Source organism: Somniosus microcephalus, chromosome 3 (genome assembly GCF_052327205.1).
Source record: "Somniosus microcephalus isolate GS21.2 chromosome 3, FLI_Smic_1.0, whole genome shotgun sequence".
NCBI lineage: Eukaryota > Metazoa > Chordata > Chondrichthyes > Squaliformes > Somniosidae > Somniosus > Somniosus microcephalus.
Genome location: NC_140989.1, coordinates 344,557,576 through 344,629,664, shown reverse-complemented (window position 1 = coordinate 344,629,664; position 72,089 = coordinate 344,557,576). Strand labels below are relative to the sequence as shown.

General features: G+C 48.2%; 1 long non-coding RNA gene across 1 annotated transcript; it reads left to right on the top strand.

The window, feature by feature from the left end:
- Nucleotides 1-30,554: 30,554 nt before the first annotated feature.
- LOC147122296 (uncharacterized) lies at nt 30,555-71,205 on the top strand. The gene is made up of 4 exons (XR_015077722.1): nt 30,555-31,099; nt 38,319-38,843; nt 39,620-42,159; nt 70,649-71,205. It is a non-coding gene; the product is annotated as an uncharacterized LOC147122296 (long non-coding RNA).
- Nucleotides 71,206-72,089: the final 884 nt, after the last annotated feature.

Sequence of the window (72,089 nt, the reverse complement as noted above, 5' to 3'; positions counted from 1 at the left end):
TCTATGAACTGTTTCCGCAGAGACTGAACCTGTGAACTGTTTCCACCGAGATTATATTTGTAAATTGTTTTATATGACATTGACTCCACTGAGATTATATCTGTAATTTGTTTTATAGGAAGTTGAAGATATGTATGTTTAACGGGGACTCTGTAAGTAATAAGCTAAAAAGGGAGGATTGTAGTGTATGTACCCGTCTATCTTTAAGGGAACTACTTTAGGTGTGGCACTATTTGTTTGGCTTCTGTATACTGTAATACCAATAGTGACCACACCAGTATATAAGTGTTGTAGCAGGATTGCTGGGGCAGATTCGCCCGGACCTTCGAATAGTAAAGACCTGTTTTGTTTGTTACTTCTGAAGTCTGTGTATTTATTAACTGCACAACCCACAGACTTTACAGTAGAGAACTCCACAGGTTCACCACTCTCTGGGTGAAGAAATTCCTCCTCATTTCTGTCCTAAATGTCTATGACTCTAAATGGCTTACCCCTTATCCTTAGACTGTGACCCCTGGTTCTGGACTCCCTGACCATCGGGAACATCCTTCCTGCATCTAGTCTGTCCAGTCCTGTCAGAATTTTATAAGTTTCAATGAGATCCCCTCTCATTCTTCTAAACTCCAGCGAGTGTAAGCCCAATCGACCCAATCTCTCCTCATACATCATTCCTGCCATCCCAGGTATCAGCCTGGTGAATCTTCGCTGAACTCCTTCCATGGCAAGGACATCCTTCCTCAGATAAGGTGACCAAAACTGCACACAATACTCAAGATGTGGTCTCACCAAGGCCCTGTACAACTGCAGCAAGACATCCTTGTCCCTGTACTCAAACCCTCTCGCTACCAAGGCCAACATACCATTTGCCTTCTTAACCGCCTGCTGCACCTGCATGCTGACCTTCCGCGACTGGTGCACAAGGACACCCAGGTCTCGTTGCAATTCCCCTTCTCCCAATCTATTGCCATTCAGATAATAATCTGCCTTCCTGTTTTTGCCACCAAAGTGGATAACCTCGCATTTATCCACGTAATGTTGCATCTGCCATGCTTCTGCCCAATCACCCAACCTGTCCAAATCATCCTGGAGTTTCTCAGCATCCTCCTCACAGCACGTATGACCACTCAGCTTTGTGTTGTCTGCAAACTTGGAGATATTACATCTAGTTCCCTTGTCTAGATCATTAATATACATTGTAAATAGCTGGGGTCCAAGGACCGATCTCTGTGGTACCCCACTAGTCACTGCCTGCCACTCGGAAAAAGACCCGTTATTCCAACTTTTCGCTTTCTGTCTGCCAACCAGTTCTCTATCCAAGTCAATACCTTGCCCCCAATCCCATGTGCCTGAACTTTACACGCTAATCTCTTATGCGGGACCTTATCGAACGCCTTTTGAAAGTCCAAATACACCACATCCACTGGTTCTCCCTTATCTATTTTACCAGTTACATCCTCAAAAAATTCCAGTAGATTAGTCAAGCACGATTTACCTTTTGTAAATCCATGTTGACTTTGTCCGATCCTGTCACTGTTTTCCAAGTGCTCTGCTATTACATCTTTTATAATGGACTCCAGCATTTTCCCCACTACCGATGTCAGGCTTACCGGTCTGTAATTCCCCGTTTTCTCTCTACCACCTTTTTTGAATAGTGGGCTAACATTAGCTACCCTCCAATCCATGGGTACTGTTCCAGATTCCATCGAATGTTGGAAGATGATCAGCAATGCATCTACTATTTCTCGGGCCACTTCCTTAAGCACCCTAGGATGTAAATTATCAGGCCCTGGGGATTTATTGGCCTTCAATCCCGCCAATTTCCCTAACACCATTTCCCTACAAATACTGATTTCTTTCAGTTCCTCCCTTTCATCAGACCCTATGTTTCCCTACATCTCTGGGAGGTCATTTGTGTCCTCCTTTGTGAAGACAGAACCAAAATATGTATTTAGGTGGTCTGCCATTTCTTCGTTCCCCCTTATAAATTCCCCTGATTCTGACTGCAAGGGACCTACGCTTGACTTCACCAATCTTTTTCTCTTCACATATCTATAAAAGCTTTTACAGTCAGTTTTTATGTTCCCTGAAAGCGTACTCTCATATTCTATTTTCCCCTTCTTAATTAATCCCTTTGTCCTCCTTTGTTGAACCCTAAACTGCTCCCAATCCTCAGGTTTACTGCTTTTTCTGGCCAATTTATATGTCCTCTTCTTGGATCTTATGCTATCCCTAATTTCCTTTGTTAGCCATGTTTGAGTCACCTTTTTTGTTTTATTTTTATGCCAAACTGGGATGAACAAATTCTGTAGTTCATCCATGTGGTCTTTGAATGTTTGCCATTGCCTATCCACCGTCAACCCTTTGAGTGACATTCCCCAATCAATCCTACCCAACTCGCGCCTCATACCATCATAGCTTCCTTTATTTAAATTCAGGACCCTAGTCTCTGAGTGAACTACTTCACTCTCCATCTTAATGAAGAATTCTATCATATTATGATCGCTCCGACCCAAGGGGCCTCGTACAACAAGATTGCTAATTCATCCTTTCTCATTACATAATACCCAGTCTAAGATGGCCTGATCTCTGGTTGGTTCCTCGACATATTGGTCCAGGAAACCATCCCGTAAACACTCCAGGAATTCCTCCTCCACAGTATTGTTACTAACTTGGTTAGCCCAATCTATATGTAGATTAAAGTCACCCATCATGACTGCTGTGCCCTTATTGCACGCTTCTCTAATTTCTCTTTTAATGCCATCCCCAACCTCTGTATTACTGTTTGGAGATCTATATACCACTCCCACTAACGTTTGGGAGTGGTATATAGATCTCCAAACAGTAATACAGTAATTCTGGAGCCATGTTTCCGTAATCCCAATCAAATCATATTCGTTTACTTCTATTTGCACAGCTAATTCATCCACCTTATTACGAATGCTCCTCGCATTAAGGCACAAAGCCTTCAGGCTTGTTTTTTTAACGCTCTTAGACCTACTAGAATTATTATTTATTGTGGGCATGTTTGATTTAAACCATTGATTTCTCTGACTGCCACTTTTGTTTTTCTCCTTCCTATCTTTTGCTTTTATCCTTGTTTCCCTTTCCTCTGTCTCCCTGCTCAGGTTCCCAACCCCCTGCCATTTTAGTTTAAACCCTCCCCCAGAGCACTAGCAAACACTCCCCCTAGGACATCGGTCCCGGCCCTGCCCAGGTGCAGACTGTCCGGTTTGTAGTGGTCCCACCTCCCCCAGAACCGGTTCCAATGTCCCAGGATTTTGAATCCCTCCCCAGACCACCTAATAGTGGAAGGGAGGTGGAGGAAGAAATATGCAAACAAATTAGGGAAATGAGTAAAAAATATAGAATAATAATCATGGGGGATTTCAACTACCCCAATATTAATTGGACAGAAGATGTAGGTAAAGGGGATAAGGGAATGGAGTTCCTACAATGTATACAGGACTCCATTCTAACCCAATATGTAAAAAGCCCAACAAGGGACGATTCGCTATTGGATCTAGTAATATGGAATGAACCAGAGCAGATAAGAGAAGTAAAAGTAGGGGAACATCTAGGCATCAGTGATCATAATATAATACGCTTTAAGATAATAATTGAGAAGGACATAATTATGACGAAGACTAGGGTAATAGATTGGAGAAAAGCTGATTTTGAGGGGCTGAGAATAGAACTTGGGAAAATAAAATGGACAACAATATTGGCAAAGAATAACATAGAACAGCAATGGGAAACATTTAAAATGGTGTTCAACAGAGTCCAGGAAAAATATATTCCATTAAAAAACAAGAACAAGCTAAACACTAATGAGACACTATGGATGAATAAAGCCATAAGGTAAAAATTGAGGGTAAGGAAAGAGGCATACATTATGTACATGGACAGCAGGGGCGAGCATGATAAGGGCGATTATGGAGAGATTAGGGGAGACATCAAAAAAACAATTAGGAAGGCAAAGAGGAACTATGAAATTAAATTATCAAGGAACATAAAACAAAATAGTAAAATATTTTATAGGAACATAAATAAAAAAAGGAAGGTCAGGATGGGAATAGGGCAACTAAGGGATGGACAGGATAATACCACAGGCAACAATAGAGAGATGACAGAAATATTAAATAATTACTTTGCTTCAGTATTTACTAGGGGGATAGAACAGATGGACATGACATTGGATCATGAGATTCGTAATTAAATAAATGCATTTAAAATAAAAAGAGATATATTAAATAAATTAATCAAACTCAAAGAGGAAAAAAAACCTGGTCTGGATGAATTACATCTGTGCATTTTAAAAGAAACTAGGGAAGAGATAGCAGAGGCATTACTACACATATTTAATAATTTGTTAAAAAAAGGTTTAGTGGCAGAGGACTGGCGGATAGCTAACGTAATACCTATATTTAAGAAAGAAAGACTTGCATTTATATAGTGCCTTTCATGACCACCGGACATCTCAAAGCGCTTTACAGCCAATGAAGTACTTTTGAAGTGGAGTCACTGTTGTAATGTGGGAAACGCGGCAGCCAATTTGCGCACAGCAAGCTCTCACAAACAGCAATGTGATAATGACCAGATAATCTGTTTTTTTTGTTATGTTGTTTGAGGGATAAATATTGGCCAGGACACCAGGGATAACTCTGCTGCTCTTCTTCGAAATAGTGCCGTGGGATCTTTTATGTTCACCTGAGAGAGCAGGCGGGGTTTAACGTCTCATCCGAAAGACGGCACCTCTGACAGTGCAGCACTCCCTCAGCACTGCACTGGTGTGTCAGCCTAGCTTTATGAACCCACAATCTTCTGACTCAGAGGCAAGTGTGCTACCAACTGAGCCACAGCTGACAAGAAGGAGCTAGAACATGTTCAGGGAACTATAGACTAGTCAGCTTAACATCGGTGGTATGAAAAATAATGGAATCCTTACTAAAGGAGAAAATAGAAGAACATCTAGAAGCCAAAAATATAATAATGAATAGTCAGCATGGATTTCAAAAGGGAAAGTCTTGCTTGACCAACCTCATTGAATTTTTTGAAGAAGTTACAGAAAGTAGAGAATGGTAATGAATAAGGTCAGAGAATGCGGAGTCAGGGGACAAGTAGCAGATTGGATTGCTGGCTGGCTTCGAGACAGAAAGCAGAGAGTGGGAGTAAAGGGTAACTATTCACAGTGGCAGAGGGTGGGTAGTGGTGTTCCACAAGGGTCAGTGCTGGGACCACTGCTGTTCACAATTTACATTAACGATTTAGACTTTAGAATCAAAAACACAATTTCTAATTTTGCAGATGACACCAAATTGGGGGGGGGGGGTTGGGTAGTCAATACTGAGGAGGACTGCAACAAATTAAAGGAGGACACTAATAAACTTGTAGAATGGGCATATAATTGGCAAATTAATTTCAACACCGATAAATGTGAGGTATTACATTTTGGTAGGAAGGATAGGGAGGTCACTTATTACTTGGAGGGGGTGAGTCCAGGTGGGGTAGAGGAACAAAGGGATCTCGGAGTACAAATACACAAATCGCTAAAAGTAGCGACACAGGTTAACAAGGCCATAAGAAAAGCAAAGCAAGCACTAGGGGTTATTTCTAAAGGGATAGAATTGAAAAGTAGTGAAGTTATACTAACCTTGTATTGAACCTTGGTTAGACCACACTTGGAGTATTGTGTACAATTCTGGTTGCCATATTATAGAAAGGATATAGAGGCACTGGAGAGGGTGCAGAGAAGATTTACAAGGAAGATACCAGAAATGTGAGGGTATACCTATCAGGAAAGGCTGAACAGGCTGGGTCTCTTTTCGCTTGAAAAAAGAAGGCTGAGGGGTAACCTAATAGAGGTCTTTAAAATTATGAGAGGTTTTGATAGAGTGGATACAGAGAGAATGTTTCCACTTGCGGAGCCGGCAACAGCGAGGAGGAGGCCGCGGTGAAGAGGAGGACGGAGCGGCTGAGGGGCATCGTGCTCTCACTGCCACAGGAAGCCATTGTATTGACTCTGAACGCGGCGCTGTATGTATAGCTGACGCGTCCCTACGGGGAACAAGCATTCCATTGTACTTGTTACATATGGCAAATAAATCTAATCTGAATCTGGAAGAGGCCATCAATGTAAGGTAATCACCAAGAAATCAAATAGGGAATTCAGAAGAAACTTCTTTACCCAGAGGGTGGTGAAAATGTGGTACTTGTTACCACAGGGAGTGGTTAAAGCAAATAGTATAGATGCATTTAAGGGGAGGCTAGATAAGCATATGAGGGAGACAGGAATAGAGAATTATGCTGACAGAGTTAGATGAGGAAAGACTGGAGGAGGCTCGAGTGGAGCAATAACGCCGGCATGGACTGTGTAGTAACCTGGGATACGTGAACAGCCCCTTGTGCGTGTTCACTGTGACAAACTTTTTTGATTCTTCATCTAGCAATATCTGCTGATACGCATGACTCATGTCCAGTTTGCTGAATCTTTCTCCCCCAGCGAGCGATGTTAACATGTCCTCCATTCTCGGAATGGGGTACTGTTCCACTGATGATACTCTGTTCACTGTTAACTTATAGTCACCACACACCCTTACATTACCGTCGGGCTTCAATACCGGGACTATTGGTGCCGCCCAGTCTGAAAATTTCACTGGTTCTATTACTTTGTCCCTTAGCAGGCGATCTAGTTCCGCCTCAACCTTGGTTTTCATTGCAAAAGGTACCGACCTTGGTTTAAAGAAATGAGGCGTGGCATCACTGGCTACATGAATCTTGGCTGTGGCTCCCCTTAAGGTGCCCAGTTCATCCTTGAACACTAACTCATGCTTCATCAGCACTTCTTGCAGTGCCTCTGTACTGTCCTCCATTTTATTCATTGCCTGCCAGTACACACTCAACTCACTGATCCACCCTCGCCCTAACAGGTTTGGCCCTGACCCTGCTACCACTACCACCGTAAGCTCTTTGGTGACTCCTTTGTGTTCCACTTGTACTTCGGCCGCCCCCAAAATGTCCACCTTCTGTCCTGTGTAGGTTTTGAGACTAATGGGGCATGTACCTAGCTCTGGTACTTTTGCTTCCCCCCATAGCTTGGCGTACTCAGTCTGCGACATTGCGGTTACACTACATCCGGTGGCAATCTCAAACTTTACTTGACCTCCGTTCACTATCAAATACTGAGTGAGAGGGGGTACGTTGGGCCTTGAAGTGTCTGTACTGTATACAGTGAAAACCTCCTCACTAGACTCTTCCTCCTCTTGTATGTAATTTGCCCGCTTTGTGTACTTCTCCCTCCCCCCTTTTGCATGCTTTGCCCCTTTAGCACTGCTTCTCTCACTCACTGCCCTTTTACAGACTTTCTTTAAGTGCCCTATTTTTCCACAATTGTGGCACTGGGAGGAAGTTTGTAATCATTACTGACCACAAGCCTCTTATTAGCTTACTGAATGAGATGAAAGCGGTGCCTCAAATGGCATGACAGAGAATAATGAGATGGGCAGTAATACTAAGAGCCTATGAATATGTGATCACGTACAGAGCCGGCAAGGAAAACGGGAACGCGGATGCTCTCAGCCGCCTGCCCCTCTCAAAATCTCCTCGCAGTACTTCCCCTGAGGAGCACGTCCTGATGCTGGATCAGGAGATCAGTCCCCTGATGACTTCAGTGCAAATCCAGGGCTGGACAGCCAAGGACCCCGTTCTGTCAAGGGTCCGTGAGTATGTGTTGAAAGGCTGGCCAGATCACTGTGAGGGACCGGAGTTCGCGCTGTACAGACAGAGACAGCACGAGCTCAGTGTCCAAGATGGATGTGTGCTATGGGGAGCACACATCATAGTCCCAGAGTGGGGACGCTCTACTTTGATGGAACAGTTGCATCAATCGCACCCAGGAATGACCAGAATGAAAGGACTGGCTAGGAGCTACCTGTGGTGGCCTAACTTGGATGCTGAAATGGAGTTAAAGGTAAAGTCATGCACTATATGTCAGGAACAGAGGAAAGCACCTGCCGGGGCACCACTCCATCCCTGGGAGTGGCCCAGCAAACCCTGGAGGAGAATTCACATAGACTATGCAGGACCTTTTATGGGCAAAATGTTTTTGGTGCTGGTTGATGCTCACTCAAAGTGGATCGACGTTTATCCAGTGAGCTCTGCAACGACTGATGCCACACTGAATTGTCTCAGGAACAGCTTCAGTACGCATGGTATTCCAGAAATGATTGTATCCGACAATGCACAGTGTTTTGTTTGTGAAGGGAGCAAAGAATTCATGGTAAGGAATGGAATCACACATGTCACCCAGCCTCAAATGGGTTAGCCGAGCGAGCCATGCAGACTTTTAAGGAGCTCATGAGGAAGAGCTCAGGTGACACCCTGGAGACCAAGCTCAATAGAGCCTTGTTTAGTTATCGTATAACACCCCAAGCTACCACGGGGCTTTCTCCGGCTGAGTTGATGATGGGGAGAAAGTTGCGGTGCACATTAGACCTGATACACCCAGATCTCAAAAGCAAGGTTGAAACAAAACAAACAAACCAAAAAGCGTACCATGACAAACATACTAAAGCTCGCCATTTCGCCATAGGGGACTCTGTGTACACCCGGAACTTCGGTTATGGACCTAAATGGATACCAGGACTAATCCAGGACATTACAGGACCTGTGTCATACTCCCTGTTACTAGGGGATGGTTGAGGGGTTTGTCGGCATGTGGATCAGCTTTTCAGCCGGCAGCAGGGGGAACTGCCTCAGATGGAACAAAGGGCAGTAGAGGAGGCTGTTCCAGGACCCAGCACGGCTTATAAGGTGCCAGTGGACACTGGTACTGCCAGGCCACAGCGGGACAGAGTAAAACCAACATCAGAGACTACTCCAATCTCAAGTGCAAATGAATCTGAGAATCCACCACAAGTGGAATTAAGACGTTCACAAAGGATTCGCAAGCAACCAGAAAGACTTATACAAACCTGTTAAATTAGTCAGGGGTTAGCTATGGTTAGAGCATACTGGTTAATTAAAACATAGTACCTAGTAAGGGTTATTGTTTAAGAATTGCATACGGCAATCTTAAGGGGGGAGGAGTGTAGTAACCTGGGAGGTTATGAGTAACCTGATCCACCAGGTGGTGCTGTGGCAATTGCTCTCCTGAGTTAAGTCTGATCTGTACTGTTGTACTCTTTGTTTTTGCTGCCTCATGGCAGAAGCTTTTATGTGCAAGGGCTGATTAAACCATGTTACGGAGTTAACCGGTGTCCGTCTCCATCTATGGCCACCTCAAGATACCACAGACTGGTTGGGCCGAATGGCCTGTTTCTGTGCCGTATATCCTATGTAATCCACTTGCTGCTCTCTGACAAGAGAGAATGAAATGTATTCAGCTCTCTTGGAATACAGAGCCTCAGTTACCCCCCTTATGCAACAGTGGACGGCAAACTGGGAGATGTTGCACATATCTCCTGCTCCAGCCTGGAAGGAGCCTGAAGCATAAAAGTTCATCGCCACAGTCACCTTCACAGCCATTGGCAAGGCAGTCTTTGCCCTGCTCTGAGTTTGCAGTTGTGGCTTCAGCAGGTGGCAGATTTCAGTGAGGACATCCTTAGTGAAGGGGAGACGTCTGACACACTGTTCCTCGCCAAGGTTCAGGTAGGAGTATTGCTCCCTGAGCACCCTGGGTGGATATGGCTTCCTGCTGAGAGCCCTTCTCCCCTTCCTCCTCCTCCATTTTCAGCAGCTTGTCCTGCTCTGTGTTGCTCTGATCATTCGCCTAGTGTCCTAGACCCAACCACCTTCAGCGGCTTCATCAATAACCTTCTCTTCATTATAAGGTCAGAAGTGGGGACGTTCACTGATGATTGCAGTGTTCAGGTGCATTTGCAACTCCTCCGTTAATGAAGCAGTCCCTGCCCGCATGCAATCCGACTTGGACGACATTCAGGCTTGGGCTGATAAGTGGCAGGTAACATTTGCGTCACACAAGAGCCAGGCAATGACCATCTACAACAAGAGACAGTCTAAGCACCTCCCCTTGACTTTCAATGGCATTACCATCACTGAATTCCCCACGATCAACATCTTAGAGGTCACCATTGACCAGAAACTTAACTGGGCCAGCCACATAAATATTGTGGCTACAAGAGCAGGTCAGAGGCTGGGTATATTGCGGCGAGTGACTCATCTCATGACTCCCGAAAGTCTTTCTGCTCATCTACAAGGCACAGGTCAGGAGTGTGATGGAATACTCTCCACTTGCCTGGATTAGTGCAGTTTCAACAACACTCGGAGCAGCGGGAGCAGAGGAGGAGCAGCCGGGTATAAAAACCCATGACCAGCGAGGCCTGAGAGCACTCGGAGCAGCGGGAGCAGAGGAGGAGCAGCCGGGTATAAAAACCCACGACCAGCGAGGCCCGAGAGCACTCGGAGCAGCGGGAGCAGAGGAGGAGCAGCCGGGTATAAAAACCCACGACCAGCGAGGCCCGAGAGCACTCGGAGCAGCGGGAGCAGAGGAGGAGCAGCCGGGTATAAAAACCCACGACCAGCGAGGCCCGAGAGCACTCGGAGCAGCGGGAGCAGAGGAGGAGCAGCCGGGTATAAAAACCCACGACCAGCGAGGCCCGAGAGCACTCGGAGCAGCGGGAGCAGAGGAGGAGCAGCCGGGTATAAAAACCCACGACCAGCGAGGCCCGAGAGCACTCGGAGCAGCGGGAGCAGAGGAGCAGCAGCCGGGTATAAAAACCCACGACCAGCGAGGCCCGAGAGCACTCGGAGCAGCGGGAGCAGAGAAGGAGCAGCCGGGTATAAAAACCCACGACCAGCGAGGCCCGAGAGCACTCGGAGCAGCGGGAGCAGAGGAGGAGCAGCCGGGTATAAAAACCCACGACCAGCGAGGCCCGAGAGCACTCGGAGCAGCGGGAGCAGAGGAGGAGCAGCCGGGTATAAAAACCCACGACCAGCGAGGCCCGAGAGCACTCGGAGCAGCGGGAGCAGAGGAGGAGCAGCCGGGTATAAAAACCCATGACCAGCGAGGCCCGAGAGCACTCGGAGCAGCGGGAGCAGAGGAGGAGCAGCCGGGTATAAAAACCCACGACCAGCGAGGCTTACCAACTCCGCAGCGGGGAGAGAGGTAAAAAATAGTCAGTGTGTGACGTCACCAGGGAGCAGGTAAGTGATTGGTTGGTGAGTATTTCTCTTTTTTAAACTTTAACTCTGTAGTTTATCGTTACTAGGGTCTTTTCTGGTGTAGCAGGTACTGTTGGTAGACTATACAAGAGCCTTAGAGATATCTTTAATTGGTGATAGTAAATTAATTTAAATTAATTAAGGGGAAAGTCATGCCAGGAGAGCCCAGCCCCGTGATGTGCTCCTCCTGCTCCATGTGGGAATTCAGGGACACTGCCCCTGGTGACTACGTGTGCAGGAAATGCATCCATCTGCAGCTATTAGACCGCGTTGAGGAGCTGGAGCTGCGGGTGGATGGGTTGTGGAGCATTCACGAGGCTGAGAAGTTCGTGGATAGCACGTTTAGTGAGTTGGTCACACCGCAGGGAAGGGCTGCACAGGAAGAAAGGAAATGGGTGACCACCAGGCAGAGCAATAGAAGTAGGCAGGTAGTGCAGAAAACCCCTGTGACCATTCCCCTCTCAAACAAATATACCGTTTTGGATACTGTTGGGGGGAATGACTCACCAGGGGAAGGCAGCAGCAGCCAGCTTCCTGGCACTGGGGGCGCTCCTGCTGCCCAGGAGGGGAGGAAAAAGAGTGGGAGAGCAATAGTCGTAGGGGATTCTATAGTAAGGGGAACAGATAGGCGTTTCTGTGGCCGTAGACGTGAATCCAGGATGGTTTGTTGCCTCCCTGGTGCCCGGGTCAAGGATGTCACTGAGCGGCTGCAGGGCATTCTGGAGGGGGAGGGTGAACAGCCAGAGGTCGTGGACCACATTGGTACCAACGACATAGGTAAAAAGAGGGATGAGGTCCTGCAGCAAGAATTTAGGGAGCTAGGGGCAAGATTAAGGAGCAGGACCTCAAAGGTTGTAATCTCTGGATTACTCCCGGTGCCACGTGCTAGTGAGTATAGGAATAGGAGGATAGAACAGATGAATGCGTGGCTAAAGGGATGGTGCAGGAGGGAGGGCTTTAGTTTCCTGGATCACTGGGTCTGCTTCTGGGACAGGTGGGACTTGTACAAGTCGGACGGTTTACACCTGAACCAGAGGGGAACCAATATCCTTGCGGGGAGGTTTGCTAGCACTGCTGGGGGGGGTTTAAACTAATTCGGCAGGGGGATGGGATACAGAGTGGAGCTATAGTAGGGGGTGATGTACAGCCAAATAAGGAGGAAAAAACAAGTCAGCAGGGAAGGCAGAGCAAAGATGTGAAGGCAAAAGGGAATATGGCAGGGCTGGAAGGCATTTATTTTAATGCAAGGAGTCTTGCAAATAAGGTGGATGAACTGAAGTTGTTGTTGAACACATGGGAGTACGATATTGTTGCTATCACGGAGACATGGTTGAGGGAGGGTCAGGACTGGCAGCTAAATATTCCGGGGTATAGAATCTTCAGGCGAGACAGAGGGGGGTGTAAAAGGGGAGGGGGTGTTGCAATATTAATTAAGGAGTCTATTACTGCTGTAAGGAGGGATGATATATTAGCGGGTTCCTCTAATGAGGCCATATGGGTAGAACTTAAAAACAAAAAGGGGTCAAGCACCTTGCTGGGAGTGTACTATAGGCCCCCAAACAGTCAGGGGGAGATAGAGGAACAGATATGCAGGCAGATATCAGAAAAGTGTGAAAATAATAGGGTAGTAATAGTGGGGGATTTCAACTTCCCCAATATAAATTGGGATAGTCAGAGTGTGAAAGGCTTGGAGGGAGCAGAATTCTTAAAGTGCATCCAGGAAAGCTTTTTGAGCCAACATGTAGAAAGTCCTACAAGAGAGGGGGCGGTACTGGACCTAATTCTAGGGAATGTAGCCGGGCAGGTGGTGGAAGTGTCTGTAGGAGAGCATTTTGGCGATAGTGACCACAATTCGGTGAGATTTAAGGTGGTCATGGAAAAAGACAAAAGACGGCCCGGAAATCAGGGTTCTAAATTGGGGGAAGGCCGATTTTAATAAGATAAGACAGGATCTGGCAAAAGTGGACTGGGAGCAGCTACTTATAGGAAAATCCACATCAAAACAGTGGGAGGCTTTCAGAAGGGAAATAGAGAGAGTACAACACCAACATGTTCCTGTAAAGGTCAAGGGTGGGACCAACAAGCAAAGGGAACCTTGGATGACAAAGGATATACAAAAATGCATTAGGAAAAAAAGGGGGGCTTTTGGCAGTTACAAAAGACAAAAGACGGTGGAAGCCCTAGAGGAGTATAAGAGGTGCAGGGGCATACTTAAAAAGGAAATTAGGAGGGCGAGGAGGGGCCATGAAATAACACTGGCGAGCAAAATAAAGGAAAATCCTAAGATGTTTTATAAGTATATTAAGGGCAAGAGGATAACCAGGGAAAGGGTAGGGCCCATTAGGGACCAAAGTGGCAAGCTGTGTGTAGAGCCAGATGAAGTAGGTGGGGTTTTAAATGAATTTTTTGCCTCAGTGTTCACTATGGAGAAAGACGATGTAGACATAGAAGTCGGGCAAGGGGACTGTGACATACTTGAACATATTAGCATCGAGAGGGAGGAGGTACTAGCGGTTTTAGCAGGCCAAAAAGTGGATAAATCCCCAGGCCCGGACGAGATGTATCCCAGGCTGTTGTGTGAGGCAAAGGAGGAGATTGCAGGGGCTCTGACACAAATTTTCAGAACCTCTCTGGCCACAGGGGATGTACCAGAGGACTGGAGAACAGCTAATGTAGTACCATTATTCAAGAAGGGTAGCAGGGATAAACCAGGGAATTATAGGCCAGTGAGCCTAACATCTGTGGTAGGGAAATTATTGGAAAAAATTCTGAGGGACAAAATTAGTCTCCACTTGGAGAGGCAAGGATTAATCGGGGATAGTCAGCATGGCTTTGTCAAGGGTAAATCATGTCTGACCAATCTGATTGAATTTTTCGAGGGGGTGACTAGGTGTGTGGATGAGGGAAATGCTGTGGATGTGGTTTACATGGACTTCAGTAAAGCTTTTGACAAGGTCCCGCATAGGAGACTGGTCAAGAAGGTAAGAGCCCATGGGATCCAGGGGGCCTTGGCGCGTTGGATCCTAAACTGGCTGAGTGGCAGGAGGCAGAGGGTGATGGTCGAAGGTTGCTTTTGTGACTGGAAGCCTGTGTCCAGTGGGGTACCTCAGGGATCGGTGCTGGGTCCCTTGCTGTTTGTGATCTACATTAATGATTTGGATGAGAATGTAAAGGGTATGATCAGTAAGTTCGCGGATGACACGAAAATTGGTGGGGTGGTAAATTGCGAGGAGGAAAGCTTCAGGCTACAGGACAATATTAACGGGTTGGTCAGATGGGCGGAAAAGTGGCAAATGGAATTTAACCCGGAAAAGTGCGAGGTGATGCATTTTGGACGGACAAATAAGGCAAGGGAATACACAATGAGTGGTAGGACCCTAGGAAGTACAGAGGGTCAGAGGGACCTTGGTGTACATGTACATAGATCCCTGAAGGCAGCGGAACAGGTAGATAAGGTGGTTAAAAAGGCTTATGGGATACTTGCCTTCATTAGCAGAGGCATAGAATATAAGAGCAGGGAGGTTACGATGGAGCTGTACAAAACGCTGGTGAGGCCACAGCTGGAGTACTGTGTGCAGTTCTGGTCGCCTCACTATAGGAAGGATGTGATTGCTTTGGAGAGGGTGCAGAGAAGATTCACCAGGATGTTACCTGGGATGGAGCGCCTCAGCTATGAAGAGAGACTGGACAGGCTGGGGTTGTTTTCCTTGGAGCAAAGAAGGCTGAGGGGGGACCTGATTGAGGTGTACAAAATGATGAGGGGCATAGATAGGGTAGATAAAGAGGAACTTTTCCCCTTAGTAGGGGGGTCAATAACAAGGGGGCACAGATTCAGGGTAAGGGGCAGGAGATTTAGGGGGGATTTGAGGAGGAACTTTTTCACCCAGAGGGTGGTTGGAAGCTGGAACTCACTGCCTGAAAGGGTGGTAGAGGCAGGAACCCTCACAACATTCAAGAAGCATTTGGATGAGCACTTGAAATGCCATTGCATACAAGGCTATGGACCAAATGCTGGAAAATGGGATTAGACTGGACAGGGAGGGATGGGCGGCGCAGACACGATGGGCCGAAGGGCCTCTTTCTGTGCTGTAAAACCCTATGACTCTATGACTCTATGAACACTCAAGAAGCTCGACACTATCCAGGACAAAGCAGCCCCTCTTGATTGGCACCCCATCCACCACCTTAAACATTCACTCCCTCCACCACCAGCACACCGTGGCTGCAGTGTGTACCATCTACAAGATGCACTGCAGCAACTCGCCAAGGCTTCTTTGACAGCACCTCCCAAACCCGTGAGCTTTACCACCTAGAAGGACAAGGGCAGCAGGCGTATGGGAACACCACCACCTCCAAGTTCCCCTCCAAGTCACACACCATCCTGACTTGGAAATATATCGTCGATTCTTCATTGTCGCTGGGTCAAAATCCTGGAACCCCCTCCCTAACAACACTGTGGGGGGTACCATCATCACACGGACTGCAGCGGTTCAAGAAGGTGGCTCACCACCACCTTCTCAAGACAATTAGGGACGGGCAATAAATGCTGGCCTTGCCAGTGACACCCACATCCCAGGTTAGAATATTAAAAAAATTCTCCCTGTCATGCTGTAGGCCAAGTGGAATGCCTACTACTGCACCCATGCCTGGGAGCAAGTGATCTGTGCAGAATCTGTGAAGTCAGGACAAAGTCCTTCAGCACCTGCCACACCACTCCATGTAGATTTTAGCAACTTTAAAGAGCTCTAGAAACCAACCACTTCGACAAACACAGCAACAGCCAATAGAAATCAATCAGCAACTAATCTTAAGCAGTTGATGGTCCCTTTATATAACGCTGGTGGGGCATCCTTCCTGCTGCTGAACGCGTGTTCAGCTGTGCGCGTTTAGGAGAATGCGTTGGCTGGAGCGTTGAGCTCCAAAATGGCAGCGCTGGAGTCAAATCAGTGTTGCACGCTGATTGACATCACGATCTGCCTACTGTACAAATTTCCAGCAGACGCTCACTGCGCTAACACCCTCACCAAGATGGCGTTCGACGTGGCTCGCACCAGAAGCGCGCGCGTGCCATTTTGGAACCTAAACGGCGCTCGCAGCGCCCAAACAACGAGCGCTACGGGGCCAAACTGTTTTATGGAACTTAAGGCCACCATTTTGTGTGTGGGGGGTAGGATTGGGAACTGCAAATGCTGGAAATCAGAAATTAAACTGGATAATACTAAAATAAAAGAAAATTAGGTGAGATAAAGTATTAGTAAAGAACCTTCCTCAAAAATAGGAATGGAAAAAAGAATCACGAGACCCCCTTTTATAGGACTGATTGAAACAAAGTGGGGAGGAGAGAACAATTAGTAAAGTAGATAAGTCAGATGTGCTGACTCTGCTACAAAGAAGCAGCTATTGGGTTTAATTGTCAGACAACAGATTCTTTAAAATGCTGGAAAAAATGGGAAAATATAACTTTTATTGTGACAGAGAGTCTCTGAGATAAAATATCATTGCATTGGGAGAGCTTCACTGCTGACCCAGCACAGTTCGACAGAGTGGGTCTCCATGGTGCTCTAGTGCTTTATGTTTTGGTGCACACTTTCTGTAATAAATTAGATTTTTTAATGCAAACTGTCTCATTTGTGGATCTTTGACCATTTTACGATAGAAAGGATGTGGAAAAGAGCTAAATATTGGGGTTTTACAGCAAAGTGTTTTCACGTACGTTGGAAGAAAAAGCATCGAGTCAAAAGGTGGCTAAAATGCTAAAAAATGAGGTGGTAATTGCAGTTGTTTCCCCAGAAAACTGCAAACAATAAGCAATTTGTTAGCCTTGACTTGGTAATTGATAAACACCTCATACCATTTGTGTTGGGAAGTCCCTGGTCTCAGAAGCACTCAGCATGGGCTGTCTGTCATAGGCCCTCGCCTCAGGTTGTCAATCCAGCAGAAAAAAATTCAGGCAGCAACACTCACAGTCAGTCTGGTGCAGGAGAATAGTTAGAAGTCATATCTAGCAAGACAACATGCAAATATAAGGAAGCATGGCCTGTACATTATTGTGTATTGTTATTTGAAGAAAAGTTGGATTGATTGAATTAAGGGGGGGAAGGGTCTGACTTTAACTGTTGTTCTGTATGTTCACTTTCTGTCAGATAAAATGAAACAGTTTAACAATTTGTATCAGGCCTTGACTTTCCAAGTATTTTCTCAGTCTGCCTTCGAAAAGATGGGAGGTATGTGCAAAGGATGTGACATTCGTTGTTACCCGCCCTGAGTAACACTCTCATATCGTTAAATGTTGGCCAGTGCAGGCACACCCCTAAATGTACGACACTCAAAACTGCTTATGGGAACAACCAGCAGTGCTGTATTGCAAGAGGCAAGGCTGTAAGGAAAGACTTGGCAATTGTAACGTAAATAAATGTCCATGTTTTCACACTGCTGAGATTATTTTTATTATCTTTATCAGTTTGCATTTACAGTTTGATGTTTTACCTCACGGAAAGATGCATCGATTTGAGTATGGAAATTTAGAGATTTTTCCTTAACACCAGTAAGTGCTAGATCAATGTTGAAATTTAAGCAACCGGTTAGATCCAGACTGCACAAGCCAGGCAGTCTGCAAGATTGAGTATTGCAAGCTAGCAGGAGCTAGTGAATGTTGTATTGCATTAAATTCTAACAAATTGATTCCTTTATCATTTAATGTTGGATCTTAATGAGCCGTAAAACAGTTCAGCGTAAGATCAATGCTCCTACTTTATTTATCGAAGTATTTAATAGTTTGATTACTTTTTATTACATATTTATATTTTTGGTTTTGATTGTTGCATTTTCCTAAAATCTTTTGTTGTTTTGTGAATATTAATTTTTATAGGCTTGCCTTGTCATGTTATGTACTTTTTGCGCGGTGACTTTTAATTTTTATGACATTTTCCCCCATTACTTTGTAAGGGACAATTCCACGCCAGCATATAAAAGTCAAATTCTATGGCCTAGAAATTGGGTTTTGGCTTAGCCAGGGCTTTAGCGCCGGAAATTAGTGCCGGCGCTAAGTCCCCTGCGCGCGCCAAAAATTCAGTGGCGCCGCGCCCAAACGGCTGCCGGCGCTACTGAAGGGTCTTAGCGCCTGGAAAAGGGCGCTAACTGCCGTTTCGCGCCGCAATTCCGGCGCTGCGGCACCCGATGCGGTGCGGCAGGCTGGGGAAGTGCAGGCCTCCTCCTTCCGTTAAGGAGGAGCTGCCTGAACCCGGCCGCGGCCCGCGCAAATCTCCTCAAAAATGAGCCCGGCACCTCGGACAAGTGCCGGGCTTGCATCTGTTCCGGGGGGGGGGTGGGGAGAAGTCCGGGGAGGGAGCTGCGGGCAGGCGGCCGGCGGGAAAGCGGCCGGCCGCCGCGCCTCCTTAAAGCGCCGGCGCAGACTCCGGCAGCACTCGTTTGCCGGAGTCTTAGTTGCGGCTGCCACTGGCGAGGCGGCCGCAACTGAATTTCGGCTTGGGGCCGGGTAACCACGGCAACCGGGACGCTGCGCACACCGATGACGTCATCGGTGCCGGCGCAGCGCTACCGGTCTACCGCCGCGGAAGGGCCCCAGGCAATTTAGGAACCGGCGCCAATTGCAGCGCTAGGCCCTCTAGCGCCGCAAAACCGGTGCTAAGGGCACTGAATTTCTAGGCCTATGTCTTAAAATTGCCACCATGTGTTTTTCAATTACTTTAGAAACTACAGTTAAAAATGCCACACACTTACAGTACTGATCTAAAAGGCGGTTGCAAATTAAATGCCCAACTGCTTCAAAGCAAAAAGAAAATCAGAAATCGAATATGAATAATGAAAAGATGTGGATAATTGTTACCATGTTATTCTGTTGAAGCCTTCCCATCTTGTTTGAATTTTGTATGAAGAATTGGATGGTTAACATTTTGAATGTTCATTTCCATTCCATTTCATCTTTCTTTAACAAAATATATGAACAGTTCCTGATATTTATCTGCGAGATCTGCATTAGAATTTCAGAAGGGCTGCATGAAATTAGTGCTCTTGGTGTGTTTTGTCATTATTTCATGGCACTGTACCATCCACCCCCATTTTAATTTGGTTTTGGCCAGTCATTTGAATTGATTGCAACAAACTCATCCAGTTACTGTCCAGCTATACACAACTTGTTAGTACCCTAGGAAGGAACAACGCTTTGTTCATGGCTTAGTTAGTTAGCGCTCTTGCCTCTGAGTCATAAAAATAGAAACATAGAAGATAGGAGCAGGAGTAGGCCATTCGGCCCCTCGAGCCTGCTCCGCCATTCAATGAGATCATGGCTGATCATCCAAATTCAGTACCCTGTCCCTGCCTTCTCCCCATATCCCTTGATCCCCTTAGCCTTAAGAAATATATCCAAATCCTTCTTGAATATATTTAATGAACTGGCCTCCACTGCCCTCTGTGGCAGAGAATTCCACAGGTTCACCACTCTCTGGGTGAATAAATTCCTCCTCATCTCAGTCCTAACTGGCTTACCCCTTATCCTTAGACTATGACCCCTGGTTCTGGACTCCCCGGCCATTGGGAACATCCTTCCTGCATCTAGTCTGTCCAGGCTTGACAGAACTTTATAGGTTTCGATGAGATCCCCTCTCAATCTTCTAAACTCCAGTGAGTATAAGCCCAATCGACACAATCTCTCCTCATACGTCAATCCTGCCATCCCAGGTATCAGCCTGGTGAATCTTCGCTGCACTCCTTCCATGGCAAGTACGTCCTTCCTCAGATAAGGCGACCAAAACTGCACATAATACTCAAGGTGCGGTCTCACCAAGGCCCTGTACAACTGCAGCAAGACATCCTTGTTCCTGTACTCGAACCCTCTTGCTACGAAGGCCAACATACCATTTGCCTTCTTAACCACCTGCTGCACCTGCATGCTTACCTTCAGCGACTGGTGCACAAGAACACCCAGGTCTCTTTGCACTTCCCCTTCTCCCAATCTATTGCCATTCAAATAATAATCTGCCTTCCTGTTTTTGCCACCAAAGTGGATAACCTCACATTTATCCACATTATAGTGCATTGGCCATGTTTCTGCCCAATCACCCAACCTGTCCAAATCGTACTGGAGTTTCCCAACATCCTCCCCACAGCATACCCTCCCACCCAGCTTTGTGTCGTCTGCAAATTTGGAGATATTACATCCAATTCCTTTGTCCAGATCATTAATATATGTTGTGAACAGCTGGTGTCCTAGGACCGATCCTTGCGGTACCCTACTAGTCACTGCCTGCCACTCAGAAAATGACCCGTTTATTCCAACTCTTTGCTTTCTATCTGCCAACCAGTTCTCTATCCAAGTCAATACCTTGCCCCCAATCCCATGTGCCTTAATTTTGCACGCTAATCTCTTATGCGGGACCTTATCGAAAGTCTTCTGAAAGTCCAAATACACCACATCCACTGGTTCTCTCATATCTATTTTACCAGTTACATCCTCAAAAAATTCCAGTAGATTAGTCAAGCACGATTGACCTTTTGTAAATCCATGTTGACTTTGTCCGATCCTGTCACTGCTTTCCAAGTGCTCTGCTATTACATCTTTTATAATGGACTCTTGTTGAGATACCGCGGCAAACGTGGGAGTCGAGACAGAGCTATTGAAAACACAACTGCTTTATTCTGACCACATGGCAAACAGGAACTAGAAAAGCCCGCACATCCACTTAAATACTTCCCAGACAGGAAGTGCTCCCGGCAGCCTGTCCCTGCGGGAAACAAGTTGCTGGAGGAAAGGGCCCCCGGCTGGGGGCTTCTGCTTAGACTGTCTGTGCCGCCGTGAGCGGATTATGTCCAGTGGTGGCGTGTCGCCACAGAGCTCCCCCCAGAATCCGCTTAGGAGGAGTGGACGAGTCGTGACGGTGGTCTAATGGTTCTGCCGGTCTGGCTGGTTGGGTCGGGCGGTTCGCCGCCGGCTGTGCTGGCTTGCCGGGGGGACGGCCTCTGGCTGGAGGCTGGGCCACGGGGACCTGTTCCCCTGGTTCTGTGTGTGCTGGTTTGAGCCGGTCGATGGAGACTGGCTCGACCCTGTCGCCGAGTCGCAGCTTGAATACCTTGTCCCCGGTTTGTAGTACCTCGTACGGACCGTCGTACGGGGGTCGCAGGGGCCCGCGGTGCGCGTCGTGTCGCACGAAGACGAAGCGCACTTGCTGTAAATTTGGCAGGACGTGAGGTGCGAGTTCGCCGTGTCGGTTGACCGGAAGTGGGGCGAACTGCTGAGCGGAAGAGAAAGAGTCGAGCCGCTGCTGTTCGGCCGACCAAGGCTTGGTAGGCTCCGGAAGGAATTCGCCTGGGACGCGCAGCGGTTGTCCATAGACTAACTCCGCTGCCGAGGACTGGAGGTCTTCCTTGACCGCGGTGCGTAGGCCGAGTAGCACCCACGGTAGGCGGTCAGTCCAGGTACTGTCCTGCAGGCCGGCGCGGAGTGAGGCCTTGAGTGACCTGTGGAAGCGTTCACAAAGTCCGTTGGCCTGTGGGTGGTACGCCGTGGTGCGGTGGAGCGTCGCCCCGAGGTTGCGTGCTGTGGCCGTCCAGAGTTCGGAGGTGAACTGGGCACCTCTGTCGGAGGTTATGTCGGCCGGTACGCCGAACCTCGCAACCCAGGTGTTAACGAACGCCCTGGCGATGTCGGCTGTGGTGGTGGAGGTCAGCGGCACTGCCTCAGGCCAGCGTGTGTAGCGGTCGACCATCGTGAGGAGATAAGTTTGGCCTTGCGATGGCGGCAGGGGACCGACGATGTCGACGTGTACGTGGTCGAAGTGGCGGCTGGGTACCTCGAAGTCTCCCAGGGGTGCTTTGGTGTGCAGCTGTACCTTAGCCCGTTGGCAGGCGAGGCAGGAGGTGGCCCAAGTCCGAACATCTCTGCTAAGGCCGCGCCAGACGAAGCGCTTGGAGAGGAGTTTGACGGATGCGCGGGAACCCGGGTGAGAGAGCCCGTGGAGCGCGTCGAAGACGCGGCGGCGCCAGGTCTCAGGGACGACCGGCCTGGGTTGGCCGAGTGAGACGTCGCACGTGACTGCCGTGGCTTCGGGCCCGTGCGCGACCTTGGCTAGGCGTAGCCCTGGCAGGCTGGTAGCCGCCGAGAGGAGGTCTGGGTCCGTGAGCTGGGCCGCTGCTAGTTGTGCGTAGTCGACCGCGAGGTTGTAGAAGGCAAGTGGCTGCCACGCGCCATTGACCCACTGCTCGAACACGGCCCCGACCGCGTGGTCGGAGGCGTCGGTGGTGAGCGTGACCCGGGCATCGGCCCTCGGGTGCGCGAGCAGAGTGGCGTCGGCGAGCGCGTTTTTGGTGGCGTCGATGGCGGCTGCCGTGTCAGTGGTCCAGGCTACGTCCATCTTGCCGGATTTTCCTCGGAGGGAGTCGTATAGGGGCTTCATAAGGGCTGCGGCTCTGGGGATGAACCTGTTGTAGAAGTTCACCATCCCGAGGAACTCCTGGAGGCCCTTGATGGTTGTGGGGCGGGGGAATTGCTGGATGGCCTGCACCTTGTTGGGCAGGGGGACGGCCCCAGCAGGGGTGATGTGGTGACCGAGAAAATCGATCTCGGTTAGGCCGAATTGGCACTTCGCCGGGCTGAGGATGAGCCCGTGTTGGGCTAGGCGCCCGAACAGGATGCGAAGGTGTTCGAGGTGTTCCTGTTTGGAGGAGCTGGCCACGAGAATGTCGTCTAGATAGACGAATAGGAAGTTCAGGTCCCGGAGGACTGAGTCCATAAGGCGCTGGAAAGCCTGTGCTGCATTCTTGAGGCTGAAGGGCATCCTCAGGAACTCGAACAGGCCGAATGGGGTGATGACGGCCGTTTTGGGGATGTCCGCGGGGTGTACGGGGACTTGGTGGTAACCGCGCACCAGGTCGACTTTGGAAAAGACGGTTCGTCCGGCCAGTCGGGCCGAGAAGTCCTGGATGTGTGGCACCGGGTACCGATCGGGGGTGGTGGCGTTGTTGAGGCGGCGGTAGTCCCCGCAAGGGCGCCAGCCTCCGCCGGGCTTGGGGGCGATGTGGAGGGGCGAGGCCCAAGGGCTGCTGGAGCGGCGGATGATGCCGAGTTGTTCCATGTGGGTAAACTCGGCCCGCGCGATTTCCAGCTTGGCCGGGTTGAGTCTGCGGGCGTGGGCAGAAACTGGGGGCCGGTGGTGGGGATATAGTGTTCCACACCATGCTTGGCGGCTTTGGCCGAAAAGGTCGGGTTAGTGAGGGCGGGAAACTCAGCTAGGAGTGCCGAGTAGTCGTCCGTGGCTCTGGCGAGGCAGCAGGTCGCCGGGCCGGCCGAACGGGCCGGGGTAAAGGCGCCGGGGATGGGGGCCATAGTGTTGATGTCGACGAGGCGGTGCCTCGGAATGTCGACAAGGAGGCCGTGGGCGCGTAGGAAGTCGGCGCCGATGAGTGGGCAGAGGACCTTGGCTGTCAGGAACTCCCAGCGGTAGCGGCGGCCCGCGAGGTCGAGCGTGACCATGCGGGTGCCATATGTGCGGATTTCAGAGCCGTTGGCTGCAGCCAGTGTGATACCCCGTGTGCCGCGTTGGATCTCGAGGTTTGAGGCGGGGGTGATGCTGTGCTGGGCCCCTGTGTCGCACAGAAATCGGCGGTTGGTTCTGTCGTCAGTGACGTACAGTAGGGGCTCCTCCTGCCCCGCGGCCATCGCGGGGGCCGGTGCGGGGGGGGGTTTGAAGGAACACGGTGGCGTGCAGCGTTGAGCCCTAGCGCCAAAACGGGTGTGGTAGTAGCAGTGACCCGGAGTGGTAGGGCGGTCGGGCCTAGCGGCCCGGGAAGACCGCGTGGTCGTTGCCGTGAGGTCGGGCGCGACGTCGCGAGCGGCCTGTGCAGAGAGCAGCCGGTCGGCCTTTTCGGCTATCTCATTCAGGTCCGTGGAGTCAGACTCCACAAGGAGCGGGCGGATGCTGGCGGGGAGCTGCCGAATGAAAAGCGTGCGAAAAAGGGCGCCGGGATTTTTGTCGTCTGAGAGGGACAGCATGTGGGAAAGCAGGTCTGATGGTGAAGCGTCACCAAGGCCGGGGAGGTCCAGGAGTTGGCAGTGGTGCTGGTAAGAGGACGTTTGAAATTTTTTAAGTAGCGCAGCCTTCAGATGCTCGTACTTGCCCTCCGTTGGTGGATTCTGCAGCGCTGCCCAAACCTTGGGGACTGTAGCGTAGGTGAGCGAGGCGACGAGGTAGTCGTACTTCATGGCGTCGACTGTAATGCCTTTCAGCCGGAATCTGGACTCGGCTTGAACGAACCAGGCTTCGGCGAGGTTCTCCCAAAAGTCAGGTAATTTAACCGTGACTACGTTTGTATCCGCCATGCTAGCTTAGGATTCGTCCTGAGCGTCGGGGTCACCAGTGTTGAGATACCGCGGCAAACGTGGGAGTCGAGACAGAGCTATTGAAAACACAACTGCTTTATTCTGACCACATGGCAAACAGGAACTAGAAAAGCCCGCACATCCACTTAAATACTTCCCAGACAGGAAGTGCTCCCGGCAGCCTGTCCCTGCGGGAAACAAGTTGCTGGAGGAAAGGGCCCCCGGCTGGGGGCTTCTGCTTAGACTGTCTGTGCCGCCGTGAGCGGATTATGTCCAGTGGTGGCGTGTCGCCACACTCTAGCATTTTCCCCACTACCTATGTCAGGTTTACTGGTCTATAATTCCCCGCTTTTTCTCTACCACCTTTTTTGAATAGTGGGGTAACATTAGCTAGCCTCCAATCCATGGGTACTGTTCTAGAGTCTATCGAGTTCTGGAAGATGACCAGCAATGCATCTATTATCTCCAGGGCCACTTCCTTAAGTACCCTAGGATGTAGATTATCAGGCCCTGGGGATTTATCGGCCTTCAATCCCGTCAACTTGCCCAACACCATTTCCCTACAAATACTGATTTCTTTCAGTTCCTCCCTCTCATTAGCCCCTATGTTCCTCGACATCTCTGGGAGGTTATTTGTGTCCTCCTTTGGGAAGACAGAACCAAAATATGTATTTAATTGGTCAGCCATTTCTTTGTTCCCCATTATAAAGGAGGTGATTTTATCAATGGGGACGTGATGGAGGCCGGAAAGCTGCTTGTTGGGTTTTAGTCCCGCCTCCATTGACGTCCGGCCAGTGGGCTTAGCTGGCCAATTAAGGGAATGCAGGTGACAGATGACGTCAGCGAATGACGTTTCATCTGTCAAGATTTTTTGACAGATGACTTGTCATCATTTGACAGCTCTGTGAAGCTATCAAACGCTGACAATCTGTCTTCTAAGTTGAGACATTGGACACAGGCTCACTTAGAAAGCTTTCCAGAGCAGAAAGCAGAAGGCTGCTGCATTTAAGAACGCAGCGGCCATTCTGTTTTCTCTGCCGGTGAGATGAGGCAGCTCCGCAGCCTAAAGGGATGAAGCCTGGAGGAAGAAGCAAAGGTAAGTAATCTTATTAAAACACTTTAGACTCACCTCACGCACTTACCTCTCCACACTTGCACTCATCACTCACCTGCACACTGGACATTTCGCCCCCTCCGACCCCCGCAGACCCACGGCTTGCCTCGCTGACCCTGGCGAGGTTCGTAACCATCAGGAAGCCCACACTTTAGGGCTCAAAATAGGGATTAGCCAGAAAACTGCCTGTTAACTACCTGTTAACAGGCAGTTAATTGGCACTAATCCCTTTCCCACCTCGAGGAGACAGGACACGCCTCCATACACGCCTCCCCAGGGCTGGGAAAAACCGCTCCCAAAGGTTGTGAATTCAGGACTTGAGGATATAATCTAGGCTACATTGAAAGTGTGCTGCATTGTTGGAGGGCCTGTCTTTTGGATGAGACATTGAACCAAGGGCCTTTCTATTTGTTCATGTTAGATGCCAAAGATCCTATGAGACTATTTGAAGTAACGCAGGGAGTTGCCAAGATGTCCTGGACATTATTCATCCCCAAACCAGCACTACCTAAATAGTTTCATTAGTTATTAATCTCATTGCATTTTCTGGGACCTAATGACATGCAAAATGGCTGCTGTGTTCACCTACATAGCAGCACTGTGTACATTTCAAAGTAAATCATTATATGTGAAGTGCTTTGGGATGTAAAAGATGTAATAAGGTGCTATGTAAATGCAAGTTCTGTCTTTGTTTCTAAACACTTCTTAATGGAAGAAAAATAAAGATCTGTAAGAAAAACCCTTAACTAGCTATACATTTATAAACGGAGGCCTGGAAATTATACCCATTAGCGCCGGCCATTAAGGCTGGTTTGGAAGAAAAAATGGCGTCCGCCTTGTTTCCGCCCGCTACTGGTGGGTCCCGCGGCGGCCGCCATGCTGGGCAGGTCGGCAGCATTGTCATTACCTGCGCTCGTTGCAAATATGGAAATGTGGCAGATTGTGATGCCAATGAGTGTGCAACGCGGATTTGACATGTGATCTACCATTTTGGATGTCGCCGCTCCTTTTAACGCCCTCTTCAAATCATGACCAGCTGAACATGCATTCGGCAGTAGTAAGGACCCCCCTACCAGCACTATTTAAAGGGATCATCAACAACTTGCAGCTGACTTGCTTTTTGATTTCTACTGGCTCTGTGTAATTTTGTGGAACTGTTTGGAGCTTTCTACAGTTGTTTAAAGTTGGCGAGGTGATAGGGAGTGGTGCTGCAAGTGGAGAAGGCCTTGCTTCTCATTTAAAGGCTTCTGCTCACACCACTTGCTCCCAGTCATGGAGGCTCTACTTGCAGTTCTCCTCGCGCTCGAGTATGACAGGGTGATGGAGCAGAGGCAGCAAAGAAGAGGACAAGATGCTCGCAGAGGGAGGAGGAGAAGGGGCAGGAGGGATCTCAGCAGGAGGCCCTACCCAACTAGGGTCTTCCGAGAGCACTTCTCCTACCTGCACTTAAGCCAGGAGCAGTGTGTTATGAGGCTCTGCTTCACCAAGGAGGCGGTCACAGAGCTCTGCCACCTCCTGCAACCAGACCTGCAGCCTCAGAGCAGAGCGATGACACTGCCAGTGGCCCTGAAGGTCATCATGGCCCTCAATTTTTTTGCCACCGGATCCATCCAGTCTGGAGCAGGAGACATAGCTAACATCTCCCCATTCGCCATCCATCGCTACATCTGGGAGGTCACACAGGCTCTCTACTCCAGGAGAAGGGGCTTCATTGTTTTCTCTCTAAACAGAAAGGAGCAGCAGGAATGCGCATAAGAACATAAGAAGTAGGAGCAGGATTAGGCCATTCAGCCCCTCGAACCTGCTCCACCATTCAATAAGATCGTGGCTGATCTTCTACCTCAACTCCACCTTCCTGCCCGATCCCCATATCCCTTGATTTGCTTAATATCCAAAAACCTATCGATCTCTCTCTTGAATATACCCAATGACTGAGCCTCCACAGCCCTCTGGGGTAGAGAATTCCAAAGATCCACCACCCTCTGAGTGAAGAAATTTCTCCTCATCTCAGTCCTAAATGGCCGACCCCTTATTCTGAGACTGTGACCCCTGGTTCTAGACTCCCCAGCCAGGGGAAACATCGTCCCTGCATCTACCCTGTCAAGCCCTGTAAGAATTTTGTATGTTTCAATGAGATCACCTCTCATTCGTCTAAACTCTAGAGAATATAGGCCTAGTCTACTCCATCCTGGCTTTGCCAGACTATTGGGCTTCCCCATGGTGCAGGGCACCATACTGCATACACATGGCTTTGTGGCACCACATACCCAATCCTGAGATGTTCCATAAGTGCAAAGGCTACCACTCACTTAATGTGCAGTTGGTGTGCGACCACGCCCAGTGCATCATGATGGTGAATGCACGGTGCCCTGGCAGCAGTCCTGATGTCTTCATCCTGCGCCAGTCTGGTGTGCCAGCAGTCTTCCATCCACCACGTCAAACTCGAGGGTGGCTGCTTGGAGACCAGCTCTGCACCTGGCTGATGACTCCCCTCCGGTACCCCATTTCATGGTGGTCTGCTGCATGCTCCACAACTTGGCCATCATGAGGGTGCAGCCCTTGCCACCACGGGTTCTGGGTTCACCTCAGGAAGAGGTAGAGGAAGAGGAGGAGGAGGAAGGGAGGAGGAAGGAAGCAGATCCTCGTTCCGGACGGGCTGTCTGTGAGCACCTCATCGGACTCTGGTTCCAGTGAATGAAACCCAAGATCCCTGTTGCTCACCACTTGACATCTCTCTGTCACGGAACATCACCGCGTCCTCCTGGGCACAAAGCTGAAATGAGAGCCACCACAAAACAAATATTCCAAACATCATTTATAAATTTATCAAATATAAATCAAAACAACATCAACAAATCACCCTTGTGCATTCCCGTAGTGCCTGTCTTTCATGTTCCTTTGCCTATTCAAGTGCTCCTACGAAGTGCTCCCCCAGTGGCTGCAGCATGACTGGTGAAAGGCTGCTGACTTTCAGTGGGGGAGACTTCAGATGGCCTTGCAGGATGACTTGAGCTGCTCTGGGCCTAGAAGGCTCGGCTGTAGACTGCACCACCTTGGCATGGGCGGCAGCAATCTGGGCTGGCTGGTGGGAGTAGGAATGCTGTCCTCCTGAGAGAGGACAGCAAGTTCTTGCTCCACAGAGCCACTGCCACTCCCATAGGGCGACACCTCAGCATTACTAGCCATCTGTTGGGGGACAGATTGCTGGACTGCTGTAAGCCCCTTCCCACACTTGTAAACCCAGCCACGATGGCCGCTTCCACTGCAGCACTGAGGCGTTGGATCGTTTCCGCCTGTGCTTCAATGGAAGCTGCGACATCGCACGCAGCATCATGGTTGGGTCCACAAGGTCGCTCATGGAGATGCCCATCATTTCCATCCTGGAAATCATGGGCTCCAAGCTCCGCACAAAGCCCGTGCAATGTTGGAGCTGGAGTTCCCCATGCTCCTTGACACTGACAGGAGGCTCTCTGGCAGGCTTGCCACCGCACCAAGCATTTCTGTGTGCATGCCCATCGCCCTTTACTGATGGCCGCCCCATCGAGGTCATCATCTGAGTCCTGTGCTGCAGAACTCGCCTTCCGGGGAACTGGCACTCGAGCTACCTTTCCCCCTGGCCTGGCTGCAGCCCACTCATGCCCGGTGACTCATCACGTGCAGATCCCACCTCTATACTACCCTCTAAAGTACGCGCAGTGCCAGTTTCTGAGCTGGTGCTTGTGAGTGTGAGATCGAGTGAGGTGTGTCTTCTTCTCCTTCAGTCTCCTCCTCCAATACTTCGGGAACTGACTGTGCTGGTGGAACTTCTTGGGTATCTGAAAGGAGAAAAGCACAAGGGTCATGTTGTGGTGAGGGGACTGGGGGGGGGGAAGCAAGATATCCATGCACACCGCATCAGCAGCTTGTAAGTGAAAAGAGATTGTGTGATGAGGGGGAAGTGGGATGTGAGAAGAATGATGAAGTATAAGCATACTGTCATCATCAGCAATGCTTTCAACTTCGGCGCTTGCCACGGACCCTGACGGCCCCTCAATGATCTCCAGCACTGCATCCTCCAGCTCTGTCAGGTTCTGCAGATGGGCTTCCCCTCCACCCGTCTGCTGCAGCTCCCAACGGTTATGAGCGACCTTTGCCTGCAGGAGCAAGGGAAGTGTGTCAGTGAGTGTGGTGCAATGTGTTTGGGTGATATGCCTGTCATGGTTGAATAGCTGGCAGTGTGTGCAAGGTGTGAGATGTGGGTGTGAGTGTTGCAGCAGTGGTAATTGTGTGAGAATGAGGTGAAGCTATGATTGTGAGGTATGAGTGGGGATTGCGTAAGAATAAAAATACATGTTTTGTATGTGTGATGAACTTGAGACTATTAATATAAGATGTATGTAATAAAGATAAATTTGATGTGTATGGATCTCCCCTGGGTAAGGCAATGGCGCGAAACTTAACAAAGGAAACCTGCATAACAGGATTACACCCTGTAAGGGGTTTTAGATCGCAGAGGTTTCTCTCTCTAGAGGCCTCTCTCTCTTGCACAGTAAAACCTTGAGTGGTTCGACCCACTCGCCCCTTAGATTCTATACTCTGGACTTTGGGGCAGGAACTACAATGTAGAGAAAACTCTTGTAGACCAAGGTTGATGAAACGAAATGACATTTTATTGCATAAGGAAAAATAAATCAAATGCAAGCAGATAAGAGAGTACATAGGAGGGAAAAACACAAACAAATCATAACGACACAATACTAACTAAGGCAAATACAGGCATCTTATACTCTACAAAAATCATCATGAAATAAGGAAACACACGGAACATCGAGGGACAACAACTCATGTTAATTGTACCCTTAAATCCACCCCCTTAAACCTATCTAGATCTGATTGTGAAGGGCCAGAAACATGCTCACCAATCCAACTAGGAAGTGCAAGGTTTTGAACCAGTCTGCGTTTGATCCTTTCAGGCGTTCCGTCTCCACGTGGAGCGTGGAGCCCCAGCGAGCTGCGCCACACCTCTCTCCTGAGGTGGGGGTCGGGGGCGGCTGGACACCGGCTGGTTCTGGATGTCGGCGGGGTCGGGGATCGTCGGCTCGACCCCGGTCAGAGGAGCCTTGGGCTGGCTCCCATCGTTTCTTCAGTTTATTTTTGTCTCTTCTCCCGAGTTGGGAGAGGGCCTTTCGTTTTCGTCAACGGCCCGGGGTTGGTCGATGATCTCCCGATGTTTGACCCCGGGGTGAGACGCCGGCTCGAACGGTCTTCTTGATGGCGGCTTAGTCTCCTTCTTCTTCCTCAGATGGTGGAGAGGAGTTCGCTGATCTTCTCCCAAACCAGCTCCTCTTTACCCAGCTCAACAACCGCCGGACTTCACTGTTCGAATACAACTCTCCAACGACTCAACTGTCCGACAACTGTTCAACTGTGCGAATTCCACTTCAACTCCTCCAATTATACTTTTCCTTCAGAAGCCTCCACTTCCCGCCCAAAATCAGGTTAGTCTTTATTTAACTTTTGGCGGGCTGGGAGCACAGCGGGGTAGTTATTATATTTTAAAATATTTTAGATGGCCGGTAAAGGCCCATCTCTGCTCTGGAATGACCCTCATTGTTTTTAATGTCCTGCTGATCTCGTTATCTATTCCTTGGTGCTGTTCTCATGAATATGAAATTGTCCCCTTTTGTCTGGGTCAACATTTAGATGGCCTCTGTCTCCAGGCCGATCTTGACTGGATCTGCATCTAATCCATATGTATATGTGGGGTCTGGTTTCGTTCCCTCAGAAACGGCTTCCAGAACTTACTGTGGGTTGAATCCACAAAGCTGTCTGAGGATTCGCAGGAACCATTTTAAAATGTCCCAATAAGCCGGTCACGTGGTATGGTGGCCATTTTGTATGCCCCTTTTTCTGGGCTTCTTTTAAAACAGTCTTTAAAAAATCATGGCCTCTTCTGCCATTTGACCCTTTATAATATAAAGTTCAATTTTGCGAATCCTACACTCCCCCCTGATACTGTAACTTGCTTGAAGTATCATAATTCTGGGTGAGCAAAATTTTCTGACTTTCCACAATCAAACCATCCCCAGTATTTACCTATCTATGACCCCACGACACATGCATTTCCCATTTCAGAAAAATATCTAGTGTATAATGAGCATCTACAGATGGCAATACCTTGGAGTTAAAATCTGACAACTTACTTCCAGGTGTGGAGGGGGGCCTTATACCTTTACATCACCTAGTGCATACACACTATCTTTTAATAATAACAACACATCTAATTCAAATGCAATAAGAAAAATAAAGTACACACAAAAATTACAATGTACATGAATACATATCCAAAATAATACAGAGGAGGGAGGGAAAACTTTAACTTTATACACAGCAGCAAAATCTAAACGGGTGTCTCTTCTTCTACCCGCACATAATGCTCCCTCCATTCCCCTCTATTCTCATACTTTTGCGAATGTTTGACCTTTTTACAGTGTACAAACAGTAAATAAACCACAATGACAACCTGGCACACTACAAGAATGTGGGAGGCTATCCTAATCCATGAAGGGACTTCTATATTCGTGAACAGGTCTCACCACGGTGGGGTCACTATGTCCAATATGTCTGCCCCTATCTCTAAAGTCTTCTGCTCCAGTGTGTAGAAATGTTTCTGTGAAACAACAACGGCTTTTAATATCTTGGTGAGGTGTTCAGGGAGAGGGGGAATGATATATCCAAAATGTGCAATGAATCGCTGCAGATTGGTGAAGTTCTCTTTAACAGTGATGTGAACATGGAAGGTTCAGGAATGGGGACAATTCGCTCCTGGGCCACTTGAACTTCTGCCCTGGGCTTGAAACAGAAGCTGCTGTCACTAACCGGACACCAACCGTGCTGTCCATGCTGGTAGTGGGGCGCTGCAGTGGTGACACAGTATGTCCCACCTCCTGTATATGCCACCTGCGGGGGCACATGGCCTTGTGCCATTGCCTCCATGGTGCAATTCATAGGCTTCGTGCCAGCAGTTCTGAACCCGCACTGTGGTTTTGAATGGGCATTCAAGTGCTGGGGACACAGGATGATGTGTGCTCCCCGGCTCCGGCACCCCGAGAGGTCGGTACCCGTCATTGCATGCTCCCATCGAATGACGTAAGGTGGGACCCCTGTGTAGCGAATGTGTGCACCCCCCTGAATGACTCCAATGTTCTCCACCCTGTATACCGGGGCGGGTTTGGCTGTCTTTCCCATCACCGGCATTCTTACCACTATACCCATAATGGTGTGATTAGACCGTCCACAGTCCACTGGGACTGGGTAGGCCTCTGAAGCTAGTCTGAGCTGGCACGGGCTCAATGCATTCTCAAAAGGGTGGAGGGCTGCGAGGTGCTTGTTGCTGATCCAGGAGTGGACTAAACCTTGTTTCAAATCCTCCAGGTTACTGCGGCCCTCGCCCAGTAACCACGCCCCGTATAGCACACAAGCTTCGTTCTGTGCAGCCTGATCGGATGCGTTCCGATCCTCCCTAATGAGAGCATTTACCGTTCTGGCGTGTTTCTCCAGCTCAGCTATAATTTCTTTTAAGTGTAGTGTCATGGCCTGGTCCTCATGTAACTCAGAACCCACTACCTTATTCTCGTCAGTCAGTATTTTTTTTAACTGTGTTTTCAAACCATTGATCTGGGTTTGCAGCGCCACGTCATCCAGTGTGTTGATGACGGAAGTTCCTGTATTAAAAGCTGTGAATATATCATTTACTGCACCCCTTCTTTGCCTCCCTATCCTGTCCAAGACCTCATGTGGTGTGGTGTACAATTCGGCTCTGTCGACATCGGCAAAGTCGAATTCGTAAAACTGTTTAAACATGTTTGTTAACAGGACCTGGTATAATTGCTCCGTTTCCCTGGGGCACCACTCTGGCAATCGTACCTCGGTGAGGTTTAAAATCACCGAAGCCACCACGTAGTGCACCCCTTAGTACAGCACCTGACCTGTGGGTACCAATACCAATCCATTCCCGGGTCCCTTTGTTGTGGTGGGGCACCCTTCCTTGAGGGCTTTAGCTACCGGAATTGTGGGCAGGGGCTTGCGGGGTCGGGTGATGATTTCAGTGGCGTTTACTGGGATCTGGGAGTATGGGACTCCGCACGCCCGTGTGCTGACGTCCCACCTCATTCCTTGTCCGGCATCCTGCCACTGTCTTTGGAAAAAGATGGAGACGCCTGTGGGGCAAGCGCGTTCTGAACCCCACATACAGATGTAGGTCCCCTCATCTGGTTCCCACCATTTGTCCCAACAGACACTCAACCCCCCATGAGTTCCCATAATAGTCCGATGGGTGTTGTTACCCAGTCTCTCCCACTCCACAGTGGAGTTCTTCATGGTGCTGCTCAACTTGCGCAGCCACCACCAACGATTCAAAGGTACCCGTCCGTGGCAAACAAGGCAAATCTTCCTCCCAGCGGTGACGCTGATCCTGGGTGCGATGACCCTCACCCTGGGGCACATCAGAGACGTTTCCCTGTATGCAAACCCCGTCTGGCTGGAGTATTCAGTAGAGTTCGATCCCAGCCAGCCTGGCCACCTTCCTTCATGGAAGTAAACAGCAGTCTCTTCAGCGTCCCGTGGGCCGGTTCCATCAGTCGCGATGGGGCCTCTGTTGCCAGAGCACCCGTAAATTGTGGAGTCCTTGGTGCGGCCCCGATAGGCCCAGCTCCATCCGATCATCATGAACGCGACGAGGATCCCGCTCATCTTTTCTGGCTCCTGTAACAGATCGAACAATATAGCCAGGCTCCCGAGAGATTCTGGCTTAGGTGACGGCATGATCGGGTCTTTCGACCTCGATCCAAAAATACACACATACTGGGCAGATTTCAAAACTACTTAAACTCTAATCACCTTAATATTTACACACCTTAAACTTAAACTTAAACTTAACTTATGTACAGCGCCGCCCGTCCCCGGGCGGCTTGCCTAATCCCTGATTGGACTGCAGCTCGCCGCTCCCTGTGGCGGGGCTACAGTGACCTGTGGCTTGGGTTCCCCGCAGCCTTTTGCTGTTAATCGGGGACTGCGTTTTGTCAAGGATTTCTCAAGTCGGCGTTTACTGGGAGCGGGGGACTCGGGCCAAGGTTTTACTGGCTGAGGCGTTCGAGTCGACCTGCGAAAAGGCACTTTGGGCGTGGCTCCCTTAGCGAGTGGACCTTTGGGTGGGACCTTAGCTCTCACAGCCCGTGGCTCTTCCATGACTGTAGGCTTCGGCTCCCTTCCCTCAGGCTCCGCCCCTTTGGGATTTGGGCAGGCTCCTTTAGCGAGTGGACCTTTGGATGGGACTTCAGCGTTCACAGCCCATGGCTCTTCCATGACTGTGGGCTTCGGCTCCCTCCCCTCAGGCTCCGCCCCTTCGGGATTTGGGCCTGTGGCAGACGGCTCCTCCTCACCTGTCCCTACAGGTGGAGGATCTCTGTCCCCAATTTCTACCTTCCCCACGCTTGAGTCGAGGGCGGGACCTCCGTCCTCCGACTCCACCTCCTCCAGAATCGTGTCGAGGGCGGGGCCTTGCTGTTCGGGCTCCTCCTCGTCCGAGTCCCAGGCCATAGGGGAAGCCTCCCCCCAGGTGGGCGGGGCAGCTTACCCTTCCAAGCAGGCTACAGCGCCAGCTTGTGTGGTCTGTGACTCATCGCACGCCTCAGGCTGAGGATTTTTACCCTCAGACCTGGCTTCGGTTGCTGATACTCTTGCACCCGGTTTAAACAGTTTGCGCCGTCTTATGTGAAACCACTTGTTGCGTCGGGACACCTCTACTCCGCGACTGGCGTGGACCGGTGGATTTTTCACCAATTCCGGTCTATCCTCCTGGTCTACGGCTCTCTCGCCAGCGCATAGGGTTAGACCCAAGAATTTTACTTCTTGCTGGCCAACCCGCGCCTTCGTTGGGTTTTCCTTAACACTTTCTATCTCTTCCACATTCGTACCCGCTCCCCAGAGACAATGATTTCTCAGGTCCACGTGGATCCCGTGGGCTACCAAGAAATCAGACCCCAGGACTCCCGTTCCACCTCCCACCTCCCACTTCATTAGTGTACACTTCCACGTGGTGCGGAGTGGTCCTAAACGAATGGAGAGGGGAAGAGAATGTGCGCCAGCCTGTTCTTCGCCCGTGAAGCCCGACAGGAGGTATGGGACCCCGGTGGACAGAGGCGAGGCGGTGGGGTTATCTGCGTGGATTACGGTGCACGATGCTCCCGTATCCAACAGATAGGTCCCTTTTACCTCCTCCACTTCCATCTCCATGAGGGGTCGTTTCCATACATCATATCGCAGCGCACACAGGTAGACGGGCTGCGCCGACTCTAGTCATTTGGGCACAACGGTCGGGGTTTCGGGCACGACAAGACCGGTGGTGACAGCTATTTTCCCCTGTGAAATCATCAGAGACCGCATTGTCTCTATGATTGATTCAATCACAGCGGGATCCATGACTGCACCCGCTCCTTGTGCTGGGGCAGGAGCTACGGCTTGGGTTTGGGCTGGTGCTGGGGCGGCGGTCTGGGCTTGGGCTTGGGCTGCAGGAAATTTCCCTTTATTATCCTTCCACGGATTTCTACAGTCCTTGCGCCAATGTCCATCCTTCCCACACCCGTAGCAATTGAGCTTGGCTTGGACAGGGCGATTCCCCTCCTGACACCACTCCTTCTTGCTTGGGGCTGCGGGTTTTGCCTCATGCACCTTTTCCTTCTGGGGAGGTGTTTTCTGACCTCTACAATGCTTGTATGCAACATTTAGCTGACGGAGCACCGTCTCCTCTGAGACATCGGGACCTTGGGGATCAAACCAAGATCTGGCTAGGGCCCGTATCTCTGGCAAGCTGTTGGTAACCAAGCAACAGAGCCAATGAACCCGCTGTTCGTCATTCATTGCAGCCCGTTCAGGCATACCCGGACAGCTGCGTCGATACACTGGCCACAGCCTTTCTGCGAAAACCCGTGGGGGTTCTCCAGATAGCTGCACGGTCCCTTCTACACGGTCGAACGGACTACCGTCGTCCACTCCCATCACTTCTAAAACTTCCTCCCTGAGATCCGTATACCCTTTCCATCCCCTCTTACTCTCATCTGAGAGGCACTGAAGGATTGTGCAATCCAGGGAGAAAAGCAACAGTTTCACCTGTTCCTGTTCATCACAGTCATTAATGGCTGCTGTTTCCTCTATCTCCCTGAAATGAATCGAGGGATCTCCCTTTACTGTGAGTATTGTGAGGTGGCTCACCATCGACCTTAATTGTGGGGCAGCATAGGGCACCATGAGTTGGTTCTGGTGGGGTCCGACATCGCCATCGGCGGCGTTGGGACCGGACCTCTGGTGCCGAGCGGGACACATTGGTGCCGGTCCCGGCTTTGCTACCAGTGGTTGTTCTTTCTCACATTCCACCTCGGCTACCTCCTCTTTTACCACCCCCTGTTTCTCCGGCCAAGTCTCACTATAGCTCGGCGGTGCTGAGGGCTCGGTGGCTGGTACCACAACTACCTCAGCTAGAATCGGCTGTTTTGATTCCTTCAAAAAGTCCATGTGACTGGCTTTCGGGCTGACGAGACACACCATGCCTTTTGCCTTAACCAGGGCCATTCTTAGGTCCTCTATGGTCTTTTGGCAGGGGCCGTGGTCTGTGCTCTCAAACCCGCGCTCGAGGGCTAGCTTGTAAGCTGCCTTAACCTCCACTACTCTCTCCTCCTGCGCTCTTAGCTGTTGTGCGAGGCGGGTGTTTTTCTCCCGGATCCTCGTTTCATTGATCTTTGCCTCAGTAACCTGGCACTCCAGGTACTCTATCCTGGCCTGATGTTGACTAGCTACCACTTGGCGTTCCTGATTTAGCGCTTGAAGTGCTGGGATGAGTTTTTCCCCACCCATGGCCTTTTCCTCTATCTCTGCTGCCTGGGTTGTGATCCTGGCTGCCTGTGCTGCAACGACTCGGCCCAAGATCTGGACCTGCTTCTTGTAACACATCAGCCACACTACCTTCTCCACTGACTTCTTATGCTCTTTGCTCTCTGTCCACCTGATGGCTGCGTCCACCGGACGCCCATCCAGTAAGAGATCAGAAATCCACTGCTTAGTGAGATTTACCTTGCCAAAGACATAATCCACTATCCTCTCATCCATTGCATTTCGACCATTCAAACTCAGATCTACTACATTGCAATCCTGCTGCCAGAGTCCTGCCGCGGTCACCATTTTCTGTAAGGGGTTTTAGATCGCAGAGGTTTCTCTCTCTAGAGGCCTCTCTCTCTTGCACAGTAAAACCTTGAGTGGTTCGACCCACTCGCCCCTTAGATTCTATACTCTGGACTTTGAGCCAGGAACTACAATGTAGTGAAAACTCTTGTAGACCAAGTTTGATGAAATGAAATGACATTTTATTGCATATGGAAAAATAAATCAAATGCAAGCAGATAAGAGAGTACATGGAAGGGAAAAACACAAACAAATCATAATGACACAATACTAACTAAGGCAAATACAGGCATCTTATACTCTACAAAAATCATCATGAAATAAGGAAACACACGGAACATCGAGGGACAACAACTCATGTTAATTGTACCCTTAAATCCACCCCCTTAAACCTATCTAGATCTGATTGTGAAGGGCCAGAAACATGCTCACCAATCCAACTAGGAAGTGCAAGGTTTTGAACCAGTCTGCGTTTGATCCTTTCAGGCGTTCCGTCTCCACGTGGAGCGTGGAGCCCCAGCGAGCTGCACCACACCTCTCTCCTGAGGTGGGGGTCGGGGACGGCTGGACACCGGCTGGTTCTGGATGTCGGCGGGGTCGGGGATCGTCGGCTCGACCCCGGTCAGAGGAGCCTTGGGCTGGCTCCCATCGTTTCTTCAGTTTATTTTTGTCTCTTCTCCCGAGTTGGGAGAGGGCCTCTCGTTTTCGTCAACGGCCCAGGGTTGGTCGATGATCTCCCGATGTTTGACCCCGGGGCGAGACGCCGGCTCGAACGGTCTTCTTGATGGCGGCTTAGTCTCCTTCTTCTTCCTCAGATGGTGGAGAGGAGTTCGCTGATCTTCTCCCAAACCAGCTCCTCTTTACCCAGCTCAACAACCGCCGGACTTCACTGTTCGAATACAACTCTCCAACGACTCAACTGTCCGACAACTGTTCAACTGTGCGAATTCCACTTCAACTCCTCCAATTATACTTTTCCTTCAGAAGCCTCCACTTCCCGCCCAAAATCAGGTTAGTCTTTATTTAACTTTTGGCGGGCTGGGAGCACAGCGGGGTAGTTATTATATTTTAAAATATTTTAGATGGCCGGTAAAGGCCCATCTCTGCTCTGGAATGACCCTCATTGTTTTTAATGTCCTGCTGATCTCGTTATCTATTCCTTGGTGCTGTTCTCATGAATATGAAATTGTCCCCTTTTGTCTGGGTCAACATTTAGATGGCCTCTGTCTCCAGGCCGATCTTGACTGGATCTGCATCTAATCCATATGTATATGTGGGGTCTGGTTTCGTTCCCTCAGAAACGGCTTCCAGAACTTACTGTGGGTTGAATCCACAAAGCTGTCTGAGGATTCGCAGGAACCATTTTAAAATGTCCCAATAAGCCGGTCACGTGGTATGGTGGCCATTTTGTATGCCCCTTTTTCTGGGCTTCTTTTAAAACAGTCTTTAAAAAATCATGGCCTCTTCTGCCATTTGACCCTTTATAATATAAAGTTCAATTTTGCGAATCCTACACCCCCACAGAGACAACATCGAAACTCAAGAGCTACTAAAAGATGTCAACAAACAATTAACTTAAGCAAGAAATGGCACCAGTCACTGCAGACAGACACATGTTCAAAGGAAAGCCAATCAAGAACTGCATGAATCTAAGACCCAATCCTGGGGTCTTAGCATTTTAGATTAGAGACAAGGGACTTAAAAAAGATATAAAACAAGGAACCCAAAGGCTCACTCTCGCGCTCTCTCTCTCTCTCTCTCTCTCTCTCTGGATGACCACGCGGAAGAACAAGAAGCCCTCGCTCTACAGAGCAGACCAAGAAGCAAGGAAAAAGGCCGCGTGCATTGATTGACTCAGGGAAGTACCAGTCTGTGTAAATCTAACCCATTACCTTACCTGTTGTAATCGAGTAGAGTCCATAAATACCAGTAGGCTATTGTTTTGATGCGCATGAGTGTGTGTGTTTAATAAACTTATTCCAAATTGTTTCAAAAGAATTGGTCTTGCTGTCAATTTAATGCCAGTCGAAATAAAAAGCTTACAATTGCTAGAGACTGTTTGTAGGTGATGGGGGTGTGGCGCATTGAGTAGTGTGTGAGGCTAGTAGTGCAGATGGTGGGATATAGAATTTGAAGATGCATTCACTCACCTTGACCACTTGTGTGAAGACATTAAACTTTATGCGGTGCTGGATCCAGGTCCTGGGGATAACACTCGTCGCAGTGACGGCTTGAGCGATCTCCTCCCACAGCCTTCTGCTGTTCTGCCTTGAAGGCCTCCTGCCCCCCTGCGGGTAAAGGACCCGACGGCATCTTTGAACCCCCAGGACCAATACCTCCAGTGTTATATCAGAAAATCTCCTTGCCCTCTCTCTTGGCTGTTGGGCCATGACTTTCTCCACAATGACAATGAGGTGTTTCTTCAACAAAGCACCTCCCCCTTTTGAGCAGTGCTGAGAGGCCGGGCCAAGTAACTTTATTGGCCAGTAGGCTGCACCCAATATTGGCCTTCCCCCCCCCCCCCCCAACCCCTGTTCAGCGCTAAGCCAATCAGCAGCACATTTAGCGCTGAGATCAGCGCTGCAATCATTATAATGAGCAGGCAGCACGAATTTTACGTGTTGCCTGCACCACTTTGAATGGGCGTTTCGGGCCTTATCCAATTTCTAGGCCTGAATCTCAATGAATTCCCCTCTTTGTAAGCGTTGTGCATGATGTGTGATGCTATGTCAAAGGAATTCGCTTTTTTCCTCCTATATTCTACAGTAAAGAAATGTAAGCAATTGAAACCTTAACATGAACAAACATCTATAATCAGGAATTTGAGTCAAGGGTAGCGCTTGGTTCAAAAGATTCTGAAAAAAGAGTGGAATAAATAGAAAATATGATACAAAATGTCAAAACCCGTGTAGTTCTGATATAAAAATGTATGACTGAAAAGAATTAAAATCCTATTGAGTATATAAATTATATATTTGCCCTTTAAAATAAGCTACATTATATCCTGTTCATAAATTAAATAATATATGGCTAACATTAATTTAATTTTGGAACACATAAATTGCCCTTTGCTGTAAAAAGCACTAACTAGCTAAATATCTGTCACTGATGTGGATTCATCCCAAATGGATACCCAGTGAAATACGTCAGTCGACCTAAAATGCTGATAACTGCAGACTGAGAATAAGCGGTTAGCACTCAAAAGGCAGACAAAAACACAGTCAGTGTTCAGTGGAAAGAATTTTTAAAATTTATTTAAACATTTAAATTACTAAGAACACTCGTACAAATTCACATTATAAGGACGGACAAAAGCCATTTTTAATTAGATTTACCTTCTACAGTTTCTCTTGTGTTTTGTTTTATCTCCCTCCCATTTTGTTTACCTTCCTCAAAGGGCACCTGTTTCCAGGTTTTTCTTGGTGCTACTCTGTAATAGTTCACTTGTCGGCACATTAGAGTGTTCCACTCTGACTGGCCATTGATATTTTCCCTTTATCTCTGTTGAAGGAATGTGCTATTCCCTAATAATCCAGTTCCAATCAGGAATCCAACGCATGATGAAAACCCAAGGCATCACCGGGATGTAGAAATAAAGTTGATAGATTGAATTGTTTTGAGGAAAAAAAAGAGATTAAAGCTGGCGTTTGGGTGGAAGCCTTTCTTCAGAGTTGAGTTTTTAGGAAATGTTAATGTGTCTTTCTTTCCTGCATGGTGACTGCCCTGATGTGCTTTTTATTTCATTTTTCCAGCATTCATAGTTTTCCCTTTTTATCTCTAATTTCTATGTATAGTACCTGGTATATCATAGAAGGCCAACATCCCCAGCATCGAAGCTTTGACCACGCTCAATCAGCTCCGATGGACGGGTCACATTGTCCGCATGCCCCATACGAGACTCCCAAAACAAGCGCTCTACTCAGATCTCCGGCACGGCAAGAGAGTCCCAGGTGGGCAGAGGAAACGCTTCAAGGACACCCTCAAAACCTCCTTGAAAAAGTGTAACATCCCCACCGACACCTGGGAATCCCTGACCCAAGACCGCATAAAGTGGAGGAGAAGCATCCGGGAAGGCGCCGAACACCTTGACTTTCTTCGCCGGGAGCAAGCGGAAGCCAAGCGCAGGCAGCGCAAGGAGCACACGTCAACTCAAGCACCCCACCCACCCGCCCCTTCAACCACCATCTGCCCCACCTGTGACAGAGACTGTAGGTCCCGCATTGGACTCATCAGTCACCTGAAAACTCATTTTTAATGTGGAAGCAAGTCATCCTCGGTTCCGAGGGATTGCCTAAGAAGAAGAAGGAAATTGAAGGTATCTCACATGGTAAAGATCACTTCCAATAGGCAAACCTATGTGGCTTACTATGCCTGATGAGAAGTAAGTGACCACTGTTAGATATTTATAGGATATCTTTTCTTCTATCTTGCTCCCAAATAACACCTGAAAATTGGCGCAACACAGAGGAAGAATGGCCAGTTCCAATCAGGTATCCACCGTGATGAAAAGCCCAACACATCACCGGGACTTTTCTCTAAGTAAAAATAAAGTTGATAGGTTGAATTGTTTTGTGGAAAAAAAAGAGGTTAAAACTGCCTTGTGGGTGGAAGCTTTTCTTCTATTCTGTATACTGCCTGACGTAAGAAAACTACTAGGTACTTGGTCTAAGCGTTAAACCAAGCTTTAATCAACTGTTTTACAACATGGAGGTCTAGTTGTGTCCTTCACTAGTTCTTGTTAAGAATGTCCTGCGCAAGCTGGGCCCGTGCCCGAGTATTTATGCTCTCCCTGGACAGTGCCACCAGCAGGCCGCTCAGTATTATTTCATAAGTCTTTCTTTCATGAATGACTGATTCATGTCACTGCCTACCTTATACTGCTCTCGTTCTGTGCCTGAACACCACTGCTCCTGAACTTCCTCTATGGTGTTTCTGGTGACTGTACCTGAAGCAGATGCAGCAATGTAAAATCAGGGGCAAATGCCACTAAAATCCTGGTGCAACTGTTCCATCTGTCTGTACAATAGCTCCATCCCACAATCAAACCTACACCCTCCTTCTATTCCCGCACTATCAGTTTACACACCCACGTTTGTTCTCCTTGTTTATCTGCATTCGAAACACAGACATAGCATAATGGTAGAGTTTTATCTCTGTACTGTATGATAGCAAAATACTGCAGATGTTGGAAATCCAAAATAACAACAGAAAATGCTGGAAAAACTCAGCAGGTGAGGCAACATCCGTGGACAGAAATTTGAGTTGACGTTTCGGGTCGAACCCTTCTTCAAAACTGGAAAGAAAAGATAGATCGGAGGCAGGGCTGCGATCGGACAAAAGAATAAAAGAAACAAAAGAAGTAAAAAAGAGACAATAAAAGGTGTTAGAAGCTAGACGAGATGGTAATAGGCTGAGATTGGGTGTAAAGTGTACTGGCAGGGCAAGGGATAGCTGCCAGGTGTGAGAGCGAAACAAAAGGAAAGGGGGGGGGGGAAAGGAGTGGAAAAATTACAAGAAAAAATGAAATAGGGGCCGAGGTTATGATCTGAAATTGTTGAACTCGATATTGAGTCCGGAAGGCTGCAGAGTGCCTAATCGGAAGATGAGGTGCTGTTCCTCGAGTTTACGTTGAGCTTCCGCGGAACAATACAAGAGGCCAAGGACGGTGAGGTCCGAGTGGGAATGGAGCGTTGAATTAAAATGACAGGCGACCGGAAGCTCAGGGTCACCCTTACGGACTGAACGGAGGTGTTCCGCAAAGCGGTCACCCAATCTGCGTTTGGTCTCCCCAATGTAGAGGAGACCGCATCGTGAGCAGCGAATACAGTATACTAGATTGCGAGAAGTACAAGTAAATCGCTGTTTCACCTGGAAGGGGTGTTTGGGGCCCTGGACAGTGGGAAAGGGGGAGGTATAGGGGCAGGTGTTACATCTCCTCCGCTTGCACGGGAAGATGCCAGGCGAAGGGGAAGGGCTGTTTGGGGCGATAGAGGAGTGGACTAGGGTGTCTCGGAGGGAGTGGTCCCTGCGGAATGCTGAAAGGGGAGGGGAGGGGAAGATACGTTTGGTGGTGGGATCACTTTGGAGGTAGCGGAAATGCCGGAGGATGATCCGTTGAATGTGGAGGCTGGTGGGGTGAAAGGTGAGGACAAGGGGCACCCTATCGTGGTTCCAGGAGGGAGGGGCAGGGGTGAGGGCAGAAGTGCGGGAGATAGAACTGACACGGTCAAGGGCAGTGTCAATCACGGTAGAGAGGAATCCTCGGTTGCGGAAAAAGGAAGACATGTCTGAAGCACTGGTGTGGAAGGTGGCATCGTCGGAGCAGATATGGCGGAGACGGAGAAACTGGGAGAATGGAATAGAGTCCTTACAGGAAGCGGGGTGGGAGGAAGTGTAGTCCAGGTAGCTGTGGGAGTCAGTGGGCTTGTAGTGAATATTGGTCGATAACCTATCCCCAGAGATGGAGACGGAGAAGTCGAGGAAGGGAAGGGAAGAGTCAGAGATGGACCATGTGAAGGTGAGGGAAGGGTGGAAATTGGAGGCAAAGTGAATGAAATTGTCAAGTTCGGGACGAGAGCAGGAAACGGCACCGATACAGTCATCAATGTATCGGAAAAAGAGGTGAGGGAGGGGACCCGAGTAGGACTGGAACAAAGATTGTTCCACATAGCCCACGAAAAGGCAGGCATAGCTAGGACCCATGCGGGTACCCATGGCAACACCTTTGATTTGGAGGAAATGAGTGGAGTTAAAGGAGAAGTTGTTCAATGTGAGAACAAGTTCAGCCAGGTGGAGGAGGGTGGTGGTGGATGGGGACTGGTCGGGCCTCTGTTCAAGGAAGAAGCGGCGCGCCCTCAGGCCATCCGGGTGGGGGATGGAGGTGTAGAGGGATTGTACGTCCATGGTGAAAAGGAAGCGGTTGGGGCCAGGAAACTGGAAACTGTTAAAGTGGCGGAGGGCGTCCGAAGAGTCGCGGATGTAGGTGGGAAGAGACTGGACAAGGGGAGAAAAGATGGAGTCAAGATAGGAAGAGATAAGTTCCATGGGGCAAGAACAGGCTGAAACGATGGGTCTACCAGGGCAGTCCTGTTTGTGGATCTTGGGAAGGAGGTAGAAGCGGGCTGTGCGGGGTTGGGGAACTATGAGGTTGGTGGCAGTGGGGGGAAGATCTCCAGAGGAGATGAGGTCAGTGACAGTCTTGGAAACGGTGGTTTGATGTTCGGTAGTGGGGTCATGGTCCAGGGGGAGGTAGGAGGAGGTGTCGGAGAGTTGGCGTTCAGCTTCCGCTAGGTAGAGGTCAGTGTGCCAAACAACAACAGCACCACCCTTGTCAGCAGGTTTAATGACAATGTCAGGGTTGGATCTAAGAGAATGGAGTGCTGCAAGTTCAGAGGGAGGTAGGTTGGAGTGAGTGAGGGGAGCAGAGAAATGGAGACGGCCGATGTCACGGCGGCAGTTAGCGATGAAAAGATCTAGAGAGGGTAAGAGGCCAGGTGATAGGCTGTATACTGCCTATCATCACAATGCTTCCTTCTTACTCATATATTCCAGTGTGGTGTTTGAGATGCACTTCTATGTATCCCAGCGCTCCTTCTTAAGTGAACTCTCACTGGCAGGAGACTGGGAGAGGAGCCTAGCTCTGCCTCTGGCACATGGTGCTGAGAACAAGGTGTTCCTCGATCTCTTTAAGCACAGACTCTGAATGGTACAACTACATTCTGTGAGGATAGCTTGGTCCAACTTGCCTTCTATGACTTGGACAGTCATTGAGGTGGGCGGGGAGTGGTGTGGAAGTTCTGCTTTCCTGAGGGAGAGCTTCTTCTTCCATAGCCACATCCATCCCTACCCTCTTTGCAGCCTCCATGCTCTCTGATGTGTGGGTGCTTCAGTTACATCTCGGAAGCCCATTCTCATCTCGTGCAAGCTCTTTAGTAACCATGCCCAGTGATGTGGCAAGACAGCATTGAGCTGTCATTGTGGTCTCCCCGGGGCTCGACTGTAGATGGCCTTAGAATTGTCACTCTATTCAGGGATGTCTACAAGCTGACACTCTGCACCCCACTCATGCAACTGCTGGACTTTACCATACTTGCCACCATCTGTTGGAAGCTTCTGGGCACATCTACCAATGAGCCCAATAACCTCTTCTGGTCAGAAAGCATGTTTATCTTAAAAACTGGGGCGAGAAGATTAGGGGGAAAAATTCAGTTGTTTGCGCCTCCCGTTAGCGCCTTAAGAGGGCGCTAATGGGGTGCAAAGCAACTAGAGGCCGGGCGCAGCGATGTTTGCACCGCTCGCGAAATTAACTAGACATTTTGCGGCGGCGCTAAACATTACTGCCACGATCTCCTGCGCTGGCAGATTGTGACGTCAGCCGAGTGTGCAACGCCCCGGTAGCGCCCCGGACAGGATATTGAGTGGCACCCCCTGCCTTACCGCCTGCCGCTAGCAACAACAGGTTGAGGGGAGCGTTATGCTGTCAGAAAGGGACTGGGGGAGCGCTATTTAAAGGCGACGGCTTCCTGCCTTTTTTTGTCGGTGACATTTTTGCACCACGCAATCTGAGCGAGAGAGAGAGAGAGACTTCTGGAGAGATTCAACGCTGTGTGAAGGAGTTTTGAGTACTGAGCAGCACTTTGCAGGTTCATTTTGATTTGCCCTTCCTTGCTTCGCCAGCGCTCTGAGGTAGCGCCTCGCTGCTCGGCCTTTGCACCTTAAGACAGGTGTGAAGCGCCTGATTTAGCGCTCCAATCTCCTCCAGGGGTGATAGAAGCCAAGTTTGCTGTCGGAGGAGATAATTAGCACCAGGCGTTAAACTTTGCGCACGGCCGATAATGGTGCCCCAAACGGGGCGATACCGAATTTTTCCCCCCTGGTTTCCTGGCCTCAGCAGTTTAGGTGCTATTTAAACTGACCCTAGAGGGTTTATATAGTCACCAGGAGGGATAGAGTAACTCTCCTCGACATCAAGGCGACATTCAACCGAGTATGGCACCAAGGAGTTCTAGCAACAATGAGGCCAATAGGAAAATACTCCAGTGGGTGTAGCCATGCCTGACACACGATGGCCATAGTTGTCGGAGGCCAATCATCACAGCCCTGGGACATCGCTGCAGGTGTTCCTCATGTAATCTCCAGTAAGCAATGTGCCGTGATTCTGGGTTAATTGTTAAATATGGACCTGCTAAGCTGTACACTGTAGGTTTCAGTTTATAAACAACTTGATCTGTTTATTGAAACTGTAGTAAATGGGGAAGCATTGTGCTGGGTGGTCAGTACAGTGACACATTCCTGAAAGTGAGCCGTGGGTGGTGCGAGGCGTATTGCTGCTACTGTTACTTCTCATAGGGCCGCTTGCTGGTAAGCCTTAGGGAGGACCTGGCTCTGGAAGATCCTGCAAAGACACAAACACAGTGCTACAAGAAAGAACCGAGAATAGTAGGACCAACTAGGCACCGACAAGTGCATTACATGTTGCGGCTGTTCTTGGAACGATTGTGTGACCATCCTTATTATAGGATGTTAGAGTGCAGTGTTCAGGAAGAAGCCAGGGGTATAAACCCTATTCTGGGACTCAGTCTCCTGCTTTCTCCATCTTTAGCCTCCACCAGACTGTGGTAGCCTGGTATTGATAAGGCCTGCTCCTGGGAGGGAGTGAGGTCTCTGATGGAGGCTTGCCCACCTCCCATTGCAGAGAGCTTCCTTTGATGGTGGGACAAAATACCCAGGAAGGGACTTCTACTTAAATGGAAATATTATACTATGTATGGAAAATGAAAGGGATCTGGGGGGCCAGATTGACAATAAGCTAGTGAGTAAAGCAAATCAGATGTTGGGCTGCACTTTTTAATAAAAATTATTTATTCATTCATGGGATGTGGGCATCGCTGGGAAGGCTAGCATTTATTGCCCATCCCTAATTGCCCTTGAGAAGGTGTTGGTGAGCCGCCTTCTTGAACCGCTGCAGTCCGTGTGATGAAGGTACTCCCACAGTGCTGTTTGGTAGGGAGTGCCAGGATTTTGACCCAGCGATGATGTAGGAACGGAGATATACTTCCAAGGTCAGTATTGACCCAAAATAGCGAGAGAATTCTGCCACTTTATCAATCATTGGTGCGACCACACTTAGAATATTGTGTACAGTTCTGGTTGTTGCAGTACAAAAAGGAAACTTCAGCTATTGAAAGGAAACGGAAGAGGGCAATCAGAATGATTGAAGGGATGGAGGGATTAGATTATGAGGAGCAAATATGTAAATTGGGCATGTTCTCACTGGGAAAAAAGAAGGTTGAGAAGCGATATAATTCGTCTTTTTAGGATTCTAAAGGGACTATATAATGTAGACCGTGACCAGCTGTTTCACCTTGTCCGGTAGAGCAGAATCAGAGGACACAGCCTGCGCTTCAAGGGAAGCAAATTCAAATCTGATCTGCTGGAACAATAATTCTGTGAGCAAGTGGTAAATCTATGCAACGGGCTCCCTGTGGCGGAAGAAGAAAGCGTTGATTCAGTCAAATGTAAATGAGATAGATATTTTTCAAAAAATAGCATTTTAGGATACAGTATGTGAGTAATTTGAGATATGACATGTGGTCATACATGCTTGGGAGGAAAGGGTGACTTGGGAACTATGGTTCCCAAAGTTTTTCACCACTGGGGTTTAATCCTCGCCTCCTGTCTGGGTCTGTTTTAGACCAATTGCTAGAGATTGATTGCCATGATTAGCCAACAACTCCATTATCGTTGTATCGTGCGACTACCAGGACGGTAGAAGGCGAACTAGATGGACCTTGGCCTTTTTTTGTCCAGCAATTCCTATGTTCCTACGCCATCGCCTGTAAAAGATGAAAGATGGATGAAGATAATTATGCAGTCATCAGTGCCAGCTACGAAAGCCATATAAGAAGAGGGGGCTGATAGGGGAAGAGTAGGTTATGTGGATAAAGTGCAATGTAAGCTGGAGAGCAATTACCAGTGGGAATGCTTGTGTCAGAGGCATGAGTGTTCTTTGAGGAAGATGTAGAAAGAAAGAAAAGCACTTGCATTTCTGTAGCTCCTTTTCTGCCCTCAGGACGCCCCAAAGTGCATCACAGCTAACAAAGTACTTTTGAAGACAATAGCATAGAAACATAGAAGATAGGAGCAGGAGTAGGCCATTCGGCCCCTCGAGCCTGCTCCGCCATTCAATGCGATCATGGCTGATCATCCAAATTCAGTACCCTGTCCCTGCCTTCTCCCCATCTCCCTTGATCCCTTTAGCCTTAAGAAATATATCCAACTCCTTCTTGAATATATTTAATGAATTGGCCTCTACTGCCTTCTGTGGTAGAGAATTCCACAGGTTCACCACTCTCTGGGTGAAGAAATTCCTCCTCATTTCTGTCCTAAATGGCTTACCCCTTATCCTTAGACTGTGACCCCTGGTTCTGGATGTTAAGTCTGTGTGTTATAGTGAGAATTACTACACAGACCACAAGAGTAAATTCAACAGGTCTTTACTGGTTGGAGGTCGGACGATACTGAATACAATATTATTACACTGTGCTTATATACTGGTGTGGCCACCACCGGTATTACGTATACAGCAGCCAAAGAAAGTAGTACCTTTCTTAAGGTGGACCAGGCTTAAGTTCTCTTAAGGTGGAACAGGTTACATACACCACAATCCTCCCTTTTTAGCTTAACAGTCATATCCCCAAATAAACATAACATATATACATATATAACTTCAGGTATAACAGTTCAAAGGTTCAGTCTCTCAGGAGGCCTTCTGATTCGGCTTGGATAACGCCTTTCAGTGGTCTCTGATTCTTGTTGTTGAGGTGCCTCCTCTAGTTGGTTGCCAATGTATTGGGTGTCATCACCATCAAATACATTCTCGGCCGAGGTAGATGCCTCAGGTTCATGAACGTCTTCCACAGCTGCCTCTGTCACAACCATGGGTTCGACCCTTGCTCTCGACTCTACCAGTTGATCCGCATGACGCCTTATCACATTATGACCAATATCTACGGTGTACATCAGAGGTCCTTGTCTGGCCCGGATTGTTCCGGACTGCCATTTGTCGTTTCCATAGCCCCTTGCCATCACTGGTTGTCCTACGTCGAAAGTTCAAGTGGTCTTGCTGTTAATATGCCGAAACTGTTTGTTTTCCACTTCCCTCCGCACATTTGGTTTTAACAAGTCCAACTTGGACCGCAACCTCCTGTTATAAAACATCATAGCAGGACTTTGGTTAGTCACGGCATGATCGGCGTTTCTATATGACATCAGGAACTTATCGACCTTGTGTTGCAGCGGAATCTGATCATCATTCATGGCCTTAATAGCCTTTTTGAATGTCTGGACAAATCTTTCAGCCAACCTGTTTGTCGCCGGATGATATGGGGCAGAGGTATAATGTTTAACTCCATTCTTCTTTAAGAATTGTTGGAATTCTTCCGATACAAACTGTGGTCCGTTGTCCGAACAGATCTGTTCTGGCAATCCGTTCCTTGCGAATATTGTTCTTAACACCGCAATTGTCTTTTCTGAAGTAGTGGTATTCATCTTGATGACTTCTGGCCATTTGGAATGTGCGTCCACCGCGATTAGGAACATGGAGTCCATGAATGGACCAGCAAAGTCAATGTGTACGGGTTGCCATGGGGCTGAAGGCCATTCCCATGGGTGTAGCGGTGCTATCGGAGGTGCATTTTGCACTTTTTGACACCCAGCGCAGCTTTTCGTTAACTCCTCAATCTGTTGGTCAATACCCGGCCACCATACATAAGCCCTAGCAAGACTTTTCATTTTAACTCCCCCCAGATGACCTTCATGTAGTTCTTTTAAAACTCTTTCCCTTAACTTGGGAGGAATAATCACTCTTGTCCCGTACATCAAAGTACCATGGCAGACGGACAGCTGGTCTCGCCTTGCCAAGAATGCCGGTAACAGAGGATCACACCGTGTTGGCCATCCTTTCACTGTCACCTCGTAGACTCTGGACAGTGTCGGGTCATTCCTGGTTTCTCTTTCAATACTTGCGTTGGTGACAGGTAAACACTCGATAATGGTCGAATGAAATAACTCAACAGGGTCAACTTCCGTCGTGTCTTCATCTTCAGGTAGTGGCAGGCGCGACAGGCCATCAGCATTGCCATGCTGTTTCGTACCTTTGAATTCTATCTGATATTGATGTGCCCCTAAGAAAAGAGACCATCTCTGGAGACGCTGTGCTGTCATCACCGAAACACCCTTCTTAGGGTTAAAAATGGACACCAACGGTTGATGGTCCGTCAGAAGTGTGAATTTCTGGCCCTGTAGGTAATGATTAAACTTCTTCACTCCCCATACAAGGCTAAGGGCCTCCCTATCGATCTGCGCATAGTTGCGCTCAGCGGAGGTCAATGATCTGGATGCAAACGCGACTGGCCTTTCCGTGCCATTTGGCAATTTATGTGAGAGTACTGCCCCAATACCATATGGAGAAGCATCACAAGCCAACCGAATAGGCAGTGTCGGGTTGAAGTGAGCCAACACTTCCTCTGAGGTGATCAATTCTTTGCTTTTGCGAAATGCCTTCTTACAGTTTTCGCCCCAGTCCCATGGTACCCCTTTCTGTAAAAGAGCGTTCAACGGATGCAGCACTGTGGATAGATTTGGCAGAAATTTATGGTAGTAGTTAATTAATCCTAGAAACGACCTCAACTGAGAGACATTCTCCGGAGCGGGAGCCTTTACAACTGCCGCTATCTTGTCAGGAGACTTATGAAGCCCCTCCCGGTCAATGACATGACCACAGTACGAGATCCGCTTCTGGAAGAACTCACATTTCTGCCGATTTACCCTAAGTCCATACTCTTTCAGTCTGTTGAGCACCAGTTCCAAGTTAGCGAGATGCTGTTCATCACCATCACCTGTGATCAGAATGTCGTCCAGGTAACATTGTGTGCCTGGAATTCCCTGTAATACCTGCTCCATGGCCCTCTGCCAAATTGCTGGAGCCGATGCCACACCAAAAACCAGCCTATTGTACCGGTACAACCCTCGATGCGTGTTGATCGTGAGGTATTGGCGTGACTCTTCTTCAACCTCCATCTGCAAGTACGCCCGTGCCAGGTCTATCTTGGTGAAGTGTTTCCCGCCAGACAGTGAAGCGAAAATATCCTCAATCCGTGGAAGCGGATACTGCACCGTGTGAAGCACCGGATTAACGGTGATCTTGAAATCTCCACAGATGCGAACCTTCCCTGGATCTCCTGGCTTATTGTTCGCAGGACGTTTCATAACGGGAACAATGGGCATAGCCCACTCACTCCAATCTACTTTAGACAGTGCCCCTGAACGTTCTAGTGCTTCCAGCTCCGCTTCAACCGCAGGTCGTATTGCATAGGGTACCGGTCTGGCTTTAAAAAATTTTGGTTGTGCATGTTCATCAATCTTGATGTTTGCCGTAATTCCTCTCAGTGTTCCCAGTCCCGGCTGGAACACCTCTTTAGCCTCATCCAATATTCTGGACAATCGTTTAGGTTTGACAGCTGTTTCCCCAGAATCTACCGTTAGTGCTTTCAAGGAGTGCCAGTCCATATTCATTTTCCTAATCCACTCCCGTCCTAGTAGTGGTGGACCTCCTTCAGGTAGCACATATAAGTCCATTACTTGGCTTCCTTCGCCCTTGTGGACCACTTCTACCTCTATTTTTCCGATGGGGTACACTCTTTGCCCCGTGTACGTTTTCAATATAATCTCCGTATCCTGTAAGGGAATATGTTGGAATAACCTTCTGTAATCTTTCTTATTCATGACCATCAATGCCGATCCAGTGTCCAATTCCATTTTTACTTGGACTCCTATCTTAAGAGTGACCCAAATTGTCTGGAGGTCTGTATCCTTACCAACGTTGTGTATTCTTAAGCTATCCAGTTCATTACTGCTAGCGTCTGAATCTGACTTCTGTTCAGTCAAACTGTTCTTTGTCACCTTGTGTACCTTTGCATATTTTCCTTGCGGTGACTTTTTATTGCTGGTCTTCTTTCCTGACCGGCATACTTTAGCTATGTGGCCAAACCTGCCACATGTTCTGCATTCTTGTTTTTTAAACCAACACTGGTTCTGATCGTGCGTTGTCTTTCCACAACGATAACATTTGACAGAACTCAAACCCAATTTGTTTGTACCGAGTTCCGGTGGCCGTAGCTGCATTACTGCCGTGCCTCTCGCTGCGGCCTCATGTGCTGCTGCCATAGTGACCGCCTTCTCGAGAGACAGCTCATTCTCCTCGAGCAGTCGCCTTTGTGTATCCTGTTTAAATAAACCACACACAAATCTATCTCGAAGTGCCTCTGTCAGTCCCGTTCCAAACTGACAATATTTTGCTAGCTTACGTAATTCCATCAAATATTCAGCATTGCTTTCATTTTGCCGCTGTCTTCTATCGTAAAATTTAAATCGTTCCGCTAGCATCAGCGGCGTGGGGCTAAGATGATTTTTTAGGACAGTAACAATCTGTTCGAACGTCTTATCCGCCGGTTCATCTGGTGATAACAGGTGTTTCAATTGCCCGTATGTCTTCGCACCCATTAAGTTTAGTAATGTTAGTGCTTTATCTGTCTCAGGAATTTTATTTGCCTTACAATAGTTTTGTATGCGTTCTACATACATAGCCCAGTCTTCTATATCACTGTCGAAGGCATTAATGTTCCCATGTTTAGGCATCGTAGCAATTTATCGTATTTTTAATGTTATCTGAGATGGCGGCTTCCCGCTCTTGCCGTCGTCCCCCGCCCACAAAATGGCGGTTTTCCCGCGCTTGGCGGTCTTCACCCGTCCCCCGACGCTGTCTCCGCTTCACCGCGGCTCTCGCGCCTTCAGTTTCCCCAGACGCTGCGCCTTTAGCCCGAATGCGGCCCTTATCTCCGGTCGCGATCGATGTCCCGCGCTGCGCCTCTTGCTCGAAAGTGGCCCGGCCCTTATCTCTGGTCGCGATCGACCTCACCGCCCTTATTCCTCCGTCTTCCCAGCCCCGTCTGTACAGCCAACGCGGTTGACTTTCTGTCGCGTCGCTGCCCGGCTTACCCACCACGAGGTAGTAGAAGAAGCTGACAGTCGCTGATGGAGGCTTCGAGGTCAGGATGTCTTCTGCACTCCGGTTGCTCGATGCCTGCCGCTCGACATGTCTTCCCATAGGTGATGAGGGTGGAAACCTCTCTTCGATGTCCTGTCTGTGGACGAAGTCGCCGTGGAAATTACTGCAGCAGGGTAAGAATCGGACTCGTCACCACTGTTAAGTCTGTGTGTTATAGTGAGAATTACTACACAGACCACAAGAGTAAATTCAACAGGTCTTTACTGGTTGGAGGTCAGACTATACTGAATACAATATTATTACACTGTGCTTATATACCGGTGTGGTCACCACCGGTATTACGTATACAGCAGCCAAAGAAAGTAGTACCTTTCTTAAGGTGGACCAGGCTTAAGTTCTCTTAAGGTGGAACAGGTTACATACACCACACTGGACTCCCCGACCATCGGGAACATCCTTCCTGCATCTAGTCTGTCTAGTCCTGTTAGAATTTTATAAGTTTCAATGAGATCCCCTCTCATTCTTCTAAACCCCAGCGAGTATGAGCCCAATCGACCCAATCTCTCCTCATACGTCATTCCTGCCATCCAGGTATCAGCCTGGTGAATCTTCGTTGAACTCCTTCCATGGCAAGAACATTCTTCCTCAGATAAGGCGACCAAAACTGCACACAATACTCAAGATGTGGTCTCACCAAGGCCCTGTACAACTGCAACAAGACATCCTTGTTCCTGTATTCAAACTCTCTTGCTACGAAGGCCAACATACAATAGCAAAATACTGCGGATGCTGCAAATCTGAAATAACAACAGAAAACGCTGGAAAAACTCAGCAGGCCAGGCAGCATCCATGGAGAGAGAAACAGAGTTAACGTTTCAGGTCGAAGGCCTTTCATCAGAACTGGAAACAAGCTGGAAAAGGAACAGATTTTAAAACAAGTTTAGGGGCTGGGAAAGGGCGGGGGGGGGGGATTAAAGAACAAAAGGGAAGGTCTGTGATAGGATGGAAGGCAGGAGAAGAAAAGAGGCATTAAGAGATATTCAAGGCAAGAGGAGATGGTAATGGGACAGGTTAAAAAACAAAGGATAGCTCTAGATGGAGTGTAAATTGCGCTGGCAGAATGAAAGACAGTTGCCATGTGGGAGGGGGAAGAAAAATGCAAGCACAAACAAAAGTGTGGATAAAAAAATATATATGTGATAGGGGCCGAGGTTATGATCTGAAATTGTTGAACTCGATGTTGAGCCCAGAGGGCTGTAAAGTGCCTAATCGAAAGATGAGGTGATGTTCCTTGAGCTTACGCTGAGCTTCTGTGGAACAATGCAAGAGGCCGAGGACAGTGAGGTCTGAGTGGGAGTGGAGCGGAGAATTAAAGTGACAGGCGACCGGAAGCTCGGGGTCCCCCTTACGGACTGAACGGAGGTGTTCCACAAAGCGGTCACCCAAGTACTTTTGAAGTTTAGTCACTTGAATTGTTGTAATGTACGGAGACGCGGCAGCTAATTTGCGGAATGCATGGCCCCACAAACAGCAATGAGATAAGCGACCAGATAATCTATTTTTATTGGTTGAGGGAGCAGAAGGAAGGCAGGAGGATTCAAGGACACTTGCAGAAGAAGAATACAGATTGTGAAGAACAGAATGCATTGAGGTTTGCAGAATAATCATCTTTTCCTTGGTGAAAATAGCCAGCTAGTCGTCTGCCTTACCCCTTTGATCAGCTGCTCCGCCACACATTCTGTACTGCTGCCTTTGATGCTTTTCTCCCGCCGATAGGATGGGAGATGCTGTCTCATAGCCCGGAGCAGCACATCGACGCGCTCATGAAGTGTGGTGGCCTCTGCCTTTGCCTTGCTCTGGTCCTGATGCTCTTCGAGCCCTCCAGGGAAGCAGTAAAACATAATCCCGGGACTGAAGACGAGAAGCGAGGAGAGCAGATCCTTTCCAGGGAGCGCTTCAGTCAACTTAACGTTTAAGCCATTTAGAACAAATGGCTTCAGGAAGCAATATATTTAAGGATCAAACAGAACCAACTTTGAGCCTTACAGACCTGATTGCATGGATTTCAGGGTCACAGAAATACCAAAATCGGCAGCAGCCTCCTGTTGCACGAGCCTCTTGTTGCATGAGCCTCTTGTTGCATGGGCCTCCTGTTGCATGAGCCTCTTGTTGCATGGGCCTCCTGTTACATGAGCCTCTTGTTGCATAGGCCTCCTGTTGCATGAGCCTCTTGTTGCATGGGCCTCCTGTTGCATGAGCCTCTTGTTGCATGGGCCTCCTGTTGCATGAACCTCTTGTTACATGGGCCTCCTGTTACATGAGCCTGTTGTTGCATAGGCCTCCTGTTACATGAGCCTCTTGTTGCATGAGCCTCCTGTTACATGAGCCTCTTGTTGCATAGGCCTCCTGTTACATGAGCCTCTTGTTGCATGGGCCTCCTGTTGCATGAACCTCTTGTTACATGGGCCTCCTGTTACATGAGCCTCTTGTTGCATAGGCCTCCTGTTACATGAGCCTCTTGTTGCATGGGCCTCCTGTTGCATGAACCTCTTGTTGCATGGGCCTCCTGTTGCATGAACCTCTTGTTACATGGGCCTCCTGTTACATGAGCCTGTTGTTGCATAGGCCTCCTGTTACATGAGCCTCTTGTTGCATGGGCCTCCTGTTACATGAGCCTCTTGTTGCATAGGCCTCCTGTTACATGAGCCTCTTGTTGCATGGGCCTCCTGTTACATGAGCCTCTTGTTGCATAGGCCTCCTGTTACATGAGCCTCTTGTTGCATGGGCCTCCTGTTGCATGAACCTCTTGTTGCATGGGCCTCCTGTTACATGAGCCTCTTGTTGCACGGGCCTCCTGTTACATGAGCCTCTTGTTGCACGGGCCTCCTGTTACCTGAGCCTCTTGTTGCACGGGCCTTCTGTTACATGAGCCTCTTGTTGCACGGGCCTTCTGTTGCTAGAGCCTCTTGTTGCATGAGCCTCTTGACTTTAAGATCTGATTTGAACCTGGACTTCCAGTGGGCCCTACACTAACTGTGCACCTCTGTGCGCCCAAAGACCCCCCTCTCCATGCTGATGAGGGCCCACAGGAAAATCGCACAGTATCTCGCCCCCTGCCCACCCCCCCCCAACCTCACTGGCGCAACACACTTCAGTCAGTGCTGAGAGAGGCATTTATATGTTGTATCTAATCGTGGAAAATTCTAGAAAGAAGTTATTTTCTTTTTTAGCAGATTTACAGAAATAACCCTTTGATGTAATTCATCCATCAATATTAAGAAAGATTCTAATTGGCTTATAGCAGCCCAATAGAGTTTGCTCTTTTGACAGCTGCTTTATTAATACAACACTGCGGGAAAAGATTAAAAGAAGCAATTCTGTAGTTATGGCCTCATGTTAAGAAGCATCCAGGGTCCAAATCTTTACATGGCGAGCAGTTTGGAGTTAAATCTTTTCTGAATGATAATAGGCTTGATAATGAACATTGTGCCAGTGGGCTCGGGGGAGGCGAGATACTGTGTGATTTTCCTGTGGGCCCTCATCTACATTGGAAACAGAACTTAAGAAAGCCACCACTTTCTAAAATTGGTCAACTATTTGGAATAATGTTCACAGCTAATTTTGCCTTGTAAAATGGAAGTTACTACAAGTGCCATATATTATCTGACTACATTCTATAGGTTTATAAAAATAAAATGTGCCTCATCCTGTGAAGTGGGGGCGATTTTCCCAGCCCCGAGGAGGCGGGAAAGGCGGGAAAATCGGAAAAGCTAAGTGCGGGTTTGGAACCCGCCTCCAAACCGTCTCCGCACAATTTTGCTGGAGGCGGTATTGCTGGTTGGGAATCGGTCCTGCCTCCAGCAGGCCAGCGAGGTTGTTAAGAGCCTAATATGGTTGTTAAGGGCCTCTCTAATCCTACTTTGAGAGGCCCTCATTATTTTTCCACATTTTCAGCGTGTTCCACGACCCTCCTAAACCACGCAGCTAAATCTGGTGGCTTGACAAGTGGGTGGCCGCCTCACAGCTGCAGCTCCACCATTAAAACAGAGCTTTCATCAGAGATTAGTTGCAGGTGGCAGAATTTTGCTTTAAAAGGTCTTTCAGCACTTTTAGCAGGCCTTCCGAAGTTGGAGGTGCTGCAGCTTCTATCTATCAACTGTGGGACCTCCTTGGAAGACCCTCTCCCCGCTTGGACTGAGCGCTTCCCCAACGGAGGTATCTGCCAGCAGCATGTGAACCATTTATTTCCTTTCACCGTGGAGCTCAGATTCGGGTGAGGAGTAGCCACGGCAGCAGCAGAACCAAGCTACTGCTCTGCCACCTGATGCTGCACAGGCCAGAAGGCGCCAGCGCATCGAGGCAACTCGCCACAGGAGATACCCCCAACAGAGCGTTTACAGACAGAGGATAAGCTACCTCAACATGAGTGAGCAGCAGTACCAAAGGAGGCTGAGACTTTCGCGAGAGGTTGTCCGAGACATCTGCGCACTGCTGCAGCAAGACCTGGTGCCCAGAGGAACGGGTGGACACCCCTTACCAGTGGCTGTCAAAGTCACCACCGCACTCAACTTTTTTACCTCTGGCTCCTTCCAGGGATCATCAGCAGACATCAGCGGCATCTCCCAGTCGGCCGCCCACAGTTGTATCACGCAGGTTACCGATGCCCTTTTCGCAAAGGCGCACAATTACATCCACTTCTCAAGGGATCAAGCAAGTATAACCGCGTGTTCGGTTGGCTTTGCAAATATGGCAGGCTTGCCAATGGTGCAGGGCGTCATAGACTGCACACGTGTGGCCCTTAGGACACCCCATCACAACCCAGATATCTTTGTCAACCGCAAGGGCTTCCACTCCCTCAACGTACAGCTGGTGTGTAACCACAAGAAGGAGATTTTGCATGTTTGCACCAAGTTCTGTGGTAGTTGCCATGAATCATTCATCCTGCGGAACTCTAATGTTCCTCCGTTTTTCAATCCGCCAAACCAACTTAACGGATGGCTCCTTGGTGACAAAGGCTACCCCCTGAAGAAGTGGCTAATGACACGATCAGGAGGCCAGCTAATGAGGCTGAAGAGCGCTACAACACCAGCCACACTTCTACCAGGTCCATCATCAAGCAAACCATTGGGTTGTTGAAGATGCGCTTCCGATGCCTTGACCGATCAGGTGGAGCCCTGCAGTATACAGCAGCCAGGGTCTCCAGAATGGTCATGGTCTGCTGTGTACTGCACAACATGGCACAGCGTCATGGCTTGCAGCTTCCTGATGAGCAAGTGGCTCAGTTCCAGGCCTCAGATGAGGATAAGGATGATGAGGAGGAGGAGGATGAGGAGGCTGAGGAGGAGGAGGAGCAGGAGGAGGTGGAGTAGCAGGAAGAGGACCAAGCGTCAGTCTATCTACCAGCAGCAGCGACAGCACACAAGCACCTGGCTGCCCGTGATGCAAGGGATGAACTTATCCTGGCCAGATTTGCATAGGTTGCCCATGTTGGCACATGTCCTTGGCTCCATCTTAAGACATGATAGACAATGGACATGACTCTCTGGCCTCCTTTCACTCTGGCTACCAACCTGACAACGCAAGTGTTGTGGAGCCCGCAATGTGGAGCTGCCTATGGCGAAAGAACAGATGGCATAACGCCAACATTTTGCCATCAAATCATTTTAATGCTTTCCAACAGGGATGGCATTTCATCAATAAACAGTGAGGAAATCTACATGATATAAGGGGTTAATTTCAAGTGCTTGCTGGGTAAAAGTTTTCAGACTTGACACTGGGCAAGTGTCGATGTGTAACTAGAGCTATTGCACGTACTCGAACTACAGCCAAGAACAGATGCCTGCCCACCTAATGGTACCAATGACCTGATAACTTGTGACCGAAAGCAAAGCTTGCCTCCCTTATATATGATTAAAGAGGACCTCCGGTTACACGATTCATGCCCTGTTATAGATTAACGGTTGACTTATGTGTCCAGGATCCTTCTGTCAATATGTTATTTCTACCTGATGATTAATCTAAAATGTATCCTGATAGAGGAACAAAGGGATTTCAATCAAACTTGTTTGTTACACTGTATAAATATAGAACGTTTACACTGTATCATTGGAATAGTAGCCTCACCCCTTGAGTGGAGGTGCTGATTCCCCTTGCAAGAGAAGTAAAATAAAAGGCCTGTCCGTCTGACGAATCCAAGTGTGTATTGAGTCATTACCCAGAGCTAAGAAGTAAGGCACTTCTACAATTTGGAGGTTCCACCGAGATGGCTTGCTGTACCAATTGGTGAGTTAACAGACGCCGAGTACGTTGCTCGGTTGGGAAAATCCCATCGGCCGAAGGTGGTGTTTTGCCACATTTTTGGGACTTTCCCTGCCATAAGCATAGCTGCGCACAGTCTGTTTATTCCATTGGACAGTACTGCCATCGGGTAATTGACTCACAAGGTTCGGGGGTTAAACTGCCGTTGTGACTGCTTCCCTTTCAGAAACGGAACAGAGGACCAGCCATGAGGCGCTGACGCCCCGCGAACAGGATCGTGCAGAAAAGGACTGTAGGAAGCGCTGAAATAAAGGTACCAGAGAGAGAAGGTTAAGTCAGGAATTTGATTAACTAAGGAGCTAGCGATTTATTGGAAATTGAACTAGCAAGGTTCCAGCTTGCTGAGAGAGAAGGTTAAGTCAGGAATTTGATTAACTAAGGAGCTAGCGATTTACTGGAAATTGAACTAGCAAGGTTCCAGCTTGAAGTTAGCTGGGACAAATTGAAGGCCCTTTTTGCTAAAGATTTGGCTAAAGGGAGTAGGGTAGAAGGAGAGAAGAGCTTGAAGTTAGCTGGGACAAATTGAAGGCCCTTTTTGCTAAAGATTTGGCTAAAGGGGATAGGGTAAAAAAAAGAGAGAAGAGTGGGCGGTTGTCTGAAACACAGTGTCAATGTTTAATGTTTATGAGAGTGAGTATTTAACTACTTGTTATCATCAATCAACTTTGCAGCTTTGTCCAGTAAGGCTGCATAGGTTGGGGATTTAGTAACACTTTGGTTGTTGTTTAACAAGTGTATTGTTTATTGTTATATGTATTAATGTTTAGTCATGTCTGATCTGTAGAGGCGTCCCACGCAGACCATAGAGTGTTACGGAATTGTTGTATGTTTTAACTAAAATATTTAAGCTGAAAAAAAAACTGCAGAAGGGGTTGGAAAAGACCCAAGCCGGGGAAGTGAGTCCCGCGGCGGAATGTATGGTTGAGAAAATAGTGATGTCTTTTACATGATCCACTAAGCTATTGTGGATTCAGTATTTTCCCCAGTTAGAAATACCTTCCACGAGGGTGGAGAACCCTCGAGTTTTATACGTATGTATAGTTTATTAATCTGATCTGTAGGGGCGTACAACGCAGATCATGGATTGTCACGGGAGTTTAGATTGTTTTAAGTGAACCATTTAAGCTGCTAAAATGGGTGCTAGCACCAGTAAGCCACCCGAGAAAGGCACGCCAGCAGCCTTTATGTTAAAGAACTGGTCAATCATCCATTGATCACCTACCAAATTGGTCCAAATGGACTGTAAATAAGACTAGACCCTTTCCCTCAGATAGTCATTTAACATAGAAAGAATTACTTGCCTCGAGAAATGTTTAACGGACGAGAGAGAAATAGAGAACAGCCAGATAAAAAGACTGCCTCTATGTTTGTTGAGTCAGAAAAAAAAATTACCCCGAAGAAACACCTTTCTCCTCTATTATGGTAGGATAACAAGGTAACTATAGAAGGATGAATAGAGGGGAATATAGAGGAAGACGTGGTAGAGTAAGAGGGTATGGACGATCTGGTAATTGTTACAATTGCGGACAACCCGGACATTGGGCAAACCAATGCCCTGTGAAAAATCGTCAGAACAAAACCTCCAATAATGGACCTCCGTTAGAGAATAAAGGTCCTAATTTCACTGTCCATAACCCTTTTTCGGACCAGTCAGGAGGTTACCCTACAAACGGACAGGGATTTAGGAGAAATAGAGATCAGAATTACTGACTGACACCAGCAGCCCCAGGCGCCACAGACCACCAAATGCCCGTTGTTTCTTTAAATTCACGCAGCGAACCTGAAATTAAAATGCAAATAGCTGGGAGACCTATGTCATTTTAGTAGATACAGGAGCAACCTTTTCGGTGTTAGGGAAAGGATATTCTGAAGGAATGCCTATTAATGGGAAAAAGACCCCGATAGCTGGATTGGCTGGAATACTACAACGCTTGAATCAATCGACTCCCCTCACAGTAAAAGTAGAAGAATTTGAGGAAGAACACTCCTTTCTGTTATCAGGAGATGTCTCTATGAATTTATGTGGAAGAGACTTGCTGTGCAAAATTAATGCTACAATTATTTGCTCCCCATCAGGAGTAACGGTAGAAATCCAAGTAGACAAGGCATATGCGTACCCAGTAACAGAAATAAAATACCCTGTTCTTTACGCATGGGAAATTGCCGACCCAAGTTTGAGTCCCAAACTTGTCAGTCTGTTAGGAGCGTGGGGATTCGTTACAAGCTCCATAAAACAATACCAGGAATCCCTGAAACTAGGGAAATGGCATTCAAAATTGCACTGCACAGCCTGCTATGACAAAACAGGACAAGATTTAAAATACCTCCTAACTATTAGACTGCACAGCCCTATAAAGTTACAATTAATCCAGCTGCACCATTACCCAAAAGGTCACAGTATCCATTGTCAGAGAAAGCAGAAAAAAGGAATTGAGCCAGTGATGGAATCATTGTTAAAACAGGGAGTTAACGCCGGATAGAATAAAGGTTGTTTGCAACACATCGTTGCCAAAAACTAAAAGAGAAATGAAGCATTTTCTAGGAATGACTGGTTATTGTAGACAATGAATACATGAGCATGACAAATTTGGAAAATTTGCGGTTACCTGACTTCCTCAGGAACCCAGATTAAAAATGCACAAGAAGTGAAAAATCTTTTACTAGCTATTCAAAGACGTAAACAGATTGCAATTATTAAGTGCCAAGCGCACACGGGGCATTTGGACAAGGTTGCGCTTGGAAACGCTGCTGCAGATAGCGCTGCTAAGTCAGTAGCTATATCAAGTACTGAACGACAAGTTTCAGCCTTCCCTGTTAGTGAAAAGCCAGAGATACCGCAGCCCCCGTCCTTAGATGATGTGCTGACCCATCAAGATAGGGCCAGTTCTGATGAAGTAAAGGAATGGGTTGTTAATCATTGTTTTAAAAAACACTGACGGCTTATGGGTTCATCATGACGGCCGCATGGTGGCACCCAAATCATTACTATCACCAATTGCCCGATGTGTTCATAAATTCACCCATGCGGGCAAAAGGGGGATGGCGGACTATATCCTCAAGACCTGGTATGCACCAGGAATCTCAAAAGTTGGCAAAACAAATATGTGAAAATTGTATTATCTGCCAGACCATGAATGCAGGAAAAAAAAATAAAGAAGGTACAGCCCGCATCCCATCCAAACCCCATGGGCCCTTTTGTACACTTACAAATGGATTTTATTGAATTACCTGTATGTATGAGCTTTAAATATATATTAGTTATTATTGATATGTTTTCAAGATGGATTGAAGCGTTTCCTTGTAGAAAGAATGACGCTACTACTGTTGCTAAATGTTTATTGAAGGACATTGTACCTCGCTTTGGGATACCAGCAAAACTGTCAAGTGACAATGGGTCCCATTTTACGGGAACAGTGATTAAGGAACTATGCAAAGCTTTACAGATTAACCAGCACCTTCATTGTAGTTATCATCCACAGTCGGCTGGACTAGTGGAAAGATATAACGGGTTGCTGAAAAACAAGCTTGCAAAACTGTGTAAAGAAACTGGACTTAAATGGGTTGATTTGTTACCCATAGCTTTAATGACAATGCGGTCTGCTACCAACAGAACTACAGGATTGTCGCCTCACGAGATCGTCATGGGAAGACCACAAAGATTGCCCTTTTCGGCACCTTTAACAGCTAAACAAATGGACATTCATAAAATGTTGGAAGATATGTTGAGTTATTGCATTGCACTAACCAAATGCATTTCTAGTTTCCATCAACAGGTGAAGGAAGCCCAGGTCGATCCCGCTGAAGGAAAGTGCCATACTTTCGAGCCAGGAGATAACGTTTACATAAAAATCTTCAAACGAAAGAATGGCCTTCAACCCAGATTTGAGGGACCCTTCCAAGTACTCCTGACCACAAACACCGCTGTAAAAGTAAAGGAGCGACCAACATGGATACACGCGTCCCATTGTAAGAAGGCATCAGTCTAAGACAATACACTACCAAGATGAACTGGATTTGGACTCTGATGAGATTGTTCCTTTTGTTAACGATAATTGAAACTGCCATATGGATTTACCCAGATCCTCTGAAAGGCAAACCATGTATAGAAGAGATGGTAGGGTGGTTATTACAGTCTAATACCACCTGGAATAAGGAGGCAGCCAGTACATTTCAGACCCAAAATAGTTTAAACCCAGATCAGTTGGAAAATGAATGGAAAAATGCAGGATACAACCTTATAAAATTTGAAGGGTGGTTTCATCCCCAATATGATAATCGAAGGAATCCAGAGAGTCTATTAGTGCATACCCTTGGTTACCACAAAATTGGACTGGGTCATGTTATTTGGGATATGTAGTGCCTTATATCTTTGGATAGACACCCTGGGACACGAGCAAAACGAACCATTACAGAAACTGAAAGGTTCTTTGCTATAGCATTTCCCTGGTATGGAACAGGGAAGTTAGCAAGAGAATCTATAAACATGGCAGCAGTGTTGGAACAAATAGCCAATGATACTGCTGATGCTCTTAGTGATGTAAACGCAGAAATGGTGGTTTTGCGCACTGTTGCTTTACAAAACCGCATGGCTCTGGACTATTTGTTGGCAAAAGAAGGGGGCACATGTGCAATCATAAAAACCGAATGTTGCACTTATATCCCAGATAGCTCAGAAAATATCACCAATCTGGTAAACCACATAAAGAAGGCCGTAGAGAAACTACGTCAACCTGAACCATGGTCAATGTGGGATTGGATTTCAGGATGGGGAGGAGCATTAGGAAAGCAGATTTTGGAAGCTTTTATCGCAATTGTGATGATAATAATTTTAATTAGTTTTGTTTAAAATTATTGTGTACAAAAGTCCTTTCCTTATTAGCGTCAACTCCTCCAGTACCAATGATGTCTGAATATGAGGATATTAAGGGTGAGACCTTTGATGTAGAGTTTCTTAAACTTAGCGAGATAGATTGTCCTTAGAAAGGACAAAAGGGGGGAATGAGGAAATCTACATGATATAAGGGGTTAATTTCAAGTGCTTGCTGGGTAAAAGTTTTCAGACTTGACACTGGGCAAGTGTCGATGTGTAACTAGAGCTATTGCACGTACTCGAACTACAGCCAAGAACAGATGCCTGCCCACCTAATGGTACCAATGACCTGATAACTTGTGACCGAAAGCAAAGCTTGCCTCCCTTATATATGATTAAAGAGGACCTCCGGTTACACGATTCATGCCCTGTTATAGATTAACGGTTGACTTATGTGTCCAGGATCCTTCTGTCAATATGTTATTTCTACCTGATGATTAATCTAAAATGTATCCTGATAGAGGAACAAAGGGATTTCAATCAAACTTGTTTGTTACACTGTATAAATATAGAACGTTTACACTGTATCATTGGAATAGTAGCCTCACCCCTTGAGTGGAGGTGCTGATTCCCCTTGCAAGAGAAGTAAAATAAAAGGCCTGTCCGTCTGACGAATCCAAGTGTGTATTGAGTCATTACCCAGAGCTAAGAAGTAAGGCACTTCTACAACAGAAACAATCACCCAATCTGCATACAGATCTGGAGGTTATATCCCTTGCCAGCTGGACCCACACAGCCTTGGTTTCTTTGGGAGGCCTCTTCCTCCCAGATGAGGGGAAGAGCACCTCCCTGTTAGCTCACACCCTGTTATAAATCTCATCATCATAAAGAAACTTCTCATGAAATAACGCTGGATGGCCAGCTGGTGGCGTCATCCAAGGAGTATAAATACTCGGGCGTGGGCCCAGCTGTCCAGGGACATTTTGTAAGACAAGGAACTAGTGAAGTACAACTAGACCTCCATGTTCTGAAACAAGTTGATTAAAGCCTTGCTTTATACTCAAACCAAGTGCGTAGTGAGTTTTATTACGTCACACCCCTCAACCAACATTTGCAGCGCTTCATCCGAGAACCTCGGGGAGGCCCTTGCCTTGGAATTGGACATAGTGGTTTCTCAAAAAGTGTTGCAGATGGTGCAGCATCGACAGAAATCCAGTGGAATGATCCAAGGCAGCAAGCAGCCCTTAAATCAGACTGGAATAGTGATGTCAGCAGAGGGGAGTTTCAGTCCCAAAACACCAATTGACCAAAGGTAACCCACACCTCTGAAATCAAGTGGCCAATTGGGGGAAAATCACAATTTTTTCAAACCTATCAGTGGAGGCAGGTTTGGAACCCACCCAAACCGAAACCCGCCTCCAGTGAGAAAATCGCCCCTGTGTCTCTGCCTATCTTCCTGTCAGTTGTCTTTCAGTCCGTGCCCTTTGCTTTTCTCCCTTTTTGGCACTCTAGCTTTCTGTCATTGTCGTCTCGACAACTGTGACTATTTTCGGGGTTTTTTCTTTCTTTTTCTGTAAGTCTGCTCTTTGCTGTTTTCCTTTCACTTCTGACTGCCTCACACTTAGTTCCTCTCTATTTATCTGTTTGTTTCTGTCTTTCAGACTCTCACACACTCTCTTTCCTGCTCTTCTCACCTCGAGCAGCGATCTAAAGCTAGATTCAGGGCTACCATCATGTGATAGCTACAGAAATTATTTTATCTCTCCCTGACTATGAAGGAGGGAATGTAGAAACAAATCTATGGCCTGGAAGCTAGGAGAGGGGTGGGGTGAGGGGTGTAGGCTGGGAAAGAATGGGGGCAGGGGGTGGTGAGGGGGCAGGACACACAAAGTCACATTGACCCAGGCAAATTTACCTACTCAAACACATTCATACATACATAATCACTCTCTTCCATTTATTCACTCATGTAGACATATAAATATGTTTACACACACACAGTTAAACTCACATGCTTTTTACACACACACAAACTCACACTCATTTTTACACTTACGCATAAACACAGCTTCATGAACACCTTCGGACACACTTATATAAATTTTTTAAATAATGTTTTTCTGCACAAACATATTTGATCCTCAGTAATATAAGTGATATCAGTCCTTATGTTTCCCAATTTCCCCATCGTTTTTCCACAAACCCCAGTGAAGTCAAGAAGGAACTGCATCAGAAACTCAAGCGCTCTTTGGTCTCATGCTGCCTGGCACTGGGCACACAGAAAGTGGTCACAAGGAATTCCTAACTAAAGCCAGCTTTAAACGGTTGGTTGGGGACCCTTGTCGCTACTGCGCACGCCGGGTTGGGCATTGAGGCAAGCTTGAGGCTGAGCATGCCCCAGGAGCTCCCCATACAGTGACAAGCAGAGGGCTGGGGAGATTTGGGTTAGGCAGGGCTAAGAACCTGAGTTGCTCAGAATTTGGTTGTGCAGGAAAAATAAAAATAAAAATAAATAAAGGCTGCTTATTTGTACTTCTGCAGATAGGATTGGTCTTTGGTGCCATATGGTTTGTATGGACCTGTGTTGAAATGCAACAACAACAGCAACTTGCATTTATATAGCGCCTTTAACATAGTAAAATGTCCCAAGGCGCTTCACAGGAGCATTATCAAACAATGCAATTGGTCAGTGGTTTCACATTATCACTCAAAAACTTTACAGGCTCGCTACAGTATTACAATATGACTGGCACACACAGGCAGTTAACAAGCAATTAAGAGGATTATCCCCATTTTTCCACCAGAGGCGCGGGCTTCCCGACATCGGGAAACCCCGCCAGGGTCACCAAGGCGAGCAGTGGTTCTGCATTGGTCGGAGGGGTGCAAAAGTGCGCTGTGAAGGTAAGTGATGGGTGCAAGTGTGGAGAGGTGAGTATGTGAGGTGAGTGAAAAGTGATAGAAAATGTTTACTTACCTTTGTTTCTTCCTGCAGGCTTCAACAGTTGGGGAACCGGAGACTCCCGCATCGCACCGGCAGAGATGACAGATGGCTGCTGCATTCTCCGATGCAACAACCATCTAATTTCTGCTCACAAAAGAGGTTTGATGAGTCTTGAATACAAGAACTCATCAAACTACTGAGAATGTCAGTGTTTGACAGCTTCACAGAGCTGTCAAACGATGACAATTCATCTGTCAAAAATTTTTGACAGATGAAACGTCATACGCTGCCGTTCTCTGTAACCGACTTCCCCTTAGTTGGCCTGCTAAGCCCACTGGACTGGCTTAATAAGGTCAATCAAGGGAAAATAGCGTGAGTTGGCCACAAGTCGATGGAGGCAGGACTAAAACCAGACAAGCAGCAGTCCCGCCTCCAACGCACCCCCATTGACAAAATCGCCCCCAATACGTTTAATAATATAAGTAGATTATTTATGCCGGGCGAATATGGTGTTACATTTAATGAGGCAACCTGCAGCTATTTCTACACTTTGGGTGAAGATTGTTTAACTAATAGAAGGTTTGCTAAAAGCATGGTTCTGAGAATAACAAAGGGGGAGAAATTGGTTGGAGCCGCAAACGGGGCGCCAAGCTCGCCTGGGCGCCAGATTTTGCGCTGCGATCAGAGCAGCAGCGATCGCCAGAAATTCAGCTTGAGCACCCCAAGAGGGACACGGGGCGAGGCTCGAGGCGCTCCGCGTCCCTCTTAGGGCGCTGAAACTGAATATCGCAGCGCAACGTGCCGCAGCGCCACACGCTGCGGCACGGTGCGCTGCGGTACTGCAGGCCTTCCTCCCATTCTTAAGGGGGAGGGGCCTGCACCAGCGCGATGATCGATCGCGAGTGCCGGCAAAAGAGCCCGGCACCGAGGAGAAGTGCCGGGTTCTCGGAAAACAGCTGGCAATGCCGCAGGGGGAGAACAGGAGGCCGGGGACAGAGGTGCTGGCAGGCGGCCGCTGAAAAAAACGGCCGCCCCGCGCCTCCACCTTAATTTGCGCCACTGCCGCCACAGGTAGGCCCCGTGAACCGGGCGCGATTAACGAGCGGCGCTACAGAGGCGGTCGCTGCCAAATATCGCGATCGGGGCGGTAGCGGGGTGCTGTGCACACCGATGACATCATCGGTGGCGGCGCAGCACAACAGGCTAATGCCGCCATTAGCGCCCCAGCTAAATAGCGCAGGAGGCGTGGCCAGTGGCGCTAAAGCCATTGAGTGCCCTCTTTAGGCACTAACTGGTGGCGCAGCCCACCGAATTAAAAATATCTTGAACAAGTGCCTCTTGTATTGCGACTATTTACAACAGTGTAAATGATGCCAAGATGGAAATCAGTTCTTGACTGGGTTTGAAAGAACTAATTGAGGAAATAAATGATATGGTAAACTTGTATCACCAGCCCTAAACAACGTACTTTTAGCACCCCGAAAAAGTTAGCACCCCTGCGCCGTAAATTCAGTGGTAGCGCCCCAAGCAGGAGACGGGGCGCTACTGGAAGAGCTCCCCCTCCTTCCTGGGGTGCTACAAGTGCATATCGTGGCGCTACGTGCAACAGCACCACGCGCATCGGCACGTAGCACCGCGATATTGCAGTCCTCCCTCCCCTGATTATAGGGGAGGTGGCTAGCGCTGTGCGGTGAAAGCAACCCGGCACTCAAGAGGAGTGCCGGGCTGAGCTATCGCGGCCAGCACCCCGAATAAAAATGGGGAAGGGGGCAGCTGCTGGCAGCCGGCCAAAAAATGGCCGCCCGACACCTTCCCTTTAAATTGCGCCGCCGTGGCTGCAAAAACGACACCCTGACCCTGTCGGACATAGCGTCCGGCGATAGGTCAGGGGGCGTAACTGAAGTTTGCGGCTGGGGCACAAGCGGGGCGCTGCGCACGGCAATGACGTCATCGCCGGAAGCGCAGTGTTGTGGGGCGCTTTCGGCTACTGCCGCCGCTAACCTCCTGCTGAATTCCGGGGGAGGCGTTAACCGCGCCGCGCCCTGGCGCTAGGGGCTTTGCGCTGCGGGAGGCACAAAGCAACCCAATTTTTCCCCCAGTTTGTTAAGTTGTTGACCAAAGTTGAAATGTGTAAGAGGATAAATATTTCCTCTGTGTGATGCAGCCATCCCTAAATGTTCTTATTTGTAACTGTATAAAACTGAATGTTCCATTGTATATTCCTTATTTTTTTTATTAAACGATTTAGAAAAAATGCAATTTCCTCCAGTTTCAGTGCTGAAGTGTTATTACTTCAGGAAAATTCAATTGCACCTCTTGGACTGTTATTAACTGTAGTGAAATTCAAACAGCAGATTTGTTTTTTCAGATGTTGCTGAGTAATTGTATTGCTGAGAGTTGTGAGTTAAACCCTTTATTGTCAGGTACTGGCGTTAATCTTGTCCATTTTTGTCATCTTTCAAAAAAATGATGACATACTTTGTTCCTTTTCATTTTGTAAGAAATTCTATTTCCAGGATTCTGTTTATCTCCCTTACTTGTCTTTTCCAGTTTTTCTTTTTACTCGTTTTTAGCTTTTCTATTTTTTTAAATATATGTGGAGAAGTCCAAAACTAGGGGTCATAAATATAAGATAGTCTCTAATAAATCCTGTAGTAACCTGTCGTACTCCGTGTTACTAGGGGATGGTCGAGGGGTTCGTCGGCATGTGGATCAGCTTTTCAGCCGGCAGCAGGGGGAACTGCCTCAGATGGAACAAAGGGCAGTAGAGGAGGCTGTTCCAGGACCCAGCACAGCTTATAAGGTGCCAGTGGACACTGGCACTGCCAGGCCACAGTGGGACAGAGTAAAACCAACATCAGAGACTACTCCAATCTCAAGTGCGAATGAATCTGAGAATCCACCACAAGTGGAATTAAGACGTTCACAAAGGATTCGCAAGCAACCAGAAAGACTTATACAAACCTGTTAAATTAGTCAGGGGTTAACCATGGTTAGAGCATACTGGTTAGTTAAAACGTAGTACCTAGTAAGGGTTATTGTTTAAGAATTGCTTATGGCAATCTTAAGGGGGGAGGAGTGTAGTAACCTGGGAGGTTATGTGTAACCTGATCCACCAGGTGGTGCTGTGGCAATTGCTCTCCTGAGTTAAGTCTGATCTGTACTGGTTGTACTCTTTGTTTTTGCTGCCTCATGGCAGGAGCTTTTATGTGCAAGTGTTGATTAAACCATGTTACGGAGTTAACCTGTGTCTGTCTCCATCTATGGCCAGCTCAAGATACCACAAATCCAATAAAGAATTCAGGAGAAACTTCTTTATCCAGAGAGTGGTTAGAATGTGGGTGAGGTGAATACCAAAGATGCATTTTAGAGGAAGCTAGATAAACACGTGAGGGAGAAAGGAGTAGAAGGATATGTTGATGGGGTTAGATGAGGTAGGGTGGGAGGAGGCTTGTGTGGAGCATAAATACCAGCATGGACCACTTGGGCCGAATGACCTGTTTCTGTGCTCTAGACTCGATGGGGGCGATTTTGCCTGCCCTGGGGAGGTGGGTTTGGAGGCGGGACTGCCAGGAAAATGGCAGAATTTGGGGGCGGGTGCCCAACTCGCACCCAACCCGCCTCAATGCCATCTTGCCAGGATTCAAGACCTCATCAAACTTTGCCGGCTCCCATCTCCTTGGAGGCGGGAAGGGATTAAAGCCTATTAACTGCCTGCTAACAGGTAGTTAACAGGTAGAAAATAGGATTATCCCCTTTTTGCCCTCACAAGTGCGGGCTTCCCGAAGGTTCCAAAACCCACCAGCTCAGCGAGGCGAGTACTGGGTCTGCGGGGGTCGGTGCAAAAGTGTGGTGTGAAGGTAAGTGATGGGCGCAACAGTGGAGAGGTAAGTATCTGAGGTAAGTGCAAAGTGTTAGTAAGAGTGTACTTACCTTTGTTTCTCCCTGCAGGCTTCAGTCGGTGTGTATGCGGAGAGTCTCGGACCTCCGCAGCAGAGATGAGAGATATCCGTTGCATTCTCCAATGCAACAACCATCTCATTTCTGTAAAAGAAAGAAGTTTGATGAGGTCTTGAATTCAAGACCTCATCAAACTACAGAGAATGTCAATGTTTGACAGCT